General features: G+C 44.5%; 1 protein-coding gene across 1 annotated transcript; it reads right to left on the bottom strand.

The window, feature by feature from the left end:
• Positions 1-29,406: 29,406 nt before the first annotated feature.
• Positions 29,407-71,687, bottom strand: FAH (fumarylacetoacetate hydrolase). Its single transcript, XM_066592992.1, has 14 exons — positions 71,536-71,687; positions 67,177-67,287; positions 62,063-62,184; positions 60,196-60,245; positions 57,218-57,308; positions 53,796-53,893; positions 52,389-52,441; positions 50,970-51,069; positions 40,239-40,369; positions 38,726-38,801; positions 36,075-36,121; positions 32,233-32,334; positions 31,547-31,664; positions 29,407-29,957 (listed from the first exon to the last, which is right to left on the bottom strand). Exons 1-14 carry the CDS (start codon positions 71,614-71,616, stop codon positions 29,887-29,889), a joined length of 1,251 nt encoding a protein of 416 aa, XP_066449089.1. The 5' UTR covers positions 71,617-71,687; the 3' UTR covers positions 29,407-29,886.
• Positions 71,688-72,089: the final 402 nt, after the last annotated feature.

Below are 72,089 nucleotides of genomic sequence, written 5' to 3'. Positions count from 1 at the left end.
GCCTTAACACTCTGCGCCACACAGGGCTCTCGAGTTTTGGTAAACTGACATACATATGAGTCTTGGTGATCGTGCTGACACATAAATTGTGTCTACGCTACCAGCACTGGAGCCTGCCGGTAATTGACAACTGGACATTTGCTGTAATGGCAAATGTAGTATCTAATAAGATTGATGGAGAAAGGGGGCTCCCTGTGTCAGCCCTTTGATACCATTGGATCGCTATGGCAGCTGGAGACTGAACAATGACCTCTGGGTCTGGCATGTAGGAAAACCTATTACTGACAGGCAGGCAATAATACACTGCACTACATAAGTACTGCAGTGTATTATATAGGTGGTTAAATGATTACATACTGTGGAAAAAGAAACACAAAATCATCATTTTGCCAATAAAAGATGCTTTATTGTGGGGAAAGACACACAAACAAAAAACTTACAGATATTTGCAATGGATGCAGAGGCGTAACTTAAATCTCCTGGGCCCCAATGCAAAATGTGTAGCAGGGCCAATAATTATAATGTTTTATTAATAATATTGGGCTCCCTATATGGAGAAGAGAGGCCTTATGGGCCCCCTAGGGCTCATGGGCCCGGGTGCGACCGCATCCTCTGCACCTACTATAGTTACGCCCCTGAATGGATGTATTGCTAGCAATACCTACTATTGAAATAATGTGTAATTCAACCTTCTCATGAAAGTTATTAAAAAGAAAACAATGCCAAAATGATGAAAAACTTGTATATAAATCAGTATAGGATGAATCGCCTTCTACCTTTTTCTAATTTAAGACCTGACTCTTAATTTTAAAAAAAAATTCGGCCTCCTCCTTACCCCTTAATAGCCAGCCATCACAAACCTTCTTCCTCATCACCCATGACAGAACTGTCATAAGGATGAGGAAATTCAACTGTCGGTAATGGTAAAATTCCTATAGGCATGTGCTAAGGTGTTACTTAGCAAAAAACAAAAGCGGCCTCCTCCGTACCCCTTCATAGCCGGCCATCACACACCTTGGTATTTACTTTTTGCCCAAAACAGTACAAAAAGCTGATGCTATCATGGGCTTCAAGGAAATCCACTTGCCGATCAGTGTAAAAAATACTACACGTCTATGATGTACAGTATAGTGTAGATCAGGGGTGTCAAACTCATTTTCACCAAGGACCACATTAGACCTATTGTTGCCTTCAAAGGGCCGATTATAATTGTATGTTATGGTCTCATTTACATAAACGTATTTGCACAGCGTATTACGCGTTCAATTTTTGCACACATAATGCGCAGTGAATAGAACCTTTGATGTGCATGAAAAAATATGCAACATGACTAGAGATGAGCGAGCGTAGTCTTTAAGGACAGATACTCGAACGAGCATCGTCCTTTTCGAGTACCTGCCTGCTCACCCGCAAAGATTCGGGTGCCGGCGGGGGGTGGCGGGGGAGAGCGGGGGGGAGCAGGGGGGAACTGGGGGGAAAACTCTACCTCTTCCCCCCGCTCTCCCTGCTCACTCCCACAACCACCGCTCACCCCGGCCGGCACCCGAATCTTTGCGGACGAGCAGGCAGGTACTTGAAAAGGACGATACTCGCTCGAGTATCTGTCCTTAACGAGTACACTCGCTCATCTCTAGACATGACCTATTTTGGTATGACGCACTGCAACAGGGCCCTGAAGTGAATAGGCAGGAGCAAATACGCAGTGAATATACAGGAAGCCTGCATATTCACTGCATATTTGCGCATCCTTTTAATGAGTCTGTCTGCGTTCTTTTTTGCGTATGCAAATCCGCTGTGTATTTGTGTACATAAAAACATGCCGGAGCAGCTGAAAAACACTGGCGTAAGCAATTTTTTTGTCACGCAGGTTATTTTCACGACCAAAATGCGCTTAGGACCATGTGAATGAGCCCTAATAGTGACCCCATAGTGGTCCCAGTAGTAACATTGACCCCCATACTGTCTGTAGTAGTCCCAGTAGTAATTGTGGCCACAGTAGTAAGTGACCCTCATAGTGGCTCCAGTAGTAACAGTGTCTTCTATATTGGCCCCAGTAGTAATATTGATGCCCATAGTAGTCCCAGTGATCCTGCCCAGCCAGAGGCCATTGGCAACTCCCCCTATTGACCTCTGGCCAAGCAGCATTCCTACAGGCTTTACACTCACCCCGCCTACAGCTCTAGTCCAGAATGACGGTGATAGCATTGGCAGCCCAGAGGTTAGTTGTCATGGACCGGCGGCGCTGCAGATGGGGTGAGGAAAATTCTGTTAAATTATTTTATGTGGGCCGCTAGTCGTGCATTAAAACGTAACCAGGGGCTATCCAGGCAGCGTCAGGATACACCGGGGTCAGAGCTCGTAATTGCAAGCGCAGCTCTCGTTGAAATGAATGGGAGCTGCGTTTGTAATTGCAAGCTGGGGCCCCATTGATTTCAGTAAGAGCTATGTATGCAATTATGAACTGCTCCAGCGCTGCCTGGATAACCCCTGGTTAAGGTTTAATGCACAGCCAACGGGCCACATAAAATGAGGTGGCAATGGCCTTGTGTTGGACAAGTGGGGTGTGGATATTACAGCGCTAATTATACCGCCAGCTGCTGGCTTCTCCTCTTGTATTCTCCTAGTGTCTTTGATCCCATACATGTCTTCATCCATGCAGGGGGCCTTGTACATCCTACTTTCTAGCCTTCTCTTCATGGTCTTCTAGTGGCTCAGGTACAGCTTGCTCTGATGACATTACTGAGCTGGTGTCTTGATAAAAAAAAATCTGGGCTCTCCTTACTCCCAGGCCTTACTCCCTTAATAGCTGGCCTTTTTCCTGATCACGCATGACAAAACTGTCATAAGGATGAGGAAATGCAACTACCGTTAATGGTAAAATTCCTATAGGCATGCGCTAAGATGTTACTTAGCAGTAAAAAAAAAATCAGGCCTCCTCCGTACCCCTTCATAGCCCGCCTTCACGCACCTTGTTATTTCCCTTTTGCCTAAAACAGCACCAAAAGCTAGTGCTGTCATGGGCTCGAGGAAATTCATTTTCCAATCAATGTAAAACAAATACTACACATGTCTATGATCAAAACAGAGCGCAAATGTTTTGGCGCTAATACTTACTGTCAGTGCCTAAGTGGATTGGCTGGCTTCTCCGTCTTTAGAGTCCCTTCTTTCCTGCAGCTTCTCCTGGAAGGTTGTTGAGGAGGTCTTGAGTCTTCTGGTCTACACAGTCTTCCAGAGTCTCAGGACTACAGCTTGCTCTGGTTGTTATAGAGATGGTGTCTGGTCCAGGGTTATCTAGCTGACAAAAGAAAAACCCATTGAACACAGCCTGGTCCTTTGCTGGTATCGGTGTCTTCTTGGCCTCTGCTCTCTATTTTGTCCAGATGGAACAGATGGGAACGGTGATGAGGTTTAGGTGACTATAAAAGGAAAAAAAAGTCTAATAGATAATAGAGAGTCTATAATGTCTATAGATAAAGAATAGATACAATCTTGCCATTGCTAGTAAAAAATACTAAAAACTATCATAATAAAATGACTTTTCCTATTAGTCTTACTTCTGTAAATTTAGCAACATATTATATAAGAGGCTCTAAAACAATAAATGATGATATATTTATTACAGGTATGAATGGTGGAGTCAGTTTTAAAGCTTCCACTGCAAACCAGTCAATACGCTGAAAGAACTTGTGCTCTTGGATGTTATCGTTGACTCCTGATTGGCTGGCTGCATCTTCCTGATGGAGCTGAAATGATAAAGCAAAACCCATGAATATAAACAGTAAAGACAATAAAACTTGTTCAATGCAGCTTTTAGTACTCCTACTTTCGCAGCGTTATCTACTATATCATTATATAAACCGTAATACTAATAATTGTAGCACTACTCACCTGTTCAATGATATTGTCAATCCCGGAAGATACATCATCAGGTGTAGGATGGTATGAATACTCACTGGTAGCCATATCTTTTAAGATCTCACCAAAAGAATACCAATCTACTCCGGCATTGAACTCCTTCACAGCGCGAATCTACCATGAAGAAGAGAATGACTAAATTAATCAAAGTCCCACATCCTTTATGTCACTATGCGGATTTATCACGGTCATAATTCTATATGATTATGTCATACACTGAGATTTAAGACGCATCCCAATATTTATAGTGAAAGGGTTTTCTGAGATTGGAATGCTGATGACCTGTCCTTAGAATAGAGGAGCTTACTGCAAATAGATTGAGGTCATTGGAAGTTGTATAAATGCATTTTCAGTAAGTTCTCTCTAGTGGTTGCTGTGCAGACAGTGTTGTATGATTTTAAGGGAACGTTCACTTCATGTGTTGGGTCTTGTGAAGGGTCCAAGATTAATACAAAATTAACGGGGTGTTACTAGCTTAAACCAAACATGGTCAAGATGGGAACATCGCTCTGAACAAGGTTGCTGGATGGTCAGATTACGCAGACAAATAAGTATGTCTGGGCTATGCTGTTTATGTAACAGCTATTGACTTCTATGGGAGTTGCAAAAAGTATAGTGAAGCCCATTCGGCTGTTTAGATACTCCTAGCCACCCCCAGCTACCTCATTCAGCCAGGCCGGGGTGGTGGAGGCCAAAACAGGACCCTTATCTAATGAATTAGCCACCACTGTGCCCTCTAAGTAATGTATTACCCACCACTGCGCTCCCTAAGTTATGAATCAGCCACCACTGTGCCCTCTGAGCAATTAATTAGCCACCAATGTGCCCAAAAGTTATTAATTCACCTCTACTGCGCCCCCTGAGTAATGATTTATCTGCACCCCATGAATTATGTATTAGCCACCACTGAGCACCCTAGCTTATTAATTAGCCACCAGTATGTCCTCACCTTATTAAATAGCTCCCACTGTGGGCTCTGAGTAATGAATTAGCCAACACTATGTCCCTTGAATAATAAATAAGCCACCATTCTGTGAAGGGAGTTATAATTTAGTCCCCACTGTGCCTTTAAGTAATGAATTAGCCACCATTGCACTCCACAATTATTGACCTAGCCACTACTGTCACCCCTATATACAAACTAGCTGATACACCTGGCATCGCCCGTTTTAATTTGATACAGGTGTTTACCTGTTGTTCGCACAGGAAATTTAACATAAAGTCGTGGTTACTTCAGAGGAACTGAGAAATAAAATATGTATACACATAGAGGAGTGTTAGATTCTTCTCAGACTGCATGTACCGATGTCCCTCTGCAGAATGTGCCACCCCTCCCACTCTCCTCACTTTTTACCCTTAAAGGTAATGCTCCTTTTTATTCAAATTTGACCCCAGACTGGATGTTGAAGCCCCTTCTTAGCCTTAAAGGCATGCTCCATCCCTGCATTTAGGACCTAAATAATGGTTGGGCCAAATTTCAAGTTTGTACGACACAAACTTGAAGTTAGAGAATTAGATTAAATACATTACATAGGGGTGCACTTCCTTTTGTATTTCGCATTGAATAATCGAGTTGTTACCCCTTTACTTTTCCTATTTACACCCAAAAGAATGGTTGTGCAAAAATTTCAAGTTTCACATGACGTGGACCCACAGAGATGGCGTCCATACACCTATTTATTGTAAACTGAGTTCTTGTTCACAGTCATTTTTCCATTCACTGCATACACAGATGTAGCAGTGCTAACACATATCATTCTAGCACGCTACGTTAATAGCATAGCGTGGTTACACTATTAGCATAGCATGCGGGCCGTTAAAAGGAAATAGCAATAGAATTGTTACTAGAGATGAGCGAGCGTACTCGTCCGAGCTTGATGCTCGTTCGAGTATTAGGGTACTCGAGATGCTCGTTACTCGAGACGAGCACCATGCGGTGTTCGAGTCTCTTCCATTTTCTTCCCAGAAAAGTTTGCGCTGTTTTCTGGCCAATAGAAACACAGGGAAGGCATTACAACTTCCTCCTGTGAAATTCCAGCCCTATCCCACCCCCCTGCAGTGAGTGGCTGGGGAGATCAGGTGACACCCGAGTATCTAAACTGGGGCCGGCCGCGGCTCGCCACAGATGCACGCTGAGAGACATTAGGGAAAGTGCCGTCCTGCTGTAGCTGCTATAGGGAGAGTGTTAGGCTGTTATCTTCGTCTTCAAGAACCCCAACGGTCCTTCTTAGGGCCACATCTGACCGTGTGCAGTACTGTTGAGGCTGCTTTTAGCAGTTTTGCACATTTTGTTTTTTATTTGTATATCGGGCGTGCAGACCATAGCGTCCTCAGTCTGCAGTCCTTTTACTGAGTATAGGGGCAGTACTGGTGAGGCAGGGACAGTGGTACAGGGAAAGAGATATACTGGCTATATAGGCAGTGGACTTTTTCAAAAAAATTGGAAAAAAAAATATTTGGGCTGCCTGTGACAGTGTTCAGTTTACTGCGTGTCTGCTGGGGGTAGCAGTCGCTCACTATTACCCAGTTAAGCATTACAGCAGGCTTGCGCATAATTGTTTCCTGGCTCTGCTGTGTCCGTTACATGACCGCCGTCATCCCGCCAGAGGGTAACAGTATACATATATACACTGCATACGGTGTCTGTCTGGTTTTTCACCTCACCATTTTAAACAATTGAAGCAAAATACTTAAGGCCTACCACTGGGCTTTGGCCACTTGACTGGTTCTGCCCTGTGAATTCCAGTAGCTCAGTCATACGCACCTAGGTCTGACTACAGGCTTGCGCATAATTGTTTCCTGGCTCTGCTGTGTCCGTTACATGATCCCCCTATACTGTGCTCCCCCTATACTGCTGCTAGTGATATGTTACTGGGGCCTGTCTAGACTGCAACTACTACTGAAATGGAACTAATACTGTGCTCCCCCTATACTGCTGCTTCGGAATGGTTACCGGGGCCTGTCTTGACTGCTACTATTACTGAAATGGGCGGTTGGGCAGCATGTTACCCAGGAGAAGTGGCAGCGGAGTGTCATGCAGGCAGTGATTGTGCTTTGTTGGAGGTAGTGTGGTGCTTAGCTAAGGTATGCATTGCTAATGAGGGTTTTTCAGAAGTAAAAATTGTTGGGGGGGGGGCACTCTTGCCGCTATTGTGGCTTAATAGTGGGACCTGTGAACTTGAGATGCAGCCCAACATGTAGCCCCTCGCCTGCCCTATCCGTTGCTGTGTCGTTCCCATCACTTTCTTGAATTGCCCAGATTTTCACAAATGGAAACCTTAGCGGAGCATAGGTCCCATACAAAAATGCTTGGGTCGCACATTGACTTCAATGGGGTTCGTTACTCGAAACGAACCCTCGAGCATCGTGGGAAATTCGACTCGAGTAACGAGCACCCGAGCATTTTGGTGCTCGCTCATCTCTAATTGTTACACAAATAGTAAGGAAATCATAAGGTAACTTGCCAGCGATCACAGTCGGTGTTGTTACATTTGTGTTATTGACGTATTTCGGTGTTTTCTGATGATTGTATTGAAAATGGGGGAAATGATTTGCCTCCTTGCTTGTAATGTTTTGTAGTTTGCTAATTGAAATTCTGAGCATTTTTTTTTTGTCAAGAACTTTTACCAACTTAAGGACAACTTATTATTATGTTGTGGTATTATATGCAATCTAAAACCAGAGTCCTGTCCTGCTTTCACTAGATGATGAGTGGTCTGCAAATCATGTCCTACGAGGAATGGTTAAAGGATCTGGGAATGTTTAGCTTGCAAAAAGGAAGGCTGAGAGGAGACTTAATAGCAGTCTACAAATATCTGAAGGGCTGTCACTGTGCAGATGGATCAGCCCTATTCTCATTTGTACAAGGAAAGACTAGAAGCAATGGGATGAAACTGAAAGGGAGGAGACACAGATTAGATATTAGACGGTGAGGGTGATCAATGAGTGGAACAGGTTACCATGGGAGGTGGTGAGTTCTCCTTCAATGGAAGTGTTCAAACAGAAGCTGGACAGACATTTGTCTGGGATGATTTAGTCATCCTGCACAGAGCAGGGGGTTGGACCCGATGACCCGGGAGGTCCCTTCCAACTGTACCATTCTATGAACTTATGTGTGCACTTATATTCACACAGTGTCTTCTTACTTCTCCCATGTTGTTAAACTGTCTAAAATTGTTAATTATCAATGGTATATATATATATATATATATATATATATATATATATATATATATATATTCTGTTTTAGGAGCTAGTGTATGTATTTTGGAGCCCCTAATCTTTGGAAACTCTAGCAATATCTATGGCTGGTAGTTCTGCATCAATGGGTCACTTATATGTTCCTGTTGTACTTTGTATATGTCCCTGACAGGACCTTCAGAGAGGTCACATGGTTTTGTTCACTCTAATTATGATACTGTAGACTGCCCCACTGCTCATTGGCTAGAGCCTGAGCTTATTATAAGGGCCCCCTGTTTTCTGCACTGGTGTGTGGCGCTGCTACCATAGGCTCTGCAAGAGGGGCCTGTACTGAGGCAAGCTGGCAGACAGAAGGTGCGCAGTGGACAGGCACAAACCCATCTGCAGGCAGAGCACACAGCCAATAGAGACAGAGAGGGCAGGATCCTGGCCTGGTCCCAGAGCAAAGACCGCTGTGGCAGCCAACGTTACCTACCATACCAGCATCCAGATAGCTGGCATTGGCAGCACATCGTCGTAAGTAACATCGCTACAATACTCCCAATATCCTATCCTGGATAGTAGGTGACCCCTAAAGGACAGGGCTCAGCCTAAGGCTCACAGGTTAGTTCATGGATAAAGACTATTCTTAGGAGAAACCTTATATAACTGCCGACAGACAGGAACTGATTAAAGTGTTACCACAGCCTAAAGAGTACATCAACAGCTATATTAAAGGAGATGCCCTTCAGTATGAGATCAGTATGCTACTAATCCTGGTCATGGTGGACTTTGCATTGGCCTTAGTCACTTGAGAATGCACAACTATCATTTCAGGTACCTGCTCTCTAAGAGACTGCTTTATATATCTATACCAATATTTCAGTCATAGGAAATTATTAATGTTGTTGTAGAATTGTATAAGTTACTATTGATTTTGCCCCATTACCCAACTTCTATTATTTTGCTATAAACTTGCGTGAAACCTTTCCATAAACTGCATCATATTCCGCACCTGTTACACACCCCCCCCCCCCCCCCCCCCCGGTAGAAGGCGTAATAAACCTCTTACACAGTCTGTCTGCTATATAATGTCTCATGGTCTCATGTTCTAGACCTGAAAGCTTATATATATTTTACCTCCAGGGTGTTATTACATGTACGCTGACAATGCTCCTGTATCAGGTGCAACCCGGCAATTGTCAGGGAAGATGCAAGCCGCTATCACTTCTGTAATAGCAGCCTCAGGAAGGCGAAAATTAGGTTCCAAATCAACTGGACAACCATACGCTGCATGAGGAGCGAGGTGTTTTTTCATATTCAGAAACAGAAAATACATCAGAAAAGTCAAAAAAACACTTGGATAACCCCTGAACTGCGGCCGTCACAGCACTGAGAGGAGATGACAGATGTATTCTGAAGTCTTTGCACCAGGCATTGTATTGTATTCCCAGTGAAGCAGAACGCACTGTATTATAGGAGCACTAAGAAGGCAGAATTCTGCATGCAGCTCCGTCTGGAGTATAAGATATACTCAAACCAGTAGAATGTAAGTCAGAACACGCCGTGTGTTTACAAAGGTATCCGTCTTTTTATTCAGATTCTCTCTATATATGAATTAATCTGATGCTCAAATATGAACCCGTGGTTTGTAATGTGTCATTTGTGCTGCATAGGACTAAAGGCAAATCCCTCTGACCATTGCTAAAGTCTCAGTTCCAATCTCTCTTAAGCCTTTGACGGCAGAGACTATTTGTTTTTCCATCCCTGATTTCCAGTTGCCATAACTTTTTTACTTTTTCTCAGCATAGCCTTTACAACAGTTTGTTTTTTTGTGGGATAAGCTGTATTTACTAATGATACCATTTAACCCTTTGCAATCCAATTTTGGATTCAGGGTTTCCTAGGGGTTTTTCTCTTTCTGCCATTATACAATGGTGCCACCTGCTGGCTAGAGCAAGTAATGCGGTATGGAACATGCTGGAGAGGCCCCCAACAACAGAGCGGCCAGTAATATACAGTAAGAATACAGACAGCTTGTTAACCTACAACATGTTAAAAATATGTTAATTTTATTCTGCTGATCAGTACAATTACAGCGATACCAAATGAATATATTTTGTTATGTTTTACTACATTTTCCATTGTGTGAAAGCTTGTTTTCTGTGGGATCATCTGTAGTTCTACTAATACCATTTTGCGATACATATCACTTTCTGATCAGATTTTATCTCCAATCGTGTCTTTGCAGACTGGTGTGAGCTGTATTACATGGCCCGCTCAATATAGACGAGGCTCAACTCCTGAGCCCGCTCTATATACTCCCTGTGCACATCCGCCAAAACTATACAGCAAATGGCACGAAGGGGTTAATAAGTGAAGAACCAGTATATTTTCTAGAAAGAAACCTCTGATTTCATTACAGCAAAAAAAGCTCCAATCAAAACTCATAGATGAATTCCGCCCTACACAATCAATCAGAAGTCTTTTTGGACCTTTTTTTATACTAGTAATTGGCAATTTAGGAAAAGCAGGTAGTCAAAAGATACAATCACAAACCCGAACTTCACCTGTAATCAAAGACCAGGGATGAAGGAAGGAAAATGATTAGGGAAAGAGTAATTAAACTTGCCTGTAAATGGTGTGCCGTGGCCTTACCGGGCAAACCTGTTTACATGAAGGAAAGCTACATTATTCTACCGGATACTCAACATCGCCGGCCTTTCCAGACTAAACATGTAACTCTTTCTCTGCCACCAGTCTTTGCAAAATTGTATCTTAGGGATAACATTGTTGCCATTGCTTTTTTATTGTTAAGGGTGCTATCAGACGACCGTATATCAGCCGGGTATTCACGCTGGCTGATATATGGCGTCTCTTTCTGCAGGGGAAGGAGGCTGGAAGAGCCGGAAGCAGTGCTCTGAGCTCCCGCCTCCTCTCTGCCTCTTCTCCACCCCCTCTGCTCTATTTGCAATGAGAGGAGGCGGAACGGGGCAGGGCTAAGTTTCGGGAATTAGCTCCGCCCCGTCCCACCTCTCCTCATTGAAAATAGTGCAGGGGGGTGGAGAGGAGGCAGAGAGGGGGCGGGAGCACAGAGCACTGCTCCCGACTCTTCCAGCCTCTTCCCCCTGCAGAGAGAGACGACGTATATCGGCTGGGTGTGAAAACCCAGCCGATATACGGTCGTCTGAATGCACCCTTACTGACATACGTGCGGTAACTTCTAGGTAATGATGATTTTTTCTTTATTCATCCCCACTTCTCAAAGCCATAACTTTATTAATTCTCCATCGACATAGCCATGCTAAGGCTGAATGCCCACTGCTGGGTAGTATTACCGGCTGGGAAATCTCGCAACGGAATCAGACCCAGTGCAAAGCCAGAGACCTCCATGGACCCATAATCACCTGTCCGGATCCGCTGCGAGTGTCTCGGCGCCCGTGCAGGGCATGACGCAGATCTGCAGTGATTTCAAAATTGACGTTTTGGAATTGCGCAGATCGGACGGGTTTGACTGACTGCAATGAAGCCGTCCGTGCGATTTCCCCCACCAAATACAGCATGCTGCGATTTTCACAGTTGATTTCCGCTCATTCGCAGGAAAGAATCTTTTAACACAAGCATGCTATGGACGGACATTGCTGCGGAATTCTTGGCGGGCGTCTGGCCGAAGGTTCGGCAGCGAAAATCCGTTTCTGAGCATTGCGACAGAGGCTTTTTTTTGGGTGGGAAGAGTGATATTTGTAATGGAACCATTTACTGCACAATCTAGAATATACTGTAAAACTTTTAAAAACATTTTTTCTGTTGTGATATAGAAAAAAAACAAATGGTACAATATGTTGAAATTATTTTTGGAATTTCTTTCTTTGGTGTTCACTATGTGTTATAAATGACATGCTACATTTATTCTGCGAGTCAGTACAGTAACAGCAATATCAAAGTTATTTCGCTTCTATGTCTTACTACTTCTACGAGATTTAATAAATTGCTTTCCATCAGTCCATTGTCAGACCTGTAACATTTTTATTTTTCTCCAATGAATCTTAGTCTTAAAGTGTGACTGAGCTTTATGAAAACTTTTTGCCATGTTAAGGGGACATGTAAAAGGTTTTTACTGCTGGGGGTCCAGCTGCTGAGACCCCAGTGATTGCTACAACTGGTCAGGTGAAGCGCTCATCTGAGCAACGTCAGTGCTCACTAGCTGAAGACAGGATCAATAGAATGTCTATGGACCCGTCTTCAGATGGCTCATTCTAGCAATTGGTATGGGTCCCATCAGCAACACACCAAGCCATTAATATTTGTGACATGACCCTAAACCATGTCAAAAGTGTTTAGAAAGTGTAGTTAGAGTTATTAAACTTTTTTTTAAACATTTTTTTAACCCCACCAGGAGACTTTACCTTGATCACTGAAATAATGCAATACTTCAGAGTATTGTGCTTGTTAGCACTATCCTATTAAGGCCCATTTCTAACAGAGTCTAATAGGAGTACTAAGACATCAGGAATAGGGGGGTCTTCATTAGGGTTCCGGCCACCATGACAGCAACTCGGCAGCCCATGAGTGGGTTACCACTGATCTCGGCCGCTTTAGACTGAGGTCAGCTATATAAGAGTTGGCACCTACTGTGAATTAAACAGGCTCAGTTCCTATATCAGTTCCGTATGGCGGATGTCAGGAATGGGTAAAAGCTGTTGTCATATGAAGACCACCCCTGCCCATACACATTACTGGATGACTCAGTCTGTCCATGCTGGCTGGCTTCATTATAGAAAGGGGTTTTCTTGATGAGACATCCCTTTAAAGGGGATCATGAAGGTAATGCCGGCATATTTAAGGAGGTCATAAAGACAACCCCTTTTAGCTCAAATGTTTCCCAGTAGTCTTGTCAGGGGAAGCTCCGGCTTGCCTTACAGTATTAGGGCTCTTTCACACGAGCACATAAACGGCGCGTTTTTATCCCCAACTGTATATACGCGACTATCTCAGGCATTGGTTTTCAATGCATTTATTCACACGGGTGAATATACGGCACATAAAAACATCGAACCATGAAAAATGGAACATACGGGCTGACACTAGTGATGAGCGAACGTGTCCGTTACGGACACATCCGCACCCGGACACCGGCTTTGCCGAACACTGCAGTGTTCGCGCGTAAGTGTCCGGGTGCCGCCGGGGGGCGGGGAGATGCGCGGCGGCGCGGGCGGCAGTAGCGGGGAACAGGGGGGAGCCCTCTCTCTCTCCCTCTCCCCCCCACTCCCCGCCGCACCCCCCCGCGCTGCCACGGCGGCCCCCGAACTTTTTCGCCCGAACACTGAAGTGTTCGCAAAGTTCGGTGTTCGGGCGAAAAAGGGGCGGGGCCGAACGTGTTCGCTCATCTCTAGCTGACACATATACAGTGGCCATAAAGATAGTTCTGGAACTATCTTTTGGCAGATATACGGTGACGGCTCCCATAGGCTCCTATGGGAGCAGGAAAAAGAATGGAGGGGGAGGCATTTTTGCAGCGTCCAATGCTGCGAAAAGCTTACAGGTGCCTCTTTTTAGGTATTTGAAGGCATCCAGAAGATTTTTGTTGTGCGAGGGTTTTATGGTGTGTGACGTATTTTTTTGCTAAAACCCACACTCACGGGCGTGTGATTGGATGAGAAAACTCTAATTAACTCAGGCCGTGAAAGTGGAAAAACATCCTTTCACACAAATTTACGGCGCCAGCGAGAAAACGTAAAAACGCATACGGCCTTGTGAAAGTGCCCTTATATACTAGCCATTCAGCCAGCCATGCTCTATATTAGCTGCTCTCTAGCCTAGCTCATAGAGGAGGGTCTTGAGGATTTCCCCCTAGTGCAATTTTCTGCTACATGTGAAAGCACCCCGAGCAGGGGCGTAACTATAGAGGATGCAGGGGATGCGGTTGCACCTGGGCCCAGGAGCCTTAGGGGGCCCATAAGGCCTTTCTTCTCCATATAGGGAGCCCAGTACTATGAATAAAGCATTATAGTTGGGGGCCCCATTAAAGGTTTTGCATTGGGGCCCAGAAGCTTCAAGTTACGCCTCTGACCCCCGAGGACAGAAAGTTGTCATCACAGAAAGAAATTCTGCATTTACATTCTGAGTTTTCTGGTCACATAATTATGTGCAAACTCTTCAATGAGCTCTCCTTTCTCTTTTTACGTCTGTCCCACAAACACAAAAGAACCAGAGTCCTGTCCTGCTTTCACTAGATGATGAGTGGTCTGCAAATCATGTCCTACGAGGAATGGTTAAAGGATCTGGGAATGTTTAGCTTGCAAAAAGGAAGGCTGAGAGGAGACTTAATAGCAGTCTACAAATATCTGAAGGGCTGTCACTGTGCAGATGGATCAGCCCTATTCTCATTTGTACAAGGAAAGACTAGAAGCAATGGGATGAAACTGAAAGGGAGGAGACACAGATTAGATATTAGACGGTGAGGGTGATCAATGAGTGGAACAGGTTACCATGGGAGGTGGTGAGTTCTCCTTCAATGGAAGTGTTCAAACAGAAGCTGGACAGACATTTGTCTGGGATGATTTAGTCATCCTGCACAGAGCAGGGGGTTGGACCCGATGACCCGGGAGGTCCCTTCCAACTGTACCATTCTATGAACTTATGTGTGCACTTATATTCACACAGTGTCTTCTTACTTCTCCCATGTTGTTAAACTGTCTAAAATTGTTAATTATCAATGGTATATATATATATATATATATATATATATATATATATATATATATATATTCTGTTTTAGGAGCTAGTGTATGTATTTTGGAGCCCCTAATCTTTGGAAACTCTAGCAATATCTATGGCTGGTAGTTCTGCATCAATGGGTCACTTATATGTTCCTGTTGTACTTTGTATATGTCCCTGACAGGACCTTCAGAGAGGTCACATGGTTTTGTTCACTCTAATTATGATACTGTAGACTGCCCCACTGCTCATTGGCTAGAGCCTGAGCTTATTATAAGGGCCCCCTGTTTTCTGCACTGGTGTGTGGCGCTGCTACCATAGGCTCTGCAAGAGGGGCCTGTACTGAGGCAAGCTGGCAGACAGAAGGTGCGCAGTGGACAGGCACAAACCCATCTGCAGGCAGAGCACACAGCCAATAGAGACAGAGAGGGCAGGATCCTGGCCTGGTCCCAGAGCAAAGACCGCTGTGGCAGCCAACGTTACCTACCATACCAGCATCCAGATAGCTGGCATTGGCAGCACATCGTCGTAAGTAACATCGCTACAATACTCCCAATATCCTATCCTGGATAGTAGGTGACCCCTAAAGGACAGGGCTCAGCCTAAGGCTCACAGGTTAGTTCATGGATAAAGACTATTCTTAGGAGAAACCTTATATAACTGCCGACAGACAGGAACTGATTAAAGTGTTACCACAGCCTAAAGAGTACATCAACAGCTATATTAAAGGAGATGCCCTTCAGTATGAGATCAGTATGCTACTAATCCTGGTCATGGTGGACTTTGCATTGGCCTTAGTCACTTGAGAATGCACAACTATCATTTCAGGTACCTGCTCTCTAAGAGACTGCTTTATATATCTATACCAATATTTCAGTCATAGGAAATTATTAATGTTGTTGTAGAATTGTATAAGTTACTATTGATTTTGCCCCATTACCCAACTTCTATTATTTTGCTATAAACTTGCGTGAAACCTTTCCATAAACTGCATCATATTCCGCACCTGTTACACCCCCCCCCCCCCCCCCCCCGGTAGAAGGCGTAATAAACCTCTTACACAGTCTGTCTGCTATATAATGTCTCATGGTCTCATGTTCTAGACCTGAAAGCTTATATATATTTTACCTCCAGGGTGTTATTACATGTACGCTGACAATGCTCCTGTATCAGGTGCAACCCGGCAATTGTCAGGGAAGATGCAAGCCGCTATCACTTCTGTAATAGCAGCCTCAGGAAGGCGAAAATTAGGTTCCAAATCAACTGGACAACCATACGCTGCATGAGGAGCGAGGTGTTTTTTCATATTCAGAAACAGAAAATACATCAGAAAAGTCAAAAAAACACTTGGATAACCCCTGAACTGCGGCCGTCACAGCACTGAGAGGAGATGACAGATGTATTCTGAAGTCTTTGCACCAGGCATTGTATTGTATTCCCAGTGAAGCAGAACGCACTGTATTATAGGAGCACTAAGAAGGCAGAATTCTGCATGCAGCTCCGTCTGGAGTATAAGATATACTCAAACCAGTAGAATGTAAGTCAGAACACGCCGTGTGTTTACAAAGGTATCCGTCTTTTTATTCAGATTCTCTCTATATATGAATTAATCTGATGCTCAAATATGAACCCGTGGTTTGTAATGTGTCATTTGTGCTGCATAGGACTAAAGGCAAATCCCTCTGACCATTGCTAAAGTCTCAGTTCCAATCTCTCTTAAGCCTTTGACGGCAGAGACTATTTGTTTTTCCATCCCTGATTTCCAGTTGCCATAACTTTTTTACTTTTTCTCAGCATAGCCTTTACAACAGTTTGTTTTTTTGTGGGATAAGCTGTATTTACTAATGATACCATTTAACCCTTTGCAATCCAATTTTGGATTCAGGGTTTCCTAGGGGTTTTTCTCTTTCTGCCATTATACAATGGTGCCACCTGCTGGCTAGAGCAAGTAATGCGGTATGGAACATGCTGGAGAGGCCCCCGACAACAGAGCGGCCAGTAATATACAGTAAGAATACAGACAGCTTGTTAACCTACAACATGTTAAAAATATGTTAATTTTATTCTGCTGATCAGTACAATTACAGCGATACCAAATGAATATAGTTTGTTATGTTTTACTACATTTTCCATTGTGTGAAAGCTTGTTTTCTGTGGGATCATCTGTAGTTCTACTAATACCATTTTGCGATACATATCACTTTCTGATCAGATTTTATCTCCAATCGTGTCTTTGCAGACTGGTGTGAGCTGTATTACATTGCCCGCTCAATATAGACGAGGCTCAACTCCTGAGCCCGCTCTATATACTCCCTGTGCACATCCGCCAAAACTATACAGCAAATGGCACGAAGGGGTTAATAAGTGAAGAACCAGTATATTTTCTAGAAAGAAACCTCTGATTTCATTACAGCAAAAAAAGCTCCAATCAAAACTCATAGATGAATTCCGCCCTACACAATCAATCAGAAGTCTTTTTGGACCTTTTTTTATACTAGTAATTGGCAATTTAGGAAAAGCAGGTAGTCAAAAGATACAATCACAAACCCGAACTTCACCTGTAATCAAAGACCAAGGATGAAGGAAGGAAAATGATTAGGGAAAGAGTAATTAAACTTGCCTGTAAATGGTGTGCCGTGGCCTTACCGGGCAAACCTGTTTACATGAAGGAAAGCTACATTATTCTACCGGATACTCAACATCGCCGGCCTTTCCAGACTAAACATGTAACTCTTTCTCTGCCACCAGTCTTTGCAAAATTGTATCTTAGGGATAACATTGTTGCCATTGCTTTTTTATTGTTAAGGGTGCTATCAGACGACCGTATATCAGCCGGGTATTCACGCTGGCTGATATATGGCGTCTCTTTCTGCAGGGGAAGGAGGCTGGAAGAGCCGGAAGCAGTGCTCTGAGCTCCCGCCTCCTCTCTGCCTCTTCTCCACCCCCTCTGCTCTATTTGCAATGAGAGGAGGCGGAACGGGGCAGGGCTAAGTTTCGGGAATTAGCTCCGCCCCGTCCCACCTCTCCTCATTGAAAATAGTGCAGGGGGGTGGAGAGGAGGCAGAGAGGGGGCGGGAGCACAGAGCACTGCTCCCGACTCTTCCAGCCTCTTCCCCCTGCAGAGAGAGACGACGTATATCGGCTGGGTGTGAAAACCCAGCCGATATACGGTCGTCTGAATGCACCCTTACTGACATACGTGCGGTAACTTCTAGGTAATGATGATTTTTTCTTTATTCATCCCCACTTCTCAAAGCCATAACTTTATTAATTCTCCATCGACATAGCCATGCTAAGGCTGAATGCCCACTGCTGGGTAGTATTACCGGCTGGGAAATCTCGCAACGGAATCAGACCCAGTGCAAAGCCAGAGACCTCCATGGACCCATAATCACCTGTCCGGATCCGCTGCGAGTGTCTCGGCGCCCGTGCAGGGCATGACGCAGATCTGCAGTGATTTCAAAATTGACGTTTTGGAATTGCGCAGATCGGACGGGTTTGACTGACTGCAATGAAGCCGTCCGTGCGATTTCCCCCACCAAATACAGCATGCTGCGATTTTCACAGTTGATTTCCGCTCATTCGCAGGAAAGAATCTTTTAACACAAGCATGCTATGGACGGACATTGCTGCGGAATTCTTGGCGGGCGTCTGGCCGAAGGTTCGGCAGCGAAAATCCGTTTCTGAGCATTGCGACAGAGGCTTTTTTTTGGGTGGGAAGAGTGATATTTGTAATGGAACCATTTACTGCACAATCTAGAATATACTGTAAAACTTTTAAAAACATTTTTTCTGTTGTGATATAGAAAAAAAACAAATGGTACAATATGTTGAAATTATTTTTGGAATTTCTTTCTTTGGTGTTCACTATGTGTTATAAATGACATGCTACATTTATTCTGCGAGTCAGTACAGTAACAGCAATATCAAAGTTATTTCGCTTCTATGTCTTACTACTTCTACGAGATTTAATAAATTGCTTTCCATCAGTCCATTGTCAGACCTGTAACATTTTTATTTTTCTCCAATGAATCTTAGTCTTAAAGTGTGACTGAGCTTTATGAAAACTTTTTGCCATGTTAAGGGGACATGTAAAAGGTTTTTACTGCTGGGGGTCCAGCTGCTGAGACCCCAGTGATTGCTACAACTGGTCAGGTGAAGCGCTCATCTGAGCAACGTCAGTGCTCACTAGCTGAAGACAGGATCAATAGAATGTCTATGGACCCGTCTTCAGATGGCTCATTCTAGCAATTGGTATGGGTCCCATCAGCAACACACCAAGCCATTAATATTTGTGACATGACCCTAAACCATGTCAAAAGTGTTTAGAAAGTGTAGTTAGAGTTATTAAACTTTTTTTTAAACATTTTTTTAACCCCACCAGGAGACTTTACCTTGATCACTGAAATAATGCAATACTTCAGAGTATTGTGCTTGTTAGCACTATCCTATTAAGGCCCATTTCTAACAGAGTCTAATAGGAGTACTAAGACATCAGGAATAGGGGGGTCTTCATTAGGGTTCCGGCCACCATGACAGCAACTCGGCAGCCCATGAGTGGGTTACCACTGATCTCGGCCGCTTTAGACTGAGGTCAGCTATATAAGAGTTGGCACCTACTGTGAATTAAACAGGCTCAGTTCCTATATCAGTTCCGTATGGCGGATGTCAGGAATGGGTAAAAGCTGTTGTCATATGAAGACCACCCCTGCCCATACACATTACTGGATGACTCAGTCTGTCCATGCTGGCTGGCTTCATTATAGAAAGGGGTTTTCTTGATGAGACATCCCTTTAAAGGGGATCATGAAGGTAATGCCGGCATATTTAAGGAGGTCATAAAGACAACCCCTTTTAGCTCAAATGTTTCCCAGTAGTCTTGTCAGGGGAAGCTCCGGCTTGCCTTACAGTATTAGGGCTCTTTCACACGAGCACATAAACGGCGCGTTTTTATCCCCAACTGTATATACGCGACTATCTCAGGCATTGGTTTTCAATGCATTTATTCACACGGGTGAATATACGGCACATAAAAACATCGAACCATGAAAAATGGAACATACGGGCTGACACTAGTGATGAGCGAACGTGTCCGTTACGGACACATCCGCACCCGGACACCGGCTTTGCCGAACACTGCAGTGTTCGCGCGTAAGTGTCCGGGTGCCGCCGGGGGGCGGGGAGATGCGCGGCGGCGCGGGCGGCAGTAGCGGGGAACAGGGGGGAGCCCTCTCTCTCTCCCTCTCCCCCCCACTCCCCGCCGCACCCCCCCGCGCTGCCACGGCGGCCCCCGAACTTTTTCGCCCGAACACTGAAGTGTTCGCAAAGTTCGGTGTTCGGGCGAAAAAGGGGCGGGGCCGAACGTGTTCGCTCATCTCTAGCTGACACATATACAGTGGCCATAAAGATAGTTCTGGAACTATCTTTTGGCAGATATACGGTGACGGCTCCCATAGGCTCCTATGGGAGCAGGAAAAAGAATGGAGGGGGAGGCATTTTTGCAGCGTCCAATGCTGCGAAAAGCTTACAGGTGCCTCTTTTTAGGTATTTGAAGGCATCCAGAAGATTTTTGTTGTGCGAGGGTTTTATGGTGTGTGACGTATTTTTTTGCTAAAACCCACACTCACGGGCGTGTGATTGGATGAGAAAACTCTAATTAACTCAGGCCGTGAAAGTGGAAAAACATCCTTTCACACAAATTTACGGCGCCAGCGAGAAAACGTAAAAACGCATACGGCCTTGTGAAAGTGCCCTTATATACTAGCCATTCAGCCAGCCATGCTCTATATTAGCTGCTCTCTAGCCTAGCTCATAGAGGAGGGTCTTGAGGATTTCCCCCTAGTGCAATTTTCTGCTACATGTGAAAGCACCCCGAGCAGGGGCGTAACTATAGAGGATGCAGGGGATGCGGTTGCACCTGGGCCCAGGAGCCTTAGGGGGCCCATAAGGCCTTTCTTCTCCATATAGGGAGCCCAGTACTATGAATAAAGCATTATAGTTGGGGGCCCCATTAAAGGTTTTGCATTGGGGCCCAGAAGCTTCAAGTTACGCCTCTGACCCCCGAGGACAGAAAGTTGTCATCACAGAAAGAAATTCTGCATTTACATTCTGAGTTTTCTGGTCACATAATTATGTGCAAACTCTTCAATGAGCTCTCCTTTCTCTTTTTACGTCTGTCCCACAAACACAAAAAGGGGGGTTTGGTACCGAGTTAGCCAGTAGAGCAAAGGGTGATTGTCCTCTGCAGTTTCATTACCTACTTTCCATTGAAATACCATCTCACACAGTGTAACGTTTTTTCTGAAATATATGTTTTATTTCTAAATGTAGGGAATGCTGTAAAATAAAAAATAATTTATACTGAACAGTTTGATCCCCCGCCAGCAACTATAAGAAAATCAACAGTCCTAAGTTATCAGATGAGACCGCTTTTCAAATTGAAACCGGCTTTGCAGTCTGTTGATCAACGTGGGTCCAGCTCCAGCAATTTGCTGTTCCAACCAGAGGAAGCTGCATGTTGGCTGGCCACTGAAATGGACATCGCTCTTGTGTGGACTTCCCTCTATGACATCCATTTGGACAACCTCTTATTAGTTAGAATTTGTACACATATTGCAATTATGGTAGTCTTTATTATTTTTAAAGAAATATCACTTTCCTTAGTACTTTTATTCCATTTACAAGTCTATCCTGGATTTGGAAAAAAAAAAGATCCAAACTGCACTTTATTGTCATATTACAGCCAGCAAACGGCCAAGTCTTTGCAAGCACAGCTTTGTTTCTGTGGGTACTATCCTAGTTGGTTAGGGTCAACATTTCCTGTGCTTACTAGTTCAGGTTATTTAGTCCTTCAGCTGTCAGCGAGGTGTGGCTGGTGATTGACAGTTCTGTCAACCAGTCAACGTCTCCCTCTTCCCTATGTAATCCAGCTCTTCCTGGCTGGGAGTTGCTGGTTATTTTCAGTATTCCCGATGCAGTCAGCTTGCTCAGTGCTCCTGTGTGTCTGGTATTCTGTTGTTTTTGTCTTTTAGTTATTGCCAGTCTCTGTTTGTTCCTTGGTTGCCAGTACTCTGGCACCCCACCACCAACACCACCACCAGTCCTCGTGGAAGAAAGTAGGGTCATCACTTTTGGGATGAGTGCTCCACTGCGAGGTGGGTTCAGTCTGAGGGGTTCAGAGTGCCCCGCTCTGTTCACATCCTTACTTTACTGTTTGTCCTGCATCTAGCCACCTGTATACCAAGTTTGTCATTCATCCCGACTTTTCCTGTATCACGTGCTTCCAGAGTCCTGTTGGCAATCCAGGACGAACATAACCTTTATGAACAGGAGTTTAATAATAGGAATGATCTTCACATTCAAGAACAATGAGAACAATCTTCACAGTTTTAAGCTGCTGGTCTCAAGAAACACATTTTTATTTATTATCGTTGTCAGTTTTTAACGCTGTATGTGTGTGGCGTGCTTCAAAACTTTAGTTATCCCTCGGGCAGCTGTCTTCTTTTTAACCATGTCGGAGTATCCTGACAGCAACCCAGTTATAGGTTAATAGGCATTGACTGTCCTGATCACAGAAGTAGCAATCTGAAGTAAGCTGTAGAAAGGTTGCTGAAGGCAGCCTGCCATGTAGTTACTAAAGAACCCGTCTTAGTGTTTCCTTGAAAAGCTCACAATGGACCACCAGCACTATAGACTTGTAATGCAGAATGAGCTCTTCATAAGTTCCAAAGTAATATATCAGTGTAGCAACATTTTGGGGTTATAGCTAGAGATGAGCGAGCACCAAAATGCTGGAGTGCTTGTTACTCGAGTCGAACTTTCAGTGATGCTCGAGAGTTCATTTCGAGTAACGAACCCCATTGAAGTTAATGGGCGACTCGAGCATTTTTGTATATGACTGGTGCTCCGCTAAGGTTTTCATTTGTGAAAATCTTAGCAAATCACCAAAGTCATGTAAAAAACACAGAAATGGATAGGGCAGGCGAGGAGCAACATGCAGGGTGCTGCATTTCGGGATCCGAGGTCTCACTATTAAGCCGCAAGAGTGAGAAACACCTCCCCCCCCCCCCCCCCCCCGCACTGTCAGCATAAAGATCGTTCTCCTCTCCCACAGCTGTGGCAGAGAAGAACGATGTTAGCCCATCCGGCTCCATTGAAAGAAATGGGCTGCCGGCGAGTGCGGGATGAATTTTTGGGAAGGGCTTAAAAATATAAGAGGGCTGTAAAAATTAAAAAAATATATATACTCACCTTGTCCGTGCAGCCGGAGTTCAGCCGCAGCCGGCTGGCAGTTTTCCTGAACTGCTGTGAGTAGTATTCAGCAGCTGGGGATTTAAAATCCTCGCCTGCTGAATGAGCTGCCTCTGATTGGTCACAGCCTCACCAATCAGAGGCAGCTCTCACTCACCCATTCATGAATTCATGAATGGGTGAGTGAGTGCTGCCTCTGATTGGCTCAGTTGTCGCCCGTGTGAAAGAGGCCTAAGGGTTCCTGCACACAGCAGTATTACAACTCTGTTTTGGCAAAGCAGTCATAGGTCTTACGAAGAGGTACATAAGGTCTCTTCTATTCCTCTGTATGCCTCCAATTCAACATGAATCGAACAGAGAAAAATTGTGGCATGCTCCTCTAGAAGCATTGCTTCGAACGAAGAATATCTCCTTACACGTGTAGACAGATGGAGCAAGAACGCACTGCATGGAGGATGTGCAGCTCCGCACTAAGGGGCCGTATGGTCTCTCTGCCCTGACATACAGACTCCGAGCACTGAGTACAATGTAGGATCATTTAGATGTGTGCGACATATTCGTCATCTAGAATTTACCATGTTGGGGAAAGATGCCCCAATAAATAAAAAACAAAAATAATGGTGACACCCCCCCCCCCCCCCCATACTACACCGGCACTCTATACTGGCCTTACCATACAGTGGAATACCAGTATTAGTCAATGTGTTCAACTTTCTTTCCTGATGATCCCTTTCTTCTTGCACCGTACCATTGTCCTTACTTTACCTAATGTGTATTTTACAGCAGCCATCTTTTCCTGTATACAGTGGTTCATGCTACCAGCTATTCCCTAGTGCAGAAGGTTCCTCTACTGGTCTGTGAAAAAGTAAGGAGCTCCAGAAAGGTCAAGTAGAAGGTACTCTTAAAGTACTCTCTAATAAATTATTATATATGATATAGTTGGTCCAGAGAGTCTTCAGACCCTTTCATTTTTTTTAATGTTTTGTTATGTTGCGGCCTTGTGCAAAATAAAAAAAAAACATTCACGTTTTTCCCCATCATTCTGCACTCAATGCCCCATACTGACAGGGTGAAAGCACAATGTTAGAAATCTTTTACATTTTTTAAAAATGAAAAAACTACCATTTTGAATTGGCAGAAGTATTCACACCCCGTACTCAATACTTGGTGGCAGTGATTACAGCTGTTAGTCCTCTTGGGAATGATGCCATAAGGTTTGTGCACCTGGATTGGAGGATCTTCTTAAGCTCTATCAGGTTGGAGGTGGACAACCATTATCAAGTCTCTCCAAAGATGTTCGATTGGCTTCACGTCAGGGCTCTGACTGGCCAAGCAAAATATTTACAGATTCATCCCTAAGCCACTCCTGTGTTGTCTTGGCTGTGTGCTTAGGATCATTGCCTTGTTGGAAGGTGAACCTCCTGCCCTGTCTAAGGTCCCTGTGCTTTGGATTAGGTTTTCATTTAGAATATCCCTGTGCTTTGCACCATCCAGCTTTCAATCAACCCTGACCGCTCTCCCTGTCCCAAACGCTGAAAAATACTCTCCCAGCATGCTGCTGCCACCACCATGCTTCATTGTAGTAATGGTGTTCAGGCTGTGATGTGCAGTGCGCATATTCCTTGGCCAGCATGATCCCCAGATCTCTCTCTTGGATGTTGAGTGAATCTTCTCCCACACCCTTGTGGACTATGGACAATACCACATGGTCAATACTACCCAAGGACAGTATTATAGCACTCATTTAATTGATGCTACATTGTGTTAACTGTATCACCCAACATGGTGGCCCCATTACTTACTGCTCACCATGTTTATTGTGCCTCAGGAGATTATTGTCAAGCAAGGGTCTGGAGTCAACATGCTGATTCTTCCACCATTTTGGAGCACCCTACAGCTCATAAACATGGAGTCATGGATTGAGATGTCATTAGCATCAACAGCTGATCACTCCTAGTACACATCACGGGCACATAGTCTGCATGCCATTATGCTAATGATGAGTTGCAGCCTGTAGCACTACCCTATCTTCAGGGTTTACCAAATACCATTTTCTAGCAGAACAACATGGAGCCCCAAATAGCGAACATCAGCGAGCATGCGTTGCAAGGTGTCAGGGTGGTTCTTTGTCCAGCACAATCTTTGGCTTTCACTTCAATCAAAAATCTGTGGGACACAATTGGACGCTCAGTGAATCTTCTCCAACAGCCTCATAATAAAGATGAACTGTGGACTATAGTCAATATCACATGGTCAACACCACCCAAAGACAGTATTACAGCACTCATTGAATTGATAACGCATGTGAGTAACTGCCTTAGCGAGTAGGCTCACTCATCTCTATTCAGAACCTATTTCTTTATCTGTCTGTTGAGTTTTGTCTCATTTCGAGTATTTCTTCATGTTGCGGCATTTTCTCTGGAGGCAGTGCATATACAGTACATAATCCATTCAGTGCCATAGTGGCTTTAGCTAAAAGAGAAGAGTTTGAGGAAATAGGATTCGGTATATTAAATCGGGTCATATGTGAGCAGACTACTAACTCCTCCAGCTTCAACAGTAATGCAGTCTTTTGATGTCCTGCTATTTATACTGTAACCCATCTTGTGATGTAATGCCTATAGTGCAAGTGCGTATCGTGGCCAAAATTCATAATTATCCAATAAAGTTAATAGCAAGCCTTGAGTGATACTGGCAGGGCTGCCTGGACGAGATCCACCATTACAATGAATGCTATTTTTATTCCGGCGTTGTCATTTCCATCAGCACTGATATAGAAGATAGGAAAATAAATCCAATTCTGCATATTCTATTAGGGAAAAAAAACTAAAATCCTCAGGATAAGATGCGGGCTGGATGTCCACGGCTCTGACTTCTGAGACGTTTCCTTCTAAAATGGTATCTTAGAGCTTTCCTGCGGAGATGAGAATTACTGGATAAGGGTGGGTTCACACGAGCATGTTTTTATGCGTACCTAGGTGCGCACGTATGTACGCACTTAGGTACGAGCAAAAACATGCGTGTATGCAGCTGCGTTCAGTGTTTTCAATGGAGCCGCGGCTGCTGCCGGCGGCTCCATTGAAAACAATGCTCTGCCGGCACTTCCATATTCTTTTTCAGGGAAGGGCATTACATGTAAGCCCTTCCCTGAAAAAGAAACATTTTAGTGTAACAAAATATATATATATTTGCCTCTCCACCGCTGCCCTGACCCCCGTGGGGATAAAGAACAGATCTGCCGCATGCAGCAGATATTTTCTTCGGCCCCGCTAGTTAAAAGAATTCTCTGCTGCTACATCTGCCACATCTGTGACAGATGCAGCAGAGGAATTCTTCAATCCTCTACCGCAGCTGTCACACTTCAGCTGCGGTAGAGGGTTCTGCTGCTAATTGATTTCAGGGAAGGTCTTTAAATAGAAGTTCTTCCCTGAAAACCAAGTAAAAGTACTGTAAAAACACACAAAAAAAAAAAAAACACACACACACACACACACACACATACATACTTACCTCCCTTCGGCTGCCGGGCTCAGCCGCGTCTTCGCCTGGCTGTCCCCGGCTTTCTAGTTCTGAGCTATCAGCAGCCGGGGATTTAAAATCCTCGCCTGCAGGTAGCTCCGATTGTGATTGGCTGAGGGCTTCACAAACACACGCACAAAAACACGCTAGTGTAAAGCCACCCTAAGATAGAATAAATCTCAGGAGTTTAGATGCCAAGAATTTTCCATGCTTGGAATACTGCACTAAAGGGTGGACCCTGGTAAATCACTGTATATTAAAAGGGCCACGGAGACGGAGTGATAACCCAGGCCTTAAATTGTAATGTCTGTCACTCATATCAGAAATGCATTTTGCTAGATACTTGTTACTGAATAAACTAAAACCACAAATCTCACTCTACTGTTGGTAAAAACTCCATTTATCAATCTTTTATTTATAACCATTCCTTGTAAAGATTTCTGACAACAAAATGGTGACTATTATATCTTACACAGTGGTTGTCACTCAGCTTTCCCAAACTCCTGGAAGTAAAGTAATGTATCCCCCTCCCTCATATTGCTGCATTTGTAAGCAGATTTGTCATTCAGGAGTCTGGAAGAGCTGGGTAGCCATCTCTGGGGAACAGTAATGGGATACTGGTTCTCAGCAAGGTTTCCCAGAGTCAGATATACCTCCACAGAATTGTATACGGTCTATTTACGGCTGCTGCACTGTCTGAGAATGGGCCATTGACTCCAACAAGCTCAACAGCCCCTTCATTCTGCTAATTGGTAGGCATCCTGCCAGAGGATAGGCCATCAATGGAAGTTCTGGAAAACCCCTTGAAAAGTCTTCACAGATTTATGGCTTTGTTTTTTTTATATTAGAGGGTCATGCTTGTTAAAGGGGTTCTACCAACATTGACTTTTATCACCTATCGTGTGGACAGGTGATGAAAGACTGATCAGTGGAGATCTCAAAGCTGAGAGCCCTACCAATCCTGAGAACGGGGATCTCATTTCCCCCTCTCCTCCTCACTGCGGGTTTTCTACATCCCCCACAATGAGAAGAGTGACTGGATGGCAGTCGAGCACGCACAGAGCCGTTTCATTCATCTTAATTCAGGCTGATGGAAATAGTTCAAGCACTCGGCTATCTTGGTCAGTCCCAGATGAATGGAGCCGCACCACACGTGCTCAACTGCTGCTTCATCCAAGCTCCTCCTCACTGCGGGCTCACTGCACCTTGTAGTGAGAAGGAGAGGGGAATACAGGATCCTGGATTGGTAGGGGTCTTAGCAATGAGTCCCCGCCAATTAGACTTGTTACCTACCCACAGGATAGGTGATAAAAAAAAAAAGTCAATCTTGGTGCAACCCCTTTAATGTTGTACTGATGTAATCCCAAGTGTCACCAACTAATCTCTCCATAAGGCTGACTTTATACTTTGCAGTATTGTTCAGTACAAAATAACACCATTTAGGCATTGCAAAAATACCTGCAAAAGCCTGATTATTATTTATTTATTTTTTTAAACCAGAGAGTTCTTTGAAAGTTCTCAGGGCTGTTCTTACAGATAATGTGACTATCACATTTAAATCCACTTTTGGATTGCAACTCTGCTGGTCTTATTTTTCCCATTTAGGTTGATCTCCATTGACATTACTACGGAAACCAGAAACCATATAAAAAATACATGAATAAAATGTGCAGTATAGTTTTCAGGGGATTTTTATCTACAAATCTGTTGCAAAACCTGCATGTGAATACTGATGTTGTAGATTTGCCATATATTTTTCACCCATGGCATTACAAGGGATGAAGAGTTGTGGCAAATCCATAACATACTGTAAATCTGGAAATCCACAGTCTGTCCTTTAGGCCGAGCTCACACGACAGTATTGGAATTGCGTATAACGCAGGCTCTGTACACTTGTGTGATATGCAGTGATTGGCAGACAATCAATTACATTGCCTCAGGCAGTTCCGCTCACATTGGCGTGTCAGAATTGCATAATCCGCGAGCGCAGAATATTCTATTTTGCCTGTATATACGCGAGATAGAGCCCATTGTTCTCTATTGTCAATTATATTGCATACAGGCTGTGGGTATATGCGTCATCGCTAAGTAGAAAAAAAAAAAGAGCAGGTGTGCCATGAATGACTGCCTGCATGAGTATGCAGTCATACACAGTTCTACACAGGGTCATGGCCAGGTTCACAGCTGTGTGAGCCCGGCCTAAATCTGCAGTAGAAACTGTCAGCTGACAGTCGGCTGAGCCAATAAGAGCCAGCGCTGGCAGTGATTGGATGCATCCAGCGCTGGCTCCGATTGCTGTGATCGGCTGGAGTCGGCTGAGTGACAGGCGGCTGAGCCAATCTCTCACTGGAGGCGGGGATTTAGAATCTCCGTTACCTCAAAAGTTCCTCAGAAGACTAACAAGTCCTGAGAGCGTCGCCGGGGACAGCAACATCACCTGTGAGTATAGATCCTCCTCCCCCCCCCCCCCCGTAGTGTAGCTAGGACGTTTAGCACTGCCAACAGCGCAGTACTAAGTAGTGCCACGCTTTCAGCATCGCTGCTAATGCTGTCCATCCATTTCAATGAGCGATGCAATAATAGAACATGCATCACTGTCAAAGTGCAGCGTTGAAGACGCTGCGTTTTCAGCCTCGTGTGAGCAGCCCCATTGAAGTGCATGGAAGCGTTGGACAGCGTTTAGCGCTGTGCTGAAAAAGCAGCGCTAAACGCTGTACAAAAACGCCTGTGTGAGGGAGTCCTAAGACCCCCATGCACATAAGAGAAAAGTTGACTGAACAACCTATTGTCACTGTCCTCCAAAAGGATGATGTCAGGACAAAGAAGGATTGCACATACTGAATTTTATTGCCCCATCTTTATGTTCTCGGGGGAGATAAGCCGCCATCAGTTGTGTCTAGCAATGGCTTTCTCCACGCTACCCACTGAAAATGCAAGCATGCTCAGTCACAGTGGAGTCAGAAGGGATGGCCATCAGCAGAACGAGTGTCCAGCCGACAACTATTGAACATGTATAAGCACCTTTAGGGTTACATGTGATACAAAACAGGTTCTGGGGCTGCAAGGATGTAACCAGGTACCATATAATGTCATCTCTTACATCTAATCAGTCTGTACGACTCACAATTGTACCAGAACAGAAGGATTTGTTGGCTACCAGTAGAAAAAAAAAAGTTCTTCATGCCACATGAAGACATATGGTTCACAGAATGCTCCACAATGCTGCCAGCGTTTTTCAGCTGTCTACGTGAATTCATGGAAATACTGTAAATCTCTAATCTGAAGAAACAAGAAGGGCGCACTTTTCTATTCTGCTGGTTGAATTGTTCCGGAACATTCCCCAAATCCAACTCGATAACCTTCTCCTTGGCAGTAACCTGTGATGGGGAAACAGATGATGCTCGTGAGACTATAGACCTTAAGCAGAGGAAAACTGTAGGTCAACACAAGTGGCTATCAGATAAATAGTCTGCAACCAGAATTGTGCTATGACAGGAAGGCTCTGATAATCCAGCTTTCTCCAGACTAGCTATTGTTACATATTTTGGACATTCATCACCTTTGCACTTTGTAAGGTCAAAGTAGATTTCTACTTTAACCAAAAATACCCGTTTAAGGGTGGCTTAATACAAGACAAGCATCTTCTGAAGAGTCCCTTAAAATAGTCGCTAAAGTGCAAGAAGGATTGTTTGTGTGCTTTTATACAAAGTGATTGTTGTTCAATGTTGCAATCCCGGTCTGAAATATCATTCGACTAGTTAGAGGGTTTGTGGTTCTTTGGCAGGTGTGTATTTGGAATTTCAACCCTCCCCAATGCATGTTCACCGGTTGCAGACTCCACTGAATGCACATAAACAATCTGCGAGTGAACCCTTGCACGTGAGAGAGGCTGAAGTACCGAATGTTCTGCCAAAGGCCACATCAGCAAGAGATAGCAGCAGCAAATGCATCTTCGAAGACCAAAACCAGACACAGTAGCAGCAAGTGTGCTTTCGAAGACCAGCAAGGACTATTCAGGCGAGGATCACTCAAATGTTTTTTGGGGTTTTCAGAGCCAACAAGCATTAAGTAGGAGGGCAGAGTGTTCAAAACATGGCAAGAGCAATTTAGTGTTTGGTAGAAGATGCACATCAAGCAAGCACACAGCTCCCTGCAAAGTTGTTGACTAAGTCACTGAAACATATGTTTACACCAGATGATAATTAATCAACCAGCAACTACTTTTAGGTGAGTTGAGACAAAGTGACTGGTGACGAATTCTCGCTCATCACCTGGCTGGTGGCAGTGTTAACACAGAAAAACTGTCACTTATATTCATAAGCAAATATTTGGCCTATAGTAGTCCTGTGTGAAGCCACCATAACACATAATACTAGCTGATATACCTGGCTTCGCCTGAGTTAATCTGTTACAGGTGTTTACCTGTTGTTCGCACTGAAAATTTTCATGACGTTATGGTTACTTCAGAGAAACCAGGGAATAAAATATGCATACACATAGAGGAGCATTAGATTCTCCTCAGACTGCATGTACTGATGTCCCTCTGCAGAATATGCCACCCCTCCCACTCTCCTCTCTTCCCTTTTTACCCTTAAATGTAACGCCCCTTTTTATTCAAACTTAACCCCAGACTAGAGGCTGCAGCCCCTTTTTAGTCTTAAAGGCATGCTCCATCCCTGCAGGCCATGGTCGCTTCCTTATGTACTTTACAGCCTTTCAGTATATACACAGAGGTCAGTTAGATTGTTGTGCCAAATTTCACGCTTGCACGACACCAGGAAGTTAGGTTACATAGGGGTGCACTTTTGCAATTAGCATTGAATAATGAAGTTGTGACCCATTTACTTTTCCTATTTAGGACCTAAAGAATGCTCGTGTCAAATTTCACGTTTGTACGATATTGGGAAGTTGGAGAATTAGTGGCGAGTCAGTCAGTGACGGCTTTCACATTTATATATTACAATACCTCGTAAGACTACAGTGTCTCCATCTCTCAAGAATGTTCGAGTGTGACCATTTCCAAGATCAATCGGCTTGGATCCTCTCCAAGAAAGTTCCAACATGGAGCCAAAACTTTCAGGATCCTATTAGAATAAAGATGAAAAACATTGTTAGGAGGACGTATGTGATCATGAATTCAGGTGAGTTGTGTCATTTGTCCATTAAACAAGATGTCTGCTTTGGACAATCTTTCCTGTGATCAACTGTAATCCCTGTCACTACCTGGCAGCAAGGCTTAAATTCCCAGCGCCACCACAGGGGAAAGTACGCATTCCACAAGTCGTAAAGAAATCAAATGGGCTGCCCATGTAATGCATGGACAGACTGGCTCCTCCAGAGGGAGAGTTACTCTTTGTACTAATTCTCAGCCCTGACTGACAGATGGCATCCTAAAGGAAGGAACCCACATGTTAATTAGCGGTCTAAACACAATGACCTCTTCAATATGTTTTTTGTATTTTTAATTCAATAAGCATCTTATGTTTAATACTTCGATGTGTGAGATATTTCCAAACTGCAGGCATAATTACAATACAGCTCCACGTTTGAGAAACTTTTGCTCGTGTTTCATAGAAGTCTATATGTCATTTGTCGTAATTTACCAACTATATCCCTGAACTGGTTAGCCACCTATGGCACCATCACACTTACCGGTCCACTTATAGTTCCAGAAGCCAAAAGATCTCCAGGGCGAACATTGCAGCCGGTCACAGTGTGATGAGCCAGCTGCTGCTTCATAGTCCAATACATGTACTGAAAAACAGAGCGTCCACCATGAGAAGATACAGAAGGATAGAAGAACCTAGTGGGATCACAGGGAATGAGCATTAACCCTATTATATTATAGGGCAACTCCAATGGGAATTACATAGACAAGATCACTAATAAGGAATTGCTACATAAAGGAGTTTTGTAGGACTTCATATTAATGACCTATACTTATGATAGGCCTTCGATAGTTGATCCGCGGGGACCACCACTCGGGATCCCTGGCAACAAGCTGTTAATAGGCCCTCTATCAGCATGGATAGAGCCAGAAGTGGAAACTGTGTCCATACTGGAGAAACCCGGGTTGGAAATGCAGGCATGGCTCCCACTGAATTCAATAGCAGCTTCTAGTTTTATCTGGGCCCGATAACAGCTGAGCACTAAAGTCCCTGAGCAGCGGACCCCAGACGATCGACTATTGATGACCTGTCCTGAGGATCGGTCATTAATAGTTAAAGGCCACGCACACTTTAAAAAAAAAGTGCAATGGGGATCAATTAAAAGTTATCAACCATTTTCCTGTAGTTATAGGTTTCAACTTCTTGCAGATTCCGTCAATCAAATAAATGTTTATTCTTATATGCAGCTCAGAAGCTCAGGCGGCGAGCGCGGTGTCCGTTTGTAATGACAAGCACTGGCCGCTGGGACCCAGCTCACATCACTGACAGTAGAGGTTATTATAGATCTGTTTGATAGCTCTCGCCGCTGTAGTCCCGCTCCACTCCTTCAGTCACCCGATGTCTGGGCAGCGGCGGCAGAGAGCAGTCAAAATAAATCCATAATGTTCTTGTAAGGACCCGGCTCACATCAATGACGGGGCAGCAAGGTCCCAACGGCCAGCGCTTGGCATCACAAGCATTGACACTATTGGCTGCCGAACTTCTGAGCAGCATACAAGAATAAAAATCATTAGTTATATTCTAATGAAAGGTTCCAGGACGAGGTCAGACACTCCCAGCTGCCCGGCTGTATATATAACATCTCCCCCTCCCCTGCTGTAATTAGCCCCCAAACACTCATCACAAGCTGCAGAACGTAGCAGTCCGACTGATGAATTCTTCAAGAAATTGAGTCTTTCAGCTTAACCCCTTCTCAGCATACATCACATATCAGTGTATAGAGCGGGCTTTAGCTCTATAAACAGTGTGTGTCAGCCATTTTTGACAGCTGATACCAAGATACCCCTTAGCTTTAAATGCTGCTGTCAACTGACACCAGCATTTAAATGTGGAGTCCCGATCAGGACTCCAGTGTCTCAAACGGCTGCTGCACTGCAATGAGGTCGCAGGGTGCCGTCTAGGTGTCAGTACAGCCAGGAGCCATCAATTGAGTGCTATTAGACATACAGTATAAGGCAATACTATAGTATTGCCTTATACTGTAGAAGTGATCAAATGATCGCAAGTTCAAAAAAAGATGTAAAAACAAGATTTTTTTTAATCATTTGAAAAACAATTTTAAAAAAGGTTAAAAAACTTCCTATTTCCTAGTCGTTGCAGAAAGAAATTTAAAAACGTAAAAGTCTGCATTGCTGTATGCATACAAGTCCAATTTATTAAAATTTGACATTATTAATCCCATACAGGGAATGCTGTCAGAAAAGGAATGCAATGCCAGAATTGAGCTTTTTAGGGTCACCCTATTTTTAAGAAAAAAAAGTGAATAAAAAGCAAATCAAAAAGTAACATTTACTCCAAAATGCCATCAATAAAAACTACAGTTCATTTCAGGAAAAACGAGCCCTCACACCACCTCATTAACGGAAAAATAAAAAAAGGTTATGGGGATCAAAAGATGGCGGTGGAGAACAATTCTCATTTTTATTTTCTTTAAAAAGATATTTAAATTTTTTTTGAAGTAGCTCAACCTAAAAAAAAAAAAAGAAGAAAAAAAAAAAAAAAAAAAGCTATATAAATTTGGTTTCACCATAAAAATAACTCCTCCCCTCCAAAAAATTGCCACTTTTATATGATACTTTAATTGGCAATATTGAAAACTACAACTTGTCCCTCAAAAAACAACCTCATGTAGCTATGTAACCCGAAAACTAAAAAGGTTATGCTTTTTTCTTACATCAGGAAGGGGAAAAAAAGAAAAAAAAAAAACAACGGCTATAGCAATTCTGAGCTCTGTGTGCCTCACTGTATTCTTCTCCGACATGGCTGTTCAACTGTGATCTCTGGAGACATTACAGCCAGACGTCTTCTGAGGGATATGCTGTATGACATGGGATGTGTATATAACACCAATAGGGGTGGACTGAGCCGGGGGGGGGGGGGGGCAAGGAGGCATGTGTTCCCCCAGGCTGATTCCCCAGAGGCTGCCAGGTGGACCAAATGTTTTAGGTAGGGCGGCCTGGGTGTTCCATCCATTAACACAACTTGCCTCACCAAGAGGGAAGCAGGGAGGGAGGGATATTATGGGGTCCTAATGACTTAGTGATGGGATCTCAGATGGGGCCCAATTTGTGTATGGTGAGGGGCAAAGAGGAGGCATAGTTACTGTGTGGAGGACTAGAAGTACTTTGTAAAGTCACTATTATTTTGTGGGAGGCAATGGAGGGGTCATTATTCCCTTGTGCGGGTGGATGCAAAATTCACGTCTTGGGGATTGTGCCTTTGCTTTTTTAGGGTATGCTCATAGAGAGGAGTCCACTGTTGAAATCCACAGCTATTCTGCCACAGTTCCGCACGCGGATTTATCACCGTCCATGGGCAAAATCCGCGAGTCTGCATGAAGAAGGAGTAAAATGTCACTGCTTTCCACAAATCCACATGAAAATGCATAGGAAATTCTGTATGTGGATTTGGTCTACGGACAGGTTTTAGAAGCAGATTCTGCGCTGAAAATGCCATAGCGTAATCCACAGTGTGAACGTGATCTTAGACTGCGCTCACACATAGCAGCTTTGGTGTGGATATTCCGCAGCAGAAAAGTGCCAAAATCTTCACCATTTGGAGTGAAGTGTGCTGCGGATCCTCATCAAAATTTACACCAAATGCTGCAGATTTATGCACAGGTTATGTTCATGCTGTAATTATGTTATGGCAGGCAGAAGCAAATGGACACGAATGGGCTGCCACTCATGGGCCAGTGCTGGGTGCATGCCAGACCCCTGCTCCATTCAATCTCCATGTCACTGCTGGTGGATGCAGCAATGGCAAGAAGAAGGAAGGGGACATTGGACCCCCTTTCTCAGGATTGGTGGGAGTCTCAACGGACAAGACCCTCACTTAGGAGCAGGGGCGTAACTATAGAGGATGCAGGGGATGCGGTTGCACCTGGGCCCAGGAGCCTTAGGGGGCCCATAAGGCCTCTCTTCTCCATATAGGGAACCCAGTACTATGAGTAAAGCATTATAGTTGGGGGCCCTCTTACAAGTTTTGCATCGGGGCCCGGGAGCTTCAAGTTACGCCTCTGCTTAGGAGACTTTTCACCTTTCTTATCTGGTACAAGTCAGCAGAAACACGGTAACTGAAAGGATTTGGCAAGTGAATGGAAGTTTTTCTGCAGACTCAAACTGAAACATTGTTAAATACAGAATGACACTTTATGTTTGGTGAGTAAATATTACTTTTATGATGCAAATATTGAAGTTTTTTTTAACAAACAATCCCCGGGTATACAGAATGATGCTGAGAATTAGACAGATGGGACAGCAACGGAGGCGACGGTACAGATGATAAAGTCTGGGGATGTAAACCCAAACCACATGAACTGCTTACTTTGAAGTTAGATCGGCATATAGTGGCTGGCTCCTTCATTCCATCCCCTGCACAAAATAATCACATTGTTGTTAAAGATTGTTAATAAAATCATTTTAAAATAATGAACAGAAAAAGGCCCAATGTCCACGGGCGCATTTTATTTATTGAATCCGCGCAGGTGATCCGCAGCTCTAGCCGCCCATAGAGAAGCCTTGGGCATCCGCACTTCATTTAAGTCCTGCAGATTTGATTTCAAATGATTTGCGGATGTCACGCGCGGATAATAAATCGCAGCATGTTCCATTTTACCACGGATCACACGCGGATCTGGCTCAATTCATCTCTATGGCAGATTAGGATCCGCAGTGCATCCGCAAATACATTTAAATGCATTTGCGGATCCTCTGCGGATTTAAAGGTTAGAAGCAATTAGGGAGGTGGGGAAAAGGCTGGGAGGTGGGGTTACGGATGATTCGCAGTGCATCAGCGTGGAAAGAAATCTGCATCCGCTGCAGAAATCCGCATGAACTATCTGCGCGTGCCGTGGACATGAGGCCAAAAAAGAAAAGGAAATATAATGTACCTTACATAAAACACCAAGAGAGATTATCTGGGATTACAAAACATATCTGATCACTAACTTTATAGAAACACTGCCATTCCTGACCACAGGCTTTGTCTGGTATTGCAGCTTTGCTTACCCATTATCAGGAAAGATCAGCAATAGCTGATTGGCTGGGGTCCGTTGCTCGGAACCCTGACCGATCAGCTGAGCGGGCGCATGCGGTCAGCACTGTAATAACACAGGAGTTTGGAGCGGAAGCCTCCACGCCGACCTCTGAATAGTGGTCGGCTCTTTTAACTCCGCTTGTAACAGATTTCAATAAGAGCTGTGCCCGCAGTTACAAGCGCCAGCCACTACACGGAGGCTCAGCTGATTGGCCATCAATAGTTGATCGGCTGGAGTCCACCGCTCGGGACCCAGACCAATCCTGATGATAGGTCATCAATAGTATTTCACTGGAAAACCCCTTTAATTTACAGTGCCTTGCAAAAGTATTCACCCACTTGTTGTTTTTTCTGTTTTGTTGCATTATGACCTGAAATTAAAATTGATTTTTGGGGCATTTGTTCTGTCAAACTTATGCATGTCGACCGCTTTGAAGGTGCAATCTTTTTTTTTATTGTGACACAAACAATAATTAAGACAAAAAAGAAGGTGAACTTTAATATGTGTAATTATGCACTCCCTGAAAGTCAATAGCTTGTGGGGTTACTTTGACAGCCTAGTCTCTTAGGGTATCTAGGGCCTCTTAGTTTAGTGCATCTAGAACATGGGATTTTTGCCCATTCTTCCAGATAAAACTGCTCCACCTCCCTCACACTATATGGTGTGGGTATACAGTATTCTACAAGTCATACTACAGATTCTCAGTTGGATTGATTTGAATAGGCCATTCCAAAACCTTTCCATATTTTCCCTTCGACCTCTCCAGTGTAGCTTTACTACTAACTGTAGTATGTTTAGGGTCATTATCCTTCTGGAAGATATTCCAAATCTCACATCTCTGGCAGACCTTTACTCTTGACCAGTTTTTCGGTTGCTGCCACCACCATGCTCTACTGTGGGAATGATCTTTTTGGGGTGATCGGATGTGTTGGGTTTGCACCACATGGGTCTCTCCTTCAGAGCCATGACTTCACCTCTGTCTCTTCCAGTACTGGTGCTGGCACCCACAAGTTCATTCCACCAGGATATGAGGACTGAATAGTGTGGCTCCATAGTGTGGACCACCTATAGTCGCTCACTGCTCCAGACAGAATAGTCAGGAATAGACTGTCCTGGAGGTAAGCTCACAGATAATAGGGGAAAGAGGCTAGCGGTAGACAGTGGACAACACAGGGAGTGAACGTTCGAGGGGGGATTATGGGCACAAGTGGGGTTGTGGGGGCCAAATTCTGAGTTTTGCTAGGGAATCCCATGAGTGATATGTATGTCTCGGCAGCAGGGCCAGACATCCATATTGGTGTTCAGTGCTGGAAGTGTAATAGACAGCTTCGCTACCACTGAAATCAATGTGACTGAGATCAGTAAAATGAGTACCCAGCTTGCGGGGTACTATTACACTTCCAATGCTGATGACCAATGCGATGTCTGGCCCCATTGTACTGACAGTGGGCTGGAGGATCCGCTGTGATCCCAAGTAGTGGACCGTTTCCAATCAACTGCTGACGATCTAGCCTGCGGATATAGTTCATCAATAGTAAATGCCTGTTTAACCCCTTTAATATGATCTAACACGTTATAGGATACATGTTGAGCAATGTAAAGAGAGATTTAGCATGAAATGCGTGAAAAAAATAAGAAAACATATGGCAAATATCCATTTATATATAAAATGCTTTCTCAACTAAAGTGATCTGTAACGACATCACTAGGACTCCTACAGGATGTACTCCTGTTATTATATGGGGATTGCGGTATATGCCAATTGTAGGCTGGCTCTAAATGTATAGAGTTATGTACTTGTCACTTTATATACCCCGGAGATAGGAAGGAAGAGAATATATAACTACAAATGCACATACGACAACATAAACCTTCTAAATCCATGACCTAACACCCACATGGATCAAGAATACAGAATCATTAATGAAATGTAATTTACCTTGCAGACAGACAGACAGGTTAATGTTGAAGGAGTAATTACTCTTATCCTGGAGATACGGCAGTGGTGCTGGATCCTGCAAGTAGATGAAACAACAACAATCAATGGATGGTGGCAATAGGAAGCAATCCTGGCTTCTGGATGATATGCAGCCAACAGTATAAATTGTGCTGTCTCAAATTTATCCAACCCCCATAGCAAATTAGGTTTATTTGCCAAGTTTACAAACCTTCAGCGGTTTTCAGAAAACAATCAAACAAGAACAATTTAAATAGCTGACGACAATGAGTATAAGAAGTGGTTTCTCCAAGTCCAACACAAAATGGCACTTTTAATGACTCAGGATTATTTAGCCCCTTTATGACAAGCGTCTTTAGTACTTAGAAGTTATGAACTGATGCAAAAGTGATGCTTACCAGACAGCAGCTTCTGTTCCCAAGGACTCTAATCCCAGTCCTCATGGGCAATGGCCTCCAGTCCACTTATATTCTCGGGTTTGAGTGCTGCTGCCTCCTTCTTCACATCCCACCCAAGATTTTCTATGCTGTTCAAGCCAGACGACTGATGGCCACTCCAGAATCTTTCAGGGCAATGTTTTTCAATTTTATAATCTTCCAGGACTTCTTCTGTAACCAAGTCAGGGTGGACCTTGAGCTAGGCTTGGGATCCTTGCCTCGTTGGAAGATCCAATGATACTCAAGCTTCAGCTTCCTCACAGAAGGCTTGATGTTTGCTCCTACGATTTCCTGATACTTGATGTAATCAATCTTGCCCTCCACAGATTGCTGGTTTCTAGTGCCAGAGGAAGCAAAGCAGCTCTGCCCCTGTCCCGCCCCCTCTCATTGTAATCAGCCAATGGGGAGGAGAGTGGAAGTGAGCCGGCGAGGGGGAAGGGAAGGGGAAGGCTCAACAACATGACAGCCTCGGCGTATATGCATCGGGGCCCATGCCGTCTGAACGGGTGTACAAACATTAGATTTGTGTGCCCGTTTACGAGTTTTTACTGCTCACATCATAGCGTATATTGTCCGGCCGTGAAAACGGCGGCCGATATACGCTCTTGTGAGAGAGCCCTTGACAAGTCCTGATATTTAATGATTTTTATCATCTCAAACACACTTGAAGCAACTAATGAAGCCCTTGCTAAGCTGCATCAGGTGTGCTTTAACCACACCTGAATTGAAATTGTTTGCCCTTTTGAGGAATTCTACTCAGCAGCTTGAATAATTCTGATACGGCAGTAGTCATTAAAAGTGTCATCTTGTATAGCATTTGGAGAAACCATTTGTTATATTAGTTGTGTTGAGATATTTAAATTGTTGTTGTTTGATTGTTTTTTTGCAAGCAGCTGAAAATGTAAATCCAACAAATAAACCTTATTTACAATAAGGGTTGAATAATTTTGATTGGAACTTTATATATTACAAATGATATACGCTTACATGTTAATAGAACAGTAGGTCATTAAACAAAGTTACAAATCTCATTAATACTGTACATATAATATACTCACCTGCTTTGGATTTGGTAGCACAAAAGGCTTAAGGGCTTCCATAGGTACCACCCATGGGGAGATGGTGGTTGCAAAGTTTTTGCTCAAAAAAGGACCTAAAGGAACATATTCCCATTTCTGGATGTCTCTGGCTAATAAGATGGCGAAAAGACAAAAAGCAAATGTTAGTTAGTGTAGCCAACTTTAAGATTTGGGAAGGATGTATAACTTGGTAAAATACTGTCTGTAGATACATATATATTACAGTTGGCATTGATGGGGGTTCTCATAATACAATCCTTAATGACATATCACTAGGATATGCCATCAATGTCCGATCATTGGAGTCGGAACGCTGTAACCCCTACTGTCCCACAAAATAAAGATAAAGGGGCTCTCAAGTTGTAAATTGTTGAGGTCCTATCCATAGGCTATTAATATTATATCAGCAGGGGTCCACTGCCCAGGATCCCCTTTTATCATCTGTTCGGAAGGACAGGGAGATGATTTCTCAAGGAAGCAGACAGCTCACTTCACAATGCAGTGGTCAGGCTTGGTACTGCATCCATTCACGTCAATGGGAATTAGGCCTGTAATACAAAGTTTGGCCACTGTCATAGGAACAGAGCTGTCCGTTTCTTTCAGAAGTGCACATCCACCATAATATGTTGGTTGATGGGGATTTTGGGCGGCAGATCGCTACTGATCTACTATTGATGGCCTATCTTTGGGTTAGGCCATCAACAATTTACAACTGGGCAACCCGTTAACATGTAAAAAAAAATTTACGGTATATTAAATTGATCTATTATAACATTAAAATTGTCCCACAAAAAACGAGCCCTTAAATGGCTATATCGATGGAAAAATAAAAAGGTTATTGCTCTTGCAAGCTGAAAATGATAATCATTAGAGATGAGCGAACGTACTCGTCCGAGCTTGATATTCGTGCGAATATCAGGGTGTTCGGGATGCTCGTTACTCGTAACGAGTACCACGCGGTGTTCCGGTTACTTTCAGTTTCCTCTCTGAGACGTTAGCGCGCTTTTCTGGCCAATTGAAAGACAGGGAAGGCATTACAACTTCCCCCTGTGACGTTCAAGCCCTATACCACCCCCCTGCTGTGAGTGGCTGGGGCGATCAGATGTCACCCGAGTATAAAAATCGGCCCCTCCCGCGGCTCGCCTCAGATGCCTTGTGAGTTAGCTGAGGGACAGTGGTATCGTGCTGGAGCTGCTGTAGGGAGAGCATTAGGAGTTAGTGTAGGCTTCAAGAACCCCAACGGTCTTTCTCAGGGCCACATCTAATAGTGTGCAGTACTGTGTTAGCACTGTAATTTTTTTTTTTTTTTCAAAATTGGATCTGCAGAGCATTGCGCCCTGCAATAGGGACAGAAGTGGGGGTTAGGCAGGGAGAGTGTTAGGAGTTAGTGTAGGCTTCAAGAACCCCAACGGTCCTTTCTAGGGCCACATCTATCCGTGTGCAGTACTGTCCAGGCTGCTGTTAGCAGTGTTGCATTTTTTTTTTTTTTTCTCAAAACCGGCTGTGCAGACCATTGCACCCGGCATTAATACTACAGGGATAGAATTGTGTAGGCAGGGCCAGAAGACATACATTATTCATTGAATAGACGCAGTGTGGCTTGTCCTTTGAAAAACAAGGGAAAAAATTCTATTTCGCCTGCCTCTGACAGTCCTCAGGGCTCTGGGTACGTGTGTGCTGCGTGCAGAACGTTAAAAAAAAATCAGACGCAGCCAGCTACGTTTTACTGCAGGCTTGCGCCAATTTTTTTCCTGCATGGGAAATCCCTGATCTGCTGGAGCGAATAACTTTGCATCACTGCAGTTCTCTGACACATTTGCAGGGCCACAACACAGTTATTAAACGTAGTAGTATTCATTGAATACACGCAGTGTGGCTTGTTCTTTTGAAAAACAAGGGAAAAAAATTCTATTTTGGCTGCAGGCTTGCGCCAATTTTTTTCCTGGCTTGGAAATCACTGGTAATACAGCATGCTGAGGGGTAGGGGTAGGCCTAGAGGACGTGGACGCGGCCGAGGACGCGGAGGCCCAAGTGAGGGTGTGGGCACAGGCCGAGCTCCTGACCCAGGTGTGTCGCAGCCAACTGCTGCGCGATTAGGAGAGAGGCACGTTTCTGGCATCCCCACATTCATCGCCCAATTAATGGGTCCACGCGGGAGACCTTTATTAGAAAATGAGCAGTGTGAGCAGGTCCTGTCGTGGATGGCAGAAAGTGCTTCGAGCAAGCTATCATCCACCCAGAGTTCTGCGCCATCCAGTGCTGCAAATCCGAATCCTCTGTCTGCTGCTCCTCCTTCCTCCCAGCCTCCTCACTCCACTACAATGACACATGCTCAGGAGCGGGAAGACTCCCAGGAACTGTTCTCGGGCCCCTGCTCAGATTGGGCAGCAGTGGTTCCTCTCCCACCAGAGGAGTTTATCGTCACTGATGTACAACCATTGGAAAGTTCCCGGGGTCCGGGGGATGAGGCTGGGGACTTCCGGCAACTGTCTCAAGACCTTTCAGTGGGTGAGGAGGACGATGACAATGAGACACAGTTGTCTTGCAGTGAGGTAGTAGTAAGGGCAGTAAGTGCGAGGGAGGAGCGCACAGAGGATTCGGAGGAAGAGCAGCAGGACGATGAGGTGACTGACCCCACCTGGTGTGCAACGCCTACTCAGGACAGGTCTTCAGAGGGGGAGGCAAGGGCAGCAGCAGGGCAGGTTGCAAGAGGCAGTGCGGTGTCCAGGGGTAGAGGCAGGGCCAGACCGAATAATCCACCAACTGTTTCCCAAAGCGCACCCTCGCGCCATGCCACCCTGCAGAGGCCGAGGTGCTCTAAGGTCTGGCAGTTTTTCACAGAGACGCCTGACGACCGACGAAAAGTGGTGTGCAACCTTTGTCGCGCCAAGATCAGCCAGGGAGCCACCACCACCAGCCTCACCACCACCAGCATGCGCAGACATATGATGGCCAAGCACCCCACAAGGTGGGACGAAGGCCGTTCACCGCCTCCGGTTTGCACCGCTGCCTCTCCCCCTGTGCCCCAACCTGCCACTGAGATCCAACCCCCCTCTCAGGACACAGGCACTACCGTCTCCTGGCCTGCACCCACACCCTCACCTCCGCTGTCCTCGGCCCCATCCACCAATGTCTCGCACCGCACAGTCCAGCCGTCGCTAGCGCAAGTGTTGGAGCGCAAGCGCAAGTACGCCGCCACGCACCCGCACGCTCAATCGTTAACCGTCAACATAGCCAAATTTATCAGCCTTGAGATGCTGCCGTATAGGGTTGTGGAAACGGAGGCTTTCAAAGCTATGATGGCGGCGGCGGCCCCGCGCTACTCAGTTCCCAGTCGCCACTACTTTTCCCGATGTGCCGTCCCAACCCTGCACGACCACGTCTCCCGCAACATTGTACGCGCCCTCACCAATGCGGTTAGTGGCAAGGTCCACTTAACTACGGACACGTGGACAAGCACAGGCGGGCAGGGCCACTACATCTCCCTGACGGCACATTGGGTGAATTTAGTGGAGGCTGGGACAGAGTCAAAGCCTGGGACCGCTCACGTCCTACCCACCCCCAGAATTGCGGGCCCCAGCTCGGTGGTGGTATCTGCGGCGGTGTATGCTTCCTCCACTAAAGCACCCTCCTCCTCCTCCTCCACCTCTGTCTCGCAATCTAGATGTGTCAGCAGCAGCAGGACGTCGCCAGCAGTCGGTGTCGCGCGGCGTGGCAGCACAGCGGTGGGCAAGCGTCAGCAGGCCGTGCTGAAACTACTCAGCTTAGGAGATAGGAGGCACACGGCCCACGAACTGCTGCAGGGTCTGACAGAGCAGACCGACCGTTGGCTTGCGCCGCTGAGCCTCCAACCGGGCATGGTCGTGTGTGACAACGGCCGTAACCTGGTGGCGGCTCTGCAGCTCGGCAGCCTCACGCACGTGCCATGCCTGGCCCACGTCTTTAATTTGGTGGTTCAGCGCTTTCTGAAAAGCTACCCACGCTTGTCAGATCTGCTCGTAAAGGTGCGCCGGCTCTGCGCACATTTCCGCAAGTCCCACACGGACGCTGCCACCCTGCGCACCCTGCAACATCGGTTTAATCTGCCAGTGCACCAACTGCTGTGCGACGTGCCCACACGGTGGAACTCTACGCTCCACATGTTGGCTAGGCTCTATGAGCAGCGTAGAGCTATAGTGGAATACCAACTCCAACATGGGCGGCGCAGTGGGAGTCAGCCTCCTCAATTCTTTTCAGAAGAGTGGGCCTGGTTGGCAGACATCTGCCAGGTCCTTCGAAACTTTGAGCAGTCTACCCAGGTGGTGAGCGGCGATGCTGCAATCATTAGCGTCACCATTCCTCTGCTATGCATCTTGAGAAGTTCCCTGCAAACCATAAAGGCAGCCGCTTTGCGCTCGGAAACAGAGCCGGGGGAAGACAGTATGTCGCTGGATAGTCAGAGCACCCTCCTGTCTATATCTCAGCGCGTTCAGGAGGAGGAGGAGGAGCATGAGGAGGAGGGGGAAGAGACAGCTTGGCCCACTGCTGACGGTACCCATGCTGCTTGCCTGTCATTTCAGCGTGTATGGCCTGAGGAGGAGGAGGAGGAGGAGGATCCTGAAAGTGATCTTCCTAGTGAAGACAGCCATGTGTTGCGTACAGGTGTCCTGGCACACATGGCTGACTTCATGTTAGGATGCCTTTCTCGTGACCCTCGCGTTACACGCATTCTGGCCACTACGGATTACTGGGTGTACACACTGCTCGACCCACGCTATAAGGAGAACCTTCCCACTCTCATTCCCGAAGAGGAAAGGGGTTCGAGAGTGTTGCTATACCACAGGACCCTGGCGGACAAGCTGATGGTAAAATTCCCATCCGACAGCGCTAGTGGCAGAAGGCGCAGTTCCGAGGGCCATGTAGCAGGGGAGGTGCGGAGATCGAGCAGCATGTACAGCCCAGGCAGTGCAACAGTCTTTAAGGGCCTGGACAGCTTTATGGCTCCCCACCAAGACTGTGTCACCGCTCCCCAGTCAAGGCTGAGTCGGCGGGAGCACTGTAAAAGGATGGTGAGGGAGTACGTAGCCGATCGCACGACCGTCCTCCGTGACGCCTCTGCCCCCTACAACTACTGGGTGTCGAAGCTGGACACGTGGCCTGAACTCGCGCTGTATGCCCTGGAGGTGCTTGCTTGTCCTGCGGCTAGCGTCTTGTCGGAGAGGGTGTTTAGTGCGGCTGGGGGAATCATCACAGATAAGCGTACCCCGCCTGTCAACCGACAGTGCCGACAGGCTAACACTCATCAAGATGAACAAAGCCTGGATTTCCCCAGACTTCTCTTCTCCACCAGCGGACAGCAGCGATACGTAAGCAATACGTAGGCTGCACCAGCGGATGGAAGCTACGTTCTCTCTCACCATCCAAAACGGGGACATTTCTGCTTCATCAATATGTGTCTAATATTCCTCCTCCTCCTCCTGCTCCTCCTCCTCCTGAAACCTCACGTAATCACGCTGAACGGGCAATTTTTCTTAGGGCCACAAGGCTCACTCATCTAATTTGTCTAAACAATTTTTATATGTTTCAATGTTCTTAAAAGCGTTAAAACTTTAACTTGAACCAATTTTTAGTTAAATTGGGCTGCCTCCAGGCCTAGTTACCACTTAAGCCACATTAACCAAAGCGATTAATGGTTTTCACCTGCCATCTTGGTTGGGCATGGCCAATTTTTACTGAGGTACATTAGTACTGTTGGTACACCAATGTTTTGGGGCCCTCACCTACAGTGTAATCATAGCAATTTCTATGTTCTTCGCCTGCACTCATGGTACAGAAGTGTGTGCGGGGTTGGCCTACACTTTAGCCACATAAATGTAACTTGGGCCTTGGCTATACTGCAGCTACTGAAATGGAACTAAGACTGCGCTCCCACTATACTGCTGCTTCGGAATTGTTCCTGGGGCCTGTGTAGGCTGCTACAATGACTTAAATGGAACTAAGACTATGCTCCTCCTATACTGCTGCTTCGGAATTGTTCCTGTGGACCTGTGTTGGCTGCTACAATGACTTAAATAGAACTAAGACTGTGCTCCCCCTATAATGCTGCTAGTGATATGTTAGTGGGGCCTGTCGCTAATGCTACGGCTGAAATGTTACTAATTCTGGGCTCTGCCTATACCGCTGCTAATGGTATGTCTCTGGGGTGTGGAAACAGAGGCTTCCCAAAGACATGATGGCGGCGAGGCCATTTCCCACCAACGCTGTTACTGTTAAGGTGCATATAACCACGGACACGTGGAGAGGACACGTAGTGCCTCCAAAACATCCCCCGCCACGGCCTACTTAATCCTGGCCACATTCCGAAAACAAACAAAATAAAACCGCGCTACTAGGTCCGCAGTCACCACCACATTACCACCAACGCGGTTACTGTTAAGGTGCATATTACCAGTCTGACTGGGGCATGCAGAGACACCTTGACAGAATGAATAGTGTGTGGCACATAGGTTCCCCATTGCTATGCCCACATGTGCAGCTCCTGATGGCGGTGGCACAGGATTCTATCTCTCATTGCTTCTGTACAGCATTGTGGGCTATCGCCCCGCCCCTTTTAAAGAGGGTCGCTGCCTAGCCGTGCCAACCCTCTGCAGTGTGTGCCTGCGGTTCCTCGTCATGGCAGACGCACTTCTAAATAGACATGAGGGTGGTGTGGCATGAGGGCAGCTGAAGGCTGCGCAGGGACACTTTGGTATGCGCTGTGGGGGGGGAGGGGGGGGGCGGTTGGGCAGCATGTAAGCCAGGAGAAGTGGCAGTGGAGTGTCATGCAGGCAGTGATTGTGCTTTGTTGGAGGTAGTGTGGTGCTTAGCAAAGCTATGCCATGCTAATGAGGCCTTTTCAGAAGTAAAAGTTTTTGGGAGGGGGGGGGGGCCCCACTCTTGCCGCTATTGTGGCTTAATAGTGGGACCTGTGAACTTGAGATGCAGCCCAACATGTAGCCCCTCGCCTGCCCTATCCGTTGCTGTGTCGTTCCCATCACTTTCTTGAATTGCCCAGATTTTCACACAAGGAAACCTTAGCGAGCATCGGCGAAATACAAAAATGCTCGTGTCGCCCATTGACTTCAATGGGGTTCATTACTCGAAACGAACCCTCGAGCATCGCGAAAAGTTCGTCCCGAGTAACGAGCACCCGAGCATTTTGGTGCTCGCTCATCTCTAATAATCATGTAAATTAAAAAACAAAAAATGGCTGTATCCTGACGAGGTTAAGGTGTATCTCCACTTTTACTATTCGGTTACCAGTAATATACTTAGAAACTGCTAATTGTGCAATTTTCTAGTATTAAATTAAAAATATTTAAAAAGTATTTAAAAAAATTTAAGCTTAAAGATCAAGTCATAATGTGAGCAAATTATCCATCAGTAGCTTTTCCATGGTACTTTACATAGAGGTCATCTAGCACCACCTATTGGTAGAAAGAAGGTAAGATCACAAATCAGGTACACTTTAACTTCACTGTGTAAACTTTCTGCAATAAGTTATCCTATCTTAAGCCATTAAAAAGCAGTTGTCTTAATGCAAAAAAACTCATTGTACAGTAATTGAAAGGGGTAAACGAGCTAAAAGACAGAAAGTTATCAGAACATGTTAAAAGTCAAGTTCACCTTTCCTACATCTGCAGTACAAACTGCATGTTTGGCCAACAGAACTGCGGGTAGAAATATACAGTGCTATAATAACTAAATGAATGTTATGTTTAACCTCTTCATCACCAGCCTATTTGGTGCCTTAAGGACCGTGCGATTTTCATAGTCACATTGCAAGAGCCCCACAACTTGTTGACATGGGCCGCCTGCAGACGGCCGGGTCAGATCCCGCAGCGTGAATTCTCTGCAGGATGGGGACCTGTGCCCCTGCAGAGGCCTGCGGCTCACCTACTCCCGGCGTCTTCCGTCTCCTGCTATGCGCCGGCGCATGCGCAGAGAGGAGTCGGCCCCATCACTACTGACATTTAGAGCATGCCACGATTTGTTTTCTGCATGTGTTTTCACGCGGACAAATCGTGGCCGCCTGCATAGGATTGTGGTTTGCAATGCAATCCTATGCAGGTGGGCACAGGTGGAAATTCTGCGGGAAATCGGGAGCTAATTCCTGGAACTTAGCCCGCCCCCGTTCCGCCTCCTCTCATTGCAAATAGTGCAGAGGGGCGGAGAGTGGGTGGAGAGGAGGCAGAGAGGGGCGGGAGCTCAGAGCACTGCTCGCGGCTCTTCCAGCCTCCCCCCCTGCAAAGAGAGACGACTTGTATATTTTCACGCCCAGCCGATATACGGTCGTCTCAATCCACCCTAAAACAGATTTTTGTGGGGAAAATGTGTAGTTTTTCAAAATGTATATAAATTTTTTTTAATTGAACTTTTATTGACACTATTTTTTTATTCCCTGAAGAAGACTTGAAGATGCGATCATTTGATACGATAGTACACTGCATTACCAAGCCTATGACAGCCACTTATTAGACTCTACAGGAGGCAGGTCTAATAGGTTGAGTTACATAACAGACATGGAGGCCTTTATCAGGCTTCCAGCTGCTGTAGGAACCCATTGGTACCTTGCGATCGCACTACTGGGTGCTGATATGGTGACGGAAGGAGCCCCCTCCCAGTCATTTGCTTACATGCTGCAGTTACTATGGATTGTGGCATGTAAGGGGTATAATTGTCAGGAGGTTTCACCGCTACTGCCTATTAGAGCAGAGGTCTGGCCTAAAAAGACATATGTGCAGGTTTAAAGCCCATAAGTGGGTTTAACCCCTTGAGTGGCACGCCCGGAAATTTTCCGGGACGAGCTCCACTGCCCATAGCGATACTGCCCGGAAGATTTCCGGGCTATGTATCACTATGGGAGCTGCAGAGCACAATGCCACCAGCTGTGACAGTGTGCTCTGCCTGCACAGACCCACAGAGAACAAAGCAAGGGCTTTGAAAAACCAGCAGAAGATATTGCCGATATGCCGGCAATCTCCTGCACTGGTTTGTTTACAGGTTGCCATAGAGACCATCGGCTTGTCAGAAGCAAGCCGATGGTCTCTGTGGCAGGCAGAGCTGGTGCTTGGCTGTCAGAGGACACCTAGGTACCTGCTCTTACAGCAGAGAAAACCTCCGATCTCTGCTGTGTTAACCCTTTACATGCTGCAGTCTATGTGACTGCAGCATGTAAAGGGCTGTCACTGCAGCATGTAAAGGGCTGTCACCATCGGACCCCCGGAATGTGATCAGGGGGTCCTGATGGGTCCCTGTGGAAGTCCCCTAAAGGGACAAAAAAAAAAAAAAAAAAAAGTAAACAAATTGTAAAAAAAATAATAAAAACACTTGTCTCCCTTTACTTTGTAAAAAATCAAAAATACAATCACTCATGTGGTATCCATGCGTCGTAATGACCCAGAGAAGGAAGTTAATACATTATTTAACCCCTTAATGACATGGCCCCTTTTTTTCTTTTTTCCCCATTTCTTTTTTTCCTCCCCCCTGTCTAAAAAAAAATCACAACTTGTCCCGCAAAAAAACAAGCCCTTATATGGCCATGTCAATGGAAAAATGAAAAAGTTATGGCTCTTGAGACGCAACTGCAAAATTAGTTGAAATTCAATGATTAGACCATTTTAAAAAACCTGCCCTGGTGGGCACGACAGGGTGGTAGGAAACCCGCCACTCAAGGGGTTAATAGAAAGGCGTATTGTGATTACAGAGGGGTTAAAACTAACCTTCACTAAAAAAGAAAAAAAATGCAATATCGCAATTTTGGGTTTATTTCCTTAGCATGCAGTACAAACGACATGTTAAATTTAGCCTGTGGGTGAGTTCAATTAAAACAAATATATATTAATTTGGTAAGGGTTACTAATTTTGCACAAGAAAAAAACCTTTAAAATAATTTTATTGCTTTATTACATTTTATCTTGGACATGGGATAACCAAAAGAGTAATTCTGGTGCGTTTTTTTTTCCTGACAGTTTCCACTACGCAGGATAAATAATATGTCATTTTAAGAACTCTGACTTTTACCATTGTTGGGATAACACTTTTTTTTTTTTTGTTTTGATTTTTTTTAAATTTTACAAATGAGTATTTTTACTATTATTAAAAAAAAACTTTATTTTTCTTATTTTTTACTTTTCTTTTAATCCCCATAAGGAGACTTGAACTAGTGATCTTCTGATTACTTGTACAATATACTGCAATACTTCAGTATTGCATATTGTATTTCTGCAAGCATTTCATTAAGCCATGGCACAGGCAGGGATTACTAGGCAAAACTACACGGCAGTCCTGGGGCCTTCACAAGGCCCAAGGCTGCCTCGACCTTTGAATGGCACCCTGAGGAAGGGGAAATGCTCGGGAGATAGACAGACAGAACTGACAGTGGCATCTAAATGGTTGCATTGTCTCGAACCACAGCCATTGTGGCCTGGAAGTAGTCGTCAAATGCATAAGTACATTCAGGTGTAATACAATGCTTATATCACTGGAGGGCAATAGTTTAGCACTAGCCCTACTCCATGGTCACTTAGAAGGATCCTTATCTGCAGTCACCAAGGGACAGAGGTTTACAGAGGAGAGTTTAGTTCTCAAACAAGCAGTAAACTTCTGAGAATGTTTCCATCATCTGTCTTGTAGAACTCATCTTCTCTCTGATTAAGTGTCTGCAGTAAAAAGAACTCCGGAGACTCTTACCACTCCAATCATTCATCAGTACCATGCCAAAGATGTGCTCATCAGCTCTCTGAATGGGAATGGGTTTTCCTAAATCATTTCCAGGGCCCACGAAGAACGCCTGTGAAAGAGAACATGGAAATTACTCCTGATTAATAGTGGTTTAAAAAAAACCTACAGATTGCACTTGTTTTCTGGAAGCTCGGAACTTTGTGTGATTTCAGATTGAGGTTTTTCCATGATGTTGAAGAGGACTGATTGGTTACGACAACTCCGGTAAAATGTTCTGCTGAGACCGTTAACATTCAGTCTTCCACTATTACTCAGCACAGGGAAACGCTACAATGAGCAATACCTACATTGGTGAACCTGGCACGCCACTGGGCGCTGTATAATGCTTAATTCCCCAAGCACCATTGCTATGGAGGAAATAATGACTGTGAAAGAAGTGGGACCCCATGCAATCTGCTGCCCAGTCAAATAAAAAGGGTTGTTCGAACCAAACAACCAAGGGATTGGCAGAGTGGTATACATCATTCTCTTTCAGCTACCAGAAGTCCCTGCAATCAAATTACCATGTAATGTCCATGACTATGTCCATAAGAGCTTATGTCCACAGGCATATGCGTAACACGCCGCAGGTCTCCCACAGTGGTTTACCCATAAACAGCCCATATGTTCTGCCGGCAGAGACCGCGTATGGGCTGAAATCTGACTTTTTTTTTCTAATTCCCGCTCTACGCAATGCCCGCATAGGGGCAGTATTTCACATGGAGCCCATAGAAGGGCTCCGCATCATACACAGAGCAAAAGATCATGCTGCAATCTATTTCTCTTGCGTACCGACACGCTCTGTCCACACGCTGGAAGAATTGACTTTCATTGCCTCTATTCACTACGTATCACGCACATGTAATACGCAGTGAAAAACACCCATGGACATTAGCCCTTGTAGGGTTACCAGGCTACATGGTCCATGTGAAAAACTCATGGCATGTCCTATTGATGGACAAGAAATAAAACATGCCAATGTGCTACGTCTGTGTAAATCAGAAATTACATGGACAGGGGTCTATGTGTTGTCCAATGCGGGTTGTGCACGAGCCTCTAATGCCTAGTGGGCCACAGGCCAATGTGATAGGCCCACACATATGACTGTATTGTGCGTCTGTAAAATTTCCAAGTTGTGTGGCGTTATAAAAAGGACACCCATAGACTTCTATAGGACCATACTATACCTCTGCATGCCCCCAATTTGATATAGCGGCATGCAGGGGTTTAAAAAGCAGATTTTTTAATAAATTCGTTTATTTGTACCATACTCCATCAGATATCTCTGAAATACAGTAAGGGGCAACAAGTGGGGGTCAATAGTGTACTGCATGGGCTAAGAGATGATGTACCGTATATATCACCTATACAATAAAGAAAACTCCTTACCATTTCTAGCTCAATGTCCAAGAGTTTGCTGGCATCAAAAATGGGTGGTTTGTCTAGAATAAGCAAATCAAAAGATCAGCTGGAAGAATAAAGAAAATGTTTTCCAACACCAGATGCAGAGACAGCGCCCCCTATATAAAAGTCCAACCCCCGATCTTCTGATCGGGAGGTCAAAAGCTTCTCTACGGCACATGAGCCTATCAACACTGCTTACTGGTCACGTGATGGATGGCCTCTTCCACCTCCACAGATACCTTTTTTGCAAAGACTATCTGCCTTTCATATAGATGCCCTATAATAAAGAGTTCTACCCGGTAACAGGTGCTTCTTTCATGCATTTTAATAAAGGGAAAAGGACAGGGATTCCATTAGCTTTTGTAAAAGCAACTTGCTTTTCCAAAAGTCACACAACAAAAGCTACACTATTAGCTTGCCGAAAATGCCACATAATTACTGTACGCCCAGTTGATATTACCATAGAAATAACCCAGGCCATTTTAGCAGGAGAGAATACAATAATGGATACATTTTCTTCAATTATGTATTCTTCCTGTCATAGAAAATACAGGGAAAGTACTAGATTATGTAGAGTACGTCGTTTTGTTTCTATTATGTTTAATCTACAGGGACAGAGCGCATAACTCTAACCTAGAAAGGTCATAGAGTATGAAATTGGGTTCTGCTACAATGGTAAAGGTCATTGGCTGGTGGTCTGTAAATAGGAACAGAGAAAAGTAATAGTTGAGTACATCATATACAGTATGCATGGTCATCAAACGCTGGATTCATGACCATACAAAAGGGAAGAGATTTGTTAAAGGGCTTCTCCGCTCTGGATAATCTGTACTTGTTAGAAGCCCTTTCCAATAAGCATATCACGGGGAGTCCCTCTGATGAGACCCCCAGCAATCAGCTATTAGGTGTAAGAAAACCTGGCAGTAAGTGCCTAAATTCCCTGCAGCGCCATAAGTATTACACAGTGTCCATTCAAATCAATGAGTTGTCTGTGTAATGAAGGTCCTCTAAAGAGGGATACTCTTTGTTGCCACTTTGTACTATGCCAAGAGAGGAGGATCCTGAAGACATACGTGCCCATTAGATATTAGAGAAAACTTTCTGACAGTGAGGGTGATCAATGAGTGGAACAGGTTGCCACAGGAGGTGGTGAGGTCTCCTTCAATGGAAGTGTTCAAATAAAGCCTGGACAAATATCTGTCTGGGATGATTTAGTGAATCCTGCACTGAGCAGGGGGTTGGACCCGATGACCCTGGAGGTCCCTTCCAACTGTACCATTCTATGAGTCTACGAAGAGGGGATTTCCATTCATTAACTCGGTCTCCGTCTTCCAATGGCCCCATAACAATTTAAAGAATATTTGCCATGTGAGAACACCATGTTTTACCTACCATCACTTGGTCTTATTTGTCCCTTTGGTCTTCTAATTGGAGTGCCGGAAACCACAACAGAAGATGCCCGTCCATGATAACCAACTGGAAGATGTAACCTTTGGAGACAGAATTTAGGCTTATATTGGTAGACGTCTAATTTTGCAAATGCCTTCCATCTAGTATTTTTTCTGGAAGAAGACAGGGGAAGTTTAATGTGATCCTGTTACTTCCATTCATGATAGGAATATGAAGTTTTATTTATCTAATTACTATATTGGGGACAGTTAAGTAAGATTACAATCTGTGTAAAGTGCTGAGGAATACATTGGCACTACAAATTATTGGCACGTTTTGTTTTATATGTTCTTTTTGGGGTGGGAGGGGGGGGGGGTGACAAGATGGTCTGAGTAAGCTTGCTATTCACTTGTCAGTATGAGAGGGATACATATATATCCTTGTAGGTAGAAAAGAAAACACTGGAATATATACATTTATATAGATATAGTTATATGCCTTTCTTTTTATGTATACTAACTTTATTCTCATTTGTACTAACTCTATGAAAAAAACTTAATACGTCGCCTTATACCAGATATGCCAAAGGCCTTGCCAGGCGAAGACAAAATGTACAGCAAAGGAAGAACCAGACGAAGGATGAAGGTTAAAGTGGAGGAGGGAAGAGATATATGGAGAATGCATGCTTGGCCGCTTTCTTAGAATTGAGTGGGTGATTCTTTGCACTGGAGTTAATTGAATACGTGATTTTCTGTACATAAGCCAGAGGCGCCATATCAAGATAACGACTGTTTTCACTGTCTCAGGCCGGAAATCCGGACTTCCCATATATGGTTATGAGCCCATCACCCCTTGCTGGTGATGAGACAAAGGGTATAAGATCTCATGTAATCTGTAATAAAGCAGAGCCATGTCCCGTGTGAGAAACTATACCAGACCTCCGTGTGGCGTTTTCTTCTTATCGCCGGCAGCGGGGCAAGTGGGGTGGGCCCGATTGGTGCTGTACTTAGAATTTTACCCTGACAAGTAGAGAAGGGGAAAGACAGAGGGGCCAAATCATAGCATCACCCAAGGGTCTGCATGAGTGCAGTCAACTGGTGACATCAACTGAGACACGAGAGTCGCCAACTGTGACCCTCTACCCAGTAAGCATCATTGTTACTTCTCTGGTTGAAACTTCATTATCCTCCTCCATGCAGTAGCCCACTTCAAAAATCAGATAAAAATAACGGGCAGCAGTTTTTCCCAGTCTTGATCTTAAACATCTATCACTACCGCCAGAGCTATTCTTGTCTGTGCTACGTTGACTTCTGTCAACCTCCACTTCTGTAGCAGATCTACTACCACTAGCATTCTATTTATTCCTTCCAATTTGCTGTAGGTAGAAACCATTAAAATGATTTTCCTAAGTACTGACTAAAAGTCTCCAACTGTATACATTTTTGCACGAACCTCTATAGAGCCCCTTGCGTAGCTCCACTCTGACTTTTAGATTCCATAACATGAGTACTCAAAACGCATCAAACTTTAAAGTGTTCCCACTCAGTCATAGATGACGTTTCAGATTAAACGGTCATGTGCTTTCTTGAGAAATAGCACTATTCTGACCATTTATATGACTTGCATCCTATATTTTCTTTCATTAGTTTTGTTCTGCAGGCTGTTTCTGTAATTCTAAGTTTTCTCTGAGCTGGTAAATGGAGTCTAGCTGTTCTGATATCTCCACCACAGTGCATATAGAGAGAGTAGCAGATTCTGCTCCCTAACTTTCTGTAGCACACACATAAATGACATCATGGTGAGACTACAGAAGTACTGAGCAGTGTAGTGTCTCTCCATCCTCTTCTCTTCCCACTGCTCTCCATAAACATCTATGGGCAGCATGAATCACCCTCCTTCACTTACTGTTCTCCATCTTCTAATCTATATTACTAGAGACAGACTTCACACAACAGCAGGTAGTGGATAGCAAATTAAAAGGAACGGATACCTTTACAGGCCAGCACTTAAAGGGGATTTTGCTATTTTACTAGTTATCACATAGCCTATAATATTAACACAAGCTCTCTCCCAGTGCAGTGACCATTTAATCATTCTTCATAATTTGCTATTATGACTGTAGCACTAATGTAGTGTTAAAATGGGACATTAATGCTGCCGATGCTATGCCACAATTACACAACACAGAGGGAGAAAATGCAACTAAAGGCTCCTTCACACAAGTGTATGCGTTTTGACGGTTGCGCGTGCCGTTAAAAAGCGTGAATCAAGAAAAGACTGTATCAAGTCTCGAGCTTAATTAGCGGTTTCCCGTCCATTCACAAGGCCAGATGCGACGTATTAGCGAAAATACGCTGCAGCCTGGAAAGCCCTTGCTCGGCATACATCCTCAGAATGACTTCAAATGCCTAAATTGAGGCACCTGTAAGCCTTTCCTGACGTTCGACGCTGCTAAACTGCCTCACCCTCCCTTTTTCTTCAGCTCTCATAGGAGTCTATGAGAGCCGGCAGCGTATATTGGCTGAAAGATAGAGCAAGACCTATTTTTTTCCCAGTAGCGTATAATATCGCTGCCGATTTCAGTCGCGTAGGTGCTATTTTTTCTGATGCAACGTTTTTACGCGCTGCAAAAATCGCCCATGTGAACGAATGCACTGGAATCCAATGCTTCAGATGGTCGCGATTTTCGGCCTTTGTGAAAACACTCGTGTGAATAAAGCCTTAGGCTGGATTCACACAAGTGTATGCGTATTTGCACGCACATGAGCGCAGCATTTTTGTGGAGCGAACTATGTTTTTTTACGCATGCATTGGCGTATTTTATAGTTCTCTTTGTGCATGCAAGTTGCGCAAAAAATATGCACCGATGCTCCCAGGTATAATTAGTCTAATGAGTTCTAGAGGTGTTCTTTTTCCTGCACAATTACGCAGTGCTTCACGTATCTCCTAGCGTATTGTGCATGCATTTGCACATCCCCATTGACTTCTACAGGGACTTCTGGGGGACAAATGCGCAGGAAAATAGAGAATGCTGCGCTCTTGTTTTCTGAGCGAACGAAACTTGCAGTAAATAATGTGCATACGTGAACAAACCCATTGAAATCAGTGGGCTCTATTCATTGTGTATTCTATGCGCAAATACGGCTGTGTGAATCCGGCCTTACTGCAAACGTTGATTAACTTATTTTTTTTAATTGGGCACTTGTGAAACTCAGCAGTGTTACAAGTAAACTAATAATAACGCCAACTGTGCTGACTTGGTCTAACCAGCAACACAATGGGTTTCTGATTCACAAGTTGTCGCCTCCATTCCAGTATATATAGTATCCGCAGGCTACTGGCCAATGTCATGAATGAACACAGTTTGGCTCCCAGCCTATTGTAAAACAATGAACTCGAGACACAAAAGGTTAACTCCAACTCACCAGTTTGGCATGAGAGCGTTCTCCTTCCCTCTGAACATAATCCCCACATTTGTAGCATGATCCCTGGAGGAATAGAAGTCGGTGTAATCCCCTGCAAGGCAAACATCAAATCTGTGTTAACGCTGCACATTCAAATGAAACAGCTGAAGACACCAGTCGGCCATTCCTGCGTCTTTGAGATAGGGCAGTAAAGAAATAATGAACTGCAGACAAAACATTCTCCCCGGAATGCTGTAAGGTGATGTACTAAACCGAAGCATTAGGAGAACCGAGAACTGCCGAGGACAAGAATATGTTCCCCTTTAATACGGCTGATTTTATATTACTGTACATTACAAGCATGAAATGCTGATGCCAACTCGTAATCGCTATTTTATGGAGCTCTCTCCCTATGGAAATGATTCATTTATAAGCCACATTCACATAAGACAGTTTAAAGGAGCCCGTACCTTCCAGCAAACTCACCGTACGCTTTCGGTGGAATTGTCTGAAGGTGTAATTTGTTATGGAGGTCTCCTTCCCTCTAAGGGCTTAGTCAGACGAGCGTTTTTTTCCCGCCTGTATAGGTGCGAAAAAAAACTGCTCTATTAGGACCAAGGCTTTCCAATGAAAGCGATCACATGTCCGTTTTTTGCACTGGCAAAAAATAAAAACAGCGTTTTTCGATTCGCACAAAAACGCGGTTTTCATGCGAATTAATGAAGATTGGCTGTGATTGGTCAAAGCGTTCAGCCAATCAGAGGGAGAGCTTCCAGGAGGTGTGGATTTTTCACTCCCCAGCCAGAAGAAAATTATAAAGAACAGTGTCAGGGACCCAGGGAGAAGATTCAGTGGAGCCCTAACAGCGCTTCTAGGTGATGTGTTTTTTATTTATTTTCCAGCAGTTAGGGTTTATTTTTGAGGTAGGGCTTATATTTCGAGCCCCCCCCAAAAAAAAATCCCTGCGGGGGTTCCTTTCATCCCATTGCTTTTAATGGGGCAGCAGCTGTGGCAGGGGATTCCTTCATCCCTGCGGGGGAGTCACCTCATCAGTGAACACTGTTTTTGGTGGTGCGAATTTCAAATCTGGAGCACTAATCGATTTATGCTGCAAATTATTTCTGCAGTGTATGGATGAGATACTGAGGATACGGTAACATATGTGCTATAAACACTGCAGCAAAATCAAAAAGCTACCTGAGAATTTTGATCATTGCTTAAAACCTGTCTGCGGTTCCACATCAAAATCCATAGTTAGGCCCCCTCCTTCACACGAGCGTATGCCGCTTAATAAATCTGACCCATCTTTCCCTGGCTCATTGCTGCTAGAGACATGCATAAGGTTGCCAGTCCTTAGCGGATTAACTATGACTGGGAGCATCAGTTTTTTATTTTTTTTGCGCACGACTTGCACATGCAGAAAGTACAGTATATTAGGTCCACGTGCGCACAAAAAAAGTAACGTTCGTTTTGCAAAAATGCTTCTGTATGAGTTCGGCCTAAGTTTTTCTTATATACTTTTCCAAGTGTGCATCAAAAACTACAGCAAACTGCTCAGGGTGAGCCCGGCCTTATAGTCTGTGTATACACCTGCCACCCGAATATCACCCTCCTGTATGGCACATTCAAAGGGTATTGATGGTTAGGATGCAGACCCAGGTATTGCCTAAGTTTTACAGTCCCACCTCAGAGATCGGGAGTCCCATTTTTTCATTCAAGTCTATTGGCGTTATGGAAGCATCATATATTAATGTCATATCCTCCTTATTACACCAAATGCTGGCTGGGAGTGAAGGGTAAAATGGGATTTTCCATTCATAAATGCTCGCCAAGTTGGTATTTGTTTATCGATTTAAGTTCAACTTGACATTTTAGCAGGGCACGTTCTGTCGAAATCATAGCATTCTTTATTCCTGGTGTTTTTATGGTATGTGCTCCCTATTTACTTACATAGGAAAAATCATGACAGAAAAGTAGCAATTATACATTCATTAATCAAAAATCACATCAAATGTGCAATTTGGCTGTGATTTTTGGGGAGATAACATTTCAGCTAGGAGATAACATTTCAGCTAGTGGCGTATCTATAGGGGATGCGGTTGTACCCGGGCCCACAACCCTTAGGGGGCCCATAAGGCCTCTCTTCTCCATATAGGGAGCCCAGTACTATGAATAAAGCATTATGATTGGGGGCCCTGTTACAGGTTTTGCATTGGGGCCCAGAAGCTATAAATTATGCCTCTGATTTCAGCTATGAACTGCATCACAAATACCCATGCTAAACTTTAGACTGCACTACTGAAACTTTCTGATGACCTCATGGCCTGTTCTGATTCCTGGCATGGAGGCACTTTTGTGTGTATGTGTGAAAATTGATGTCGATGTTGATTGCTATAAGGTCTCTGTAACAATAAAGCATCTTACATAAATGGGAAGGAGCGTGCTGTCACTCAGAATGTCTCAGTAGTGCAGCCTCAAGTTTAAGCTTCAAGCAATCATACAGAATCTCCTCAGGTTAGAGGATAGAAAAACAGTCACATTTTTAATGTACAGTTAAAGTAATATTTCCGACTTATTAGAATTAAAGGGATTGTCCAGGACTTTTACTTTTGATGAACTATCCTCAGGACAGGTTATTGATAGTTGATCAGCAGGAGTCTGCTGCTCAGAAACCCTGGTGATCAGCTATTATAAGGTCTGCTGTCAGTGCGGACAGCACTGGAAGGAGATCGTGCTGTCAACATTGCAGTGGCTCAATTTGGTACTACAGGCACAGCTCCCACTGAATTCAATGCTGTGCCTGCAGTATCAATCTGGGTCACTATAATATGGACAGCGCTATCTGCTTCCTGCACTGATAGCAGGCACAGCAATCAGCTGGAATCCAGAGTGGCGGATCCCTGCCAATCAACTATTGATGACCTATCCTGAGGAGGAGTCATCAGTAGTAAAAGTCTGGACAACTCCTTTAATTCAGCATTCATGTCAGCCATACATACCGATATTTGCTGGCAGATGAAGTTTCGCCTTTGATTGTGGAACAAAGGCTCTGAAATAAAGAAAACCAAATTAAGTTTCATGAAATCTTAGTTGCAAAGTAAATGCGTAAATAGTGGAAAAACAAGGTAAAGCAGCATCGAGACTTGAAGGGCTTGTGCAAGGGGGCATCTCCTATTCGTATGCCCCATCACAGAGCAGGGTCCACCGCTCAGGACTCCCTGAGATCCACTTAGTAAGAGCAGCTCCCATCCTCTTATTACAGGATGGTCACTGATGTGAATAGTCGCCCTGTACATCTCACATGTCAGGCTGGCCGCAGCTTCCATCGGCAGTATTAGTTGATTACCAGGGGTCATAGAGTTGCACAAACTATCCTACCATTTACACAAAAACTTGAGTAGATTTACAAATGCTTTTTTTCACTTACTTTTTACAGATTTGTCTCTATTTTTACAGATTTGTCTCTATTTATCAACATAATTGTTTCCAAAATATTGCTAGTTATTGTTGGAAACAGAGGTTCAAAATGAGTCCTAATAAGTCTATGAAGCTGGCCATTGACAGAATGCTCCCCCATCCGACTAGCATTCTCATACTGTAAAGCTATGTTCACACTGGACAGATACGGTGCAGAATATCCGCTTTGTAATTACCAAAGGGCAGTTGATAAACTGTCCTGAAATCCGCAAGACATAAAGTTACTCTTTGCTACGCCCCCTCCTTTATGATATGGGTGGTAATATCCATGCGCTCTCCCAGTGATTTCACTTGGATTTTTTGCAAGACCCTGGGACTACAAGACAATTACCAATGCTGCTCAGGACTCCAGGGTGCTAGCAGGTTGTACCCCACCAGGGACCCCGCTAAGCACCAGGCAAGTCCCTTTCCAGCACCTAATAAGCAGTGCATATTATATTACATTATACTATACATCAAGGTGCTGTCCCACTCATTTCTGCTAAAGCAGATTGTTGGCTGGCTGGCCTATGGGACTAGCAATACGGAGTATTCACTCCCAAAATCTGTGCTGCCAACGTGCGGAATTTGCTGCAGAACCGAAAATAGGAGAATCCTGTTGGCAACTCCATTTCCAAATCAGCAGTTAGCGGTGTTGATTTTGGTGCAGAATTTAGGGACGGCTTATTCTGCAACACTATTGTGGGATATTCCGTCCCATGTGAAAGGTCCCCAAGGTTTGGGTCGGGAGAAATAACGTTTCTCCTTAAGGAGAGGACCTAATATGTGCGAGAAGACTTATAAGACCATCCATCCTCCTCTGGCAAATTTATGCAAATGGAAAGCTGGAACAATATCTCTACAGCGCCGCCTATTATACGGCATATAAACTCTTAGACCTAATGCATGTGGCATAAATGTGTGCATGAAGCCTGTATGACGACATATGAGGTCTTTGCAGTTCCATCCTATGAAGCTACATGTATTCTATGTACCACTATAGAATTCCCCTATACAGCACTGCTAGCATTACCTCTAGAGGAGAATACCTTCATGATAAAACAATGCACAGTACAGTCTTACAGACTTCCCATTATGGCTCCTTGGAAGGTGTAATACAGTCTAGAGCATGAAGCTTCAGAGATATTTGTTGGAACAATGCAGTCCCAAACAGTTGATATTAAACGTACAATATAGCGCGACTACAAGTATATCTGTGATGCCATTTCTTATGGCTGCTTGTAAATGTCCGTATCAGTAGCTGTGAGATGGGAGGTTAGTGCTCTCCTATATAATGGAGGTGAATGACCCCAAACATTGGGTAAAGGAGCTCCAGTGTGATTGATAGGAGAGTCATAAATGAATGCAGACTAGAGCGGCACAGAATATACAGGGCATGGCTCTACCCACCTGGCACGCAGCTCCTTGCTGTCTCTTAGGGTGGGCTCTGATGCTGACAGCAGCTGTTGAAGGGTCTGTCGGGCCTCACTCCATGCATTGTGCCCAAGGGCCATGAAACTATTGAGGGTAGGCTATGAAGACAACAGGCATTTAGATGAGTACAAACAATAGTCACATCCGCTTATGTATTTTTTGGAAATACATTAAGTTTACTATCCTAAAATTTCTCACTTTACGAAAGTTCCCCTGTTTAAATGCGGTTTTATTTCAGATTTGGCTGCAGATTCATTGTGGATTTCCCACTCTTCATTGGAAGGGGTAAAATCAGATGTGAGAAGCTGCAGCATGAATTGATAGGCTGTGGATCTTAAACCCCGATCGCAGGTCAATTTTCACACAGATTTTTTCTGCAGCAGGTGGTCAAATTTGCTATTCCTGTATGATGGCTTGGTTTTTTGGCGTGGCTAGCTGTCATTTTTTGTTTGTACGATTTTGGGTTACATATAATGCATTGTATAACTTTTATTATATTTTTTGGTAGGGAGAAAAAAAAAATACATCAATTCTGCCATTGTTTTTTGCATTTTTTTTTACAGCATTAGGGTGGATTTAACAGCTTTATGGTGTGTTCACACGTCCATGTTTTACAGGCGTGCAAACGCACATACCTGCAAAACATAGGACATGCGTGTACCATAGGTCCATGGTGCGCGTCAATATTCCCCAGCGGGGAGTCCCCTTGTCACTGAACACTGTGACAGCACTGTCAGTGTTCAGTGAAAAGGGGAATCCCCGCAAGGAGTAAAGAATCTCCTACCACAGCTGTGACAGAGGATTTCTTCATCCCTGCGGGGAGTAAAGAATCCCCTTCCCCAGCTCACAGCTGTGGCAGAGGATCGCGATGTTCATCGATTGCTTTCAATGAGACTGGCACTTTTGCAGTCCCATTGAAAGCAATGGGCTGCTGGCAAGCCCTGCATTCAATGAATGGCCAAGCACTGCCTGTGATTGGCTGAGTGCTGTGACCAATCACAGGCACCACTCAGCTGTCATTCAATAAATGGCTGAGAGCTGCCTGTGATTGGCTGAACACTCAGCCAAGCAGATACAGCCCTTTCAGCAGGCGGGGATTTTAAATCCCCGTCTGCTGAAAGAGCTTCAGAGCAGTGCAGGGAGAAGACTGGGTAGACGCACCTGAGCCCGACAGCTGAGGAGAGGTGAGTATAATTTTTTCTTATATTTTCAGGGAAGGGCTTATATTTAAAGCCCTTCCCCGAAAATCCCTGCAGGGCTTGCCAGAAGACTATTGATTTCAATGAGACTCCAGAAGTGCGGGTCCCATTGAAAGCAATGGGAGAACATGGCGATCCTCTGCCACAGCTGTGGCAGGGATTCTTTACTCCCTGCTGGGAGTCCTCTCGGGCTGTCACAGTGTTCAGTGACAAGGGGACTCCCCGTGGGGAATATTTACACGGCAGCGGCGGAGAGGTGAGTAAGTGTGTGTATATATACACTACCGTTCAAAAGTTTGGGGTCACCCAAACAATTTTGTGTTTTCCATGAAAAGTAACACTTATTCACCACCATGCGTTGTGAAATGAATAGAAAATAGAGTCAAGACATTGACAAGGTTAGAAATAATGATTTGTATTTGAAATAACATTGTTTTTACATCAAACTTTGCTTTCGTCAAAGAATCCTCCTTTTGCAGCAATTACAGCATTGCACACCTTTGACATTCTAGCTGTTAATTTGTTGAGGTAAGCTTGTGAAATTGCACCCCATGCTTCTAGAAGCATCTCCCACAAGTTGGATTGGTTGGATGGGCACTTCTGGCGTACCATACGGTCAAGCTGCTCCCACAACAGCTCAATGGGGTTCAGATCTGGTGACTGCGCTGGCCACTCCATTACCGATAGAATACCAGCTGCCTGCTTCTGCTGTAAATAGTTCTTGCACAATTTGGAGGTGTGTTTAGGGTCATTGTCCTGTTGGAGGATGAAATTGGTTCCAGTCAAGCGCTGTCCACTGGGTATGGCATGGCGTTGCAAAATGGAGTGATAGCCTTCCTTATTCAGAATCCCTTTTACCCTGTACAAATCTCCCACCTTACCAGCACCAAAGCAACCCCAGACCATCACATTACCTCCACCATGCTTAACAGATGGCGTCAGGCATTCTTCCAGCATCTTTTCATTTGTTCTGCGTCTCACAAACGTTCTTCTTTGTGATCCAAACACCTCAAACTTGGATTCATCCGTCCACAACACTTTTTTCCAGTCTTCCTCTGTCCAATGTCTGTGTTCTTTTGCACATCTTAATCTTTTTCTTTTATTGGCCAGTCTCAGATATGGCTTTTTCTTTGCCACTCTGCCCTGAAGCCCAAAATCCCGCAGCCGCCTCTTCACTGTAGATGTTGACACTGGTGTTTTGCGGGTACTACTTAATGAAGATGCCAGTTGGGTACCTGTGAGGCATCTGTTTCTCAAACTAGAGACTCTAATGTGCTTATCTTCTTGCTTAGTTGTGCAACGCGGCCTCCCACTTCTTTTTCTACTCTGGTTAGAGCCTGTTTGTGCTGTCCTCTGAAGGGAGTAGTACACACCGTTGTAGGAAATCTTCAATTTCTTAGCAATTTCTCGCATGGAATAGCCTTCATTTCTAAGAACAAGAATAGACTGTCGAGTTTCAGATGAAAGTTCTCTTTTTCTGGCCATTTTGAGCGTTTAATTGACCCCACAAATGTGATGCTCCAGAAACTCAATCTGCTCACAGGAAGGTCAGTTTTGTAGCTTCTGTAACGAGCTAGACTGTTTTCAGATGTGTGAACATGATTGCACAAGGGTTTTCTAATCATCAATTAGCCTTCTGAGCCAATGAGCAAACACATTGTACCATTAGAACACTGGAGTGATAGTTGCTGGAAATGGGCCTCTATTCACCTTTGTAGATTTTGCACAAAAAACAAGGCATTTGCAGCTAGAATAGTCATTTACCACATTAGCAATGTATAGAGTGCATTTGTTTAAAGTTAGGACTAGTTTAAAGTTATCTTCATTGAAAAGTACAGTGCTTTTCCTTCAAAAATAAGGACATTTCAATGTGACCCCAAACTTTTGAACGGTAGTGTATATATATATATGCGCATGGACCTGCATTCACGCGTGTTTGTGCACATACGTGGGTGCGCATTTTTGTGCGCACCTATGTATGGCACACGCACGCGCTCGTGTGAAGCCACCCTTACTCATGCAGCATAAGTGACGCGATCATTTATTTTCACATGTTGGTAAGATTAGGAAAATACCCAAATTATATATTTTTTTTTAGGTTTTTACACTTTTGCACAATAAAAACCCCTTTAAGAATATTTGTTTTTGCATTGCTACAATCAAAGTCCAATAACGTTTTTATTCCTCCAGTGACAAAGCTCTGAGGATCTGTTGTTTTTTACATAACAAGCTGTAGTTTTTATTAGTACAATTCTGGGTTATATATAGATTTTTTGATTACTTTTATTGCATTTTTTGGAACTCAAAATAAGCATTTTTGGCTCAGTTTTTCTTACTTTTTCTTTACAGGTCACAGTGTGTTTAATTTATTGTACAAGTTGTCACAGAGGCGTCAATATCAACATGTGCGTTATTTTCTATTTTAAAAGAGGGGAAAGATGGCAAAACAAAAAAGTTATTTCGCCTGCAATGGCTTCCAGTTTCCATGACAAGCCATTGGCCCTCCATGATGACATTGCGACGGGCCAATGACGTAACAGAGGGAGCGCACTTCCTCTGCGAATCCTTTAGGGAGCTTTCACACGGGATGGAATTAGTCAGTGCAGATATTTCTGTGTCACAATGTTATCTCTATGGGGTCTGAACTCCACACCTGTTAAAAGCCGTGAGTGTGTGTGTGCGTGTGTGGGGGGGGGGGGTATGTTTCTGTTGTTCATTTAAGTATTCAGTGATATTCTGGCCAAATGGTTAGTAAACCCACTATAATCTATGTATAATGTGTGTACACACAGACACACACCCGATCGCTGTAACTGTAGAAGAGGTAGAATCTGTGGAGATCGTTATCACAGTGTCTGCAGGTCTGTCAGCCTGTACCCTCTGAATGCACAGGAGCCATCTATGAAGAGTACCCCTTTAAATGAGTTTTAGACCTCATTAACACTGCAGAGACTTACTAGCACCTTAGAACTATGGAGCTATAGGCACTTGTACTCAGCAATGTCTGCTGAGGTTATTGCAATGAATGGAGTGATGGTGTGCACCTGCAATCCCTGGTGTCAGAATCAGTGGTGGTCCCAGCAGTTGGACCCCTCCGATCATGAAGTGATCCCCTATCATCTATAGATCTTGGTACAACCCTTTTAAATAAGTATAATATTGTGTCCCTGTACGACTTGGAAGTGGTACAGAAATGTGATATGGTAGTTCGTACGATACCCTACTTGTAGAACTTTACAACTCCCTTATCTCCCTTATGTGCTTCTGCTGCTTGAAGGCTAGAGCTATGTGGCATCATGGGTTGCATTGCTTGTATACAAGTAACATGACACCCTTGTATAACCAAGTTTATTGTCACATTTGCTTGCAAACAGGCGAGTGGCTATGATACAATGGGACACTATAGACTCACTGTAATGACCCATAATATCAATAGCACAGAATAAAATGTTTCCAGTGGGGTTATAAGAGATGGCAATGTAGCCTCAGCTTAATTGCAACTGGTGGTACCTAGGTCTCTCTAAGCCTTAAGCAACCTTTCAGTCTTGTACAAAGATGGCTGCACTGCTTGTCTGACTTCCCGGATTGGTAGTGCATCAATAGTCTGACACTACATGCTGCTAGGATTGGTCAGCCCTGGTCACATGAGCAGCACTGGCCAATCAAAGCAGCATGTGCATCTTAGATTACCAATTAGCAATGTGACCATCTTGGGTAGTCTGAGACCAGAGGGGCGCTTTAAGAGACAATACAGTTCACAAACACACTTGGATTGTGATTAACATTTAAGTCACGGGTCTTGGGAAGTAATACCCATGCTGTTTGCTCTATATCAATATATACATACTATAATCAGCAAAGGATGGAATTACATAATTAATAATACAATACCTTATGAAATACATCTTGTTTTCCGGACAGGAAAGGGCCATTAAATAAGTGCCTGATGACGCTCAGATCCAGGATTTGGTCCCCAATGGCCACTCCGATCCTGTGACTTGGCTGCCAAGAAAAATAAAAAGGGAAAAGTATGTTTTTATTCTGCTTTTAGGTTAGTATTAGAGATGAGCGAACGTACTCGGATAAGCACTACTCGTCCGAGTAATGTGCCTTATCCGAGTACCGCTGTGCTCGTGCTCAAAGATTCGGGACGCGCTGCGGAGCGGGGAGAGCGGGGAGGAACGAAGGGGAGATCTTTCTCTCCTTCTCTCCCGGCCGCTCTGCCCCGCTCCCCGCTGCGACTCACCTGTCAGCAGCGGAGCGCCCCGAATCTTTGAGCACGAGTACAGCGGTACTCGGATAAGGCACATTACTCGGACGAGTAGTGCTTATCCGAGTACGTTCGCTCATCTCTAGTTAGTATCTATCCCTCTAAATATTATGTTACAGAACACAAAATAAGTCCCAAGTATACATGGCGCCATTCATGTGTGCATTTAGAACAGAAGCCAAAATGCTTTGCCATACCTATTGTACAATAGATACCAAGAGCACCTGATGGACCCCATTGATCTACCACTGAGGTCTCTCAGGGTTCCCTCTTGGTGTCCGTTATTTGGACAGTAAGACAATAGATGTGCTCTATACTATTCCTTCATCAAGTCTGATGGCATTTGCAAACTGAGCCTAAAACACAAATGTGAACAGAGCCTGAAAGTGCTTTCACACTGGATGGAATTGGTCCGCGTGGACATTTCTGCATCGCGATGTTCTCCCTATGGGGCTTGGATTCCGCACCTGTAAAAATCTGTGCGTCTATTAATTCAAAACCGCAAAATTCAATTCTGCAGCGGAAAAAAAGCTTTTTGCTGCAGAATGGATGCAAGACAGGATGTTAAAAACGCAACAAAATCCACACTAGTTGACAAAATCCGAAACTGCTGCTGCGTCCTATTCTGTCCCAAGATGTAGAACCCTTCTCTAAATACTAATTGCCCCAGGCCCTGCACCCCTAGCAACCAACCCTCGGCAGGTGAAATATAGTATTACGGGAGGGCTGTAATAACAGCACATGATCTGTCATCTGGGCACAAGTCCTTTAAAGCAGAGGTCCCCAACTCCAGCCCTCAGGGACCACCAACAGGTCATGTTTTCAGGATATCCTATGGTAAGAACACCTGTGGCAATGTCTGAGGCACCGACAATAATTACATCACCTGTGCAACACTGAGGAAATCCTGAAAACATGACCTGTTGGTGGTCCCCGAGGACTGGAGTTGGGGAACACTGCTTTAAAGTCTTTGACATATCTTTGTCAAGTTGTAGGACAGAAAAAGACATTTAACCATCTGTTAGCTATATATGATTCTGGATGACAATGACTAGAGCCACCAGCAGGGGCAGTACTTCATTTTCCTCAGGCTCCATATAGCTGTGTACGGATACAGTTGTCATAATGCATAATATAAACAGATGTGAGAAAGTTTGCTGTTCCGAACTCTAGAAGAGCCGGGTGACAACCCACAGTGTCCATATTTGTTGTCACCCAGCTTTCCCGCAAATAGATATGACGAAGAAGAGGCTTGATATGTTTTACGTGGTCTACTTGTCAATAAATCAGACACGTTTTTATGTCTACTCGTATCACCTGTATGTGTGCAATCAAATAGGTAGGTGATAAAAAGGGCTTTTCTTTGTTACTACTTTCCCTATAACGGTACAGTGCGTGTTTATGTCCCATGTCAGACTTGTATGTTGTAATGTAGCACATCTGTGTCAATTTTCCCTATTGTTCGCAGACACATTGTATCCATACTGTATAAATACACTTTTTTTTTTGGTTCCTATTACTGACATTATAGGTATTGGAGTGCCCTCTACTGGTCTCAAATAGAAATATAGTGAAAATTAAGGGTTCTCTGTATTGCTCACTCCAAGTAAACCACAAAATAATAATTAAATGCCGCTGTCAGAATTTAAAGAGTTAACAGCTGCGATCATCGGGAGTACTGATCGCAGCTGTTGTGGGTGGGTGTCAGCTGTAAGAAACAACTGGCACCCACATTGTATGGAGCGGGATTGACCCCCCCAATCCCTCTCCATACATACCCTACCTGAACCTACATGATGTAACGGTACTGTATGAAGGGGTTAAACAGCCAGGATCAGAGTTACCTCCAATCCTTGAAGTTGCAGTCAGGTGTCAAATTTTAAAAACTATGAAAAAACTAGCATGTATGGAGCAGGCTCGGCTCCGGCCACGGATACCCAATATCCGCCATATACGTTTGACAGGGGTCGGAAAAGGTCTAAAAGACATCCATGAAAAGGTTTTCACTGTGAGGCTAATTTATGCAGATTTTTTTCTATCGGTTTTATCTATTCAGACCAGCAGAAGTAAACAAATTTGTCCAAAATTTGGATCCAGTAGGAAGGTGAAGTACAAGTCCTTCCGTTAGACGTTCCATTCCTCTGGAATCCCCTTCTGCCTTTAACCATTAACATCCAGGCACTTCTGTCTTCCACAAAGTACTGCGCACACAACATTGGTTACGGGACCCAACAGTACGTACACCCTAGTCCTGTGGACGGTGCTGGCTCATTGGTGAGCCCACAGCAGGAGCCGGCTGTGACTGATAGCCAGCCTCCTGCTGCAACAGCGGGGATCGATGAGAGCACCAACCCTCAAACTTGACCCCTTAGATGCCGCGCTCAATGTAGATCGCAGCATGTAAATGGTGCGTGATCCCTCTGTCACATTATCGGTACTGCACAATGTAAATCACGGGGAACCGATGGGTTGCCATGGCCCATGATCACTATTGTAAGCGATAATGCACTGCAGTATAGAAGGACTGCAATGTATTGTCATAGCGATCAGAGCTTTTATGGTCCGATTACGCTATAGCAACATTAAAAAAAAAAAATGGAAAAATAAATAAACGTTGTGTAAAAAAAGTGTAGAAAACTAACAAATAAAAACCTTTTTTGCACACTTTGCCATTCGTTTAAAAAAAAAATAAAGAATTTCAAGAACTCAGATGTTTAGTATCATCATACCTGCAGTAACCTGACTGCTAAACTCCCTCCCCTTCTCTTCTCCACCCCTTGCCACTGTTTGCATTGCTGGCTGTGGACAAGGGGCGGGGAGGAGGTGGAGCTTAGCTCTGCTTGTCCCACCCCCTCCCATTGCAAACAGCTGGAGGGGAGGAGAGAGGATGCGAGCCAGCTTAGCAACGCTCTACAGCTGCATCCACACGGACTACAAAATCTTGCTACAAAATATAGCTAATGTGAAAGAACCCATTGGAAACCATGGGCTTCACATCGTAGCGATGATTTTGTAGCCCGTGCAGATGCAGCCTTATGCTGCATGATTAATGCTATAACAAAAAATGGCAGAATTGATGTTCTCAAAAAAGTTATAAACGGTTTACTACACATTATATGTACCCAATAATAGTACCAATAAAAAAGCTACAGTTTGCTACACAAAAAACAAGCCCTCATACAGCCAGGTCGATTGAAAAAAAATTATGGCTTTTGAAAAGGGGAGATGAAAATCCCCCCCAAATCATTGCGTCCTTATAGCCAAAATAGGCCATGTCCTTAAGTGGTTAAGCGGGGTTAAGGTCCCAGATCCCCATTTCACATGAACAGAATACAGAACCAGCATTTACAAATGTGGAATCTTATAACAATGTAAAACTATAGCAAAGAAGGCCAAGGAAATTATAGTCCCTGCAGCTCCCCATCTGGTTAGCAGATTGCAGGCAGCTTGCTGACAGGCTCCATCATCCATTCAGACAGACTGGGGTGCCAAGGGCCCACTGAACAGTTACATGCAAGTAATGCCTGTCTGAGATGCTGTACTCTGCCTATCAGTATGTATTGCAGTGTGGGTACAGCACCATGTGTCATTTATCTAGGGGGCCCACTCCTGGCTCGGGACGCACTGTGGGATTCACCTGTTCCCCTTTGGGTCAGTCTGAATCCAATACTTTTGGTTCCCTTGGGTTATTGAAGACAATGGAAAGGCATAGCATACAATTCCCTTACATACCTAGCGGAATACTTAAAAGTGTAACTAAACTTTTTAAAAACTTCTGGCATACGAAAGTAAAATGTCAGAAGTTTTGATCAGTGCCGAGACCTCCACCAGTCACTAAAGCAAACGGGCAGAAGCGCTTATCTGAGCTCTGTGGCAAGCAGTGTACAGACTTCAGAAACTTTCTAAACTTTCTATAGAATACATATATAAGTAAAATATCACTGCAAAGACAACCATGATTGTATAGCAACAATACCCACCTCATCTTCTGTAGAGAAAATGCCATATGGCAAGTTCTGAATAGGAAAATCAGAGTCCGGGTCTACAGGGATGAAAGACATTGTGAGCGGAGATCCAGGACAAGTGGCTCCAGCTTGTATGTTCACTCCAGATGTGTTTGGAAGGGGGAGGCTCAGGCCGGGTTTACTTCCCCTATTCACTAACCAATCCTGCACAGAGGAGCTTCTACACCCACCAGGAGGTCACTAATGAGAACCAGGGTCAGGATGACTCAGCAAAGTACAAAGACTAGTCCCATATGTGACAGCAGCTTGCAGTCCTGCCCAGATACATTCTGGCTGCCAGCATGCTCGTTAGACGCTCTGTGGAGTCAGGTGTTAGCAATTACAGAACTTTACATTGATTTGTAGATACATTGGATTCAGATCCTGATATCAAAAATGCTTTTTTTAGTTTCTGGCATACAAGTCAGGCTCGGGCAACGGTGTGCAGCGTAATAATCACACTTTGCTCTGATGTTAGATCACAGCGCGATATCGCAGGATACCATGGCTAATGTACAGCTACAGCGGTT

Source organism: Eleutherodactylus coqui, chromosome 2 (assembly GCF_035609145.1).
Source record: "Eleutherodactylus coqui strain aEleCoq1 chromosome 2, aEleCoq1.hap1, whole genome shotgun sequence".
Classification (NCBI taxonomy): Eukaryota; Metazoa; Chordata; class Amphibia; order Anura; family Eleutherodactylidae; genus Eleutherodactylus; species Eleutherodactylus coqui.
Note: the sequence above shows the minus strand (reverse complement) of the source record. Positions and strands in the feature narration are given on the sequence as shown.

Bases quoted from the DNA above. Each gene is read 5' to 3' on its own strand.
- FAH (XM_066592992.1), bottom strand. From the start codon at position 71,616: ATGTCTTTCATCCCTGTAGACCCGGACTCTGATTTTCCTATTCAGAAC. The intron at 62,185-67,176 runs GTATTGTATTAT...TTGTCTTCATAG, and splicing joins AACAAGATGTATTTCATAAG to CCTACCCTCAATAGTTTCAT. The intron at 57,309-60,195 runs GTATGTATGGCT...TTTGCCTTGCAG, and splicing joins TCATCTGCCAGCAAATATCG to GGGATTACACCGACTTCTAT.